General features: G+C 37.2%; 3 protein-coding genes across 4 annotated transcripts in view; 2 read left to right on the top strand and 1 right to left on the bottom strand.

The window, feature by feature from the left end:
• Positions 1 to 337: 337 nt before the first annotated feature.
• On the bottom strand, positions 338 to 31,884 carry LOC127633593 (semaphorin-4G-like). The gene is made up of 15 exons (XM_052112806.1): positions 31,794 to 31,884; positions 27,235 to 27,545; positions 14,726 to 14,877; positions 14,552 to 14,614; positions 13,445 to 13,543; positions 13,239 to 13,329; positions 11,701 to 11,814; positions 11,109 to 11,263; positions 7,217 to 7,392; positions 4,856 to 4,994; positions 4,357 to 4,579; positions 4,157 to 4,272; positions 3,197 to 3,351; positions 2,203 to 2,264; positions 338 to 1,823 (listed from the first exon to the last, which is right to left on the bottom strand). The coding sequence occupies exons 2-15, from the start codon at positions 27,362 to 27,364 to the stop codon at positions 844 to 846; spliced, it is 2,655 nt and encodes an 884-aa protein (XP_051968766.1). The 5' UTR covers positions 27,365 to 27,545; positions 31,794 to 31,884; the 3' UTR covers positions 338 to 843.
• Positions 31,885 to 33,100: 1,216 nt separating this feature from the next.
• On the top strand, positions 33,101 to 55,496 carry LOC127633511 (transmembrane protein 180-like). Of its 2 annotated transcripts, XM_052112671.1 has the most exons (9): positions 33,101 to 33,196; positions 38,714 to 38,978; positions 47,764 to 47,843; positions 48,579 to 49,028; positions 50,557 to 50,677; positions 50,785 to 50,881; positions 51,092 to 51,263; positions 53,232 to 53,425; positions 53,980 to 55,496. In XM_052112671.1, exons 2-9 carry the CDS (start codon positions 38,814 to 38,816, stop codon positions 54,213 to 54,215), a joined length of 1,515 nt encoding a protein of 504 aa, XP_051968631.1. In that variant the 5' UTR covers positions 33,101 to 33,196; positions 38,714 to 38,813; the 3' UTR covers positions 54,216 to 55,496. The 2 variants fall into 2 exon arrangements, with proteins under 2 accessions (XP_051968631.1, XP_051968632.1); XM_052112672.1 differs by lacking the exon at positions 38,714 to 38,978 and having other exon boundaries at positions 33,117 to 33,196.
• Positions 55,497 to 58,055: 2,559 nt separating this feature from the next.
• The window catches only part of LOC127633684 (E3 ubiquitin-protein ligase TRIM8-like), a 16,646-nt gene continuing 13,753 nt past the window's right edge, over positions 58,056 to 60,948 (top strand). The window contains exon 1 of the mRNA XM_052112941.1: positions 58,056 to 60,157. Within this exon, the coding sequence (XP_051968901.1) occupies positions 59,585 to 60,157 (573 nt within the window). The 5' untranslated portion in view covers positions 58,056 to 59,584. The remainder of the gene's footprint in view (positions 60,158 to 60,948) is intronic.

Below are 60,948 nucleotides of genomic sequence, written 5' to 3'. Positions count from 1 at the left end.
TCTCACATTCTACAATTCCTCACCCTCTCTTCTACTGTTCCTGACACCGGGAGAATAATATTGATATTTTTCTCATCCACACCTATCATATTGTGTCTGAACACATGGATTTATCCACTGGACTCATATGGATTACATTTACGCTCTCTTTGTATGGATTGTGGAGTTTCAAAATTATGGCACCCATTCACTTGCATTGTGAGATGAGAGAAACAATTTTCTTCAAAATATCTTAATTTGTGTTCTGCAGAAGAATGTCATACACATCTTGGATGGAATGAGTAAATCATGAGAATGTTAATTTTTGAGCGAACTATCCCTTTAAATTTAGTTATTTACATTAGGTTCAATTAGGTAAAACACATCTGTAAACATCTGCATTTGAAGAACAATTTCTCTTTGATTATGTACAAATATGCATTGCTTTGCCTAGACAGTCTTTGGACAGTCTGTAAAAATTCTGTAAAATTTCCTTCTGTAAATCTAAAAAGCTCAACTATAAATCCTGTCTTTCAGCGTTCTTGATTGTGAAAAAAGCATCAACTTGCACTTTATTCCTCCGAGGTCCATAACAAAGAAGTCCTTCTTGAGGTCGACAGAGAGTCTGTACCTCTATCGATCAGTAGGCCAGAATAAATTTGTGTTTGAGAAACTCACACATATTTTAACAAGTCACAGGAAAAAGACCATGAAGTATCAGCCCGTGGAAGCTTAAGTTTTATATACGAATCCTACAAAAAATGCCACAATAAACAAACCGTCATTGTGGTGGAAGGGTGTTCCTTTTACTAAAGTAACACTTCCAACCACAAAGGGGTGATACAGTAATGGTGTGACCTGGAGCTACACTGAGCTCTCATCAGGTTCGATGTCCAGCTGTGTATGTTTCCTTTTTTCCAGGATCCTGTTGAGCTCCTCTGTAAACGAGTGGTAAAGTGGCGACGTCATCTCGGAGTCTGTCTGTTTCAGGAGCACATAACTGTTTCCATTCATCTTTCTCAGCACACTGGGTAATGTAGCTGACATTCCATTGGTGTAGTCAGATGATGGTAGGGGCGGAGGCATTGGAAGTGGTGGAGCAGGTGGAGGCTCCTTACTGGGTGTAGACTGGGAGTCTCCTGAAACAATCTGTAGAAACTCTCCATCCCTTGACACCGCTCTGCTCCGCCCCTCGTTTCGGCCATTGCAGTGGCTTGAGATAGTTTTAAGCTCAAAATGCGAACTCCTTTTTCGTGCGGTTGCTGCGGTTACCGAAAGACCTTGTTGAGAGTACTTCCTGCTGTTGGGAGTGCTACGTGCACAGAAGCTCACATAAAGCAAGACAACTGTAAGAACTAGACACAGCCCTGCAAGAACAGCCACCAGAGAAATATACATGGCCTCCATGTGTCTGTAGGTCTGGAACTCTGGTCCAGAAGGTAACGGGGCAGGTGGAGGGGACAGGAGCTGCTCAACAGGACCACTGGATGGGCTCGGAGTTGGTACAGTTGTGGTGGTGAACAAACTTTCGGGTAGAGCCGTTGGGCTTGCTGAAAGATGCGTTGCAGGAGGCGGTACAGGTTGCACTCTCACAATATAGCTGCTGACAGGAATCCAAACTTCATTTTCCACTGCATAACAGCGGTAGTGTCCGCTCTGCTGGCTCTGAGCCCCAATGATTAGGAGACCGTCAATGCCAGTGCGGTAGCGAATATCAACACCATACTCCTGAAGCTGCTGACCGTTCAGTGTCCAATGAGGAGAGGCCAGGTTGGAGCGAATCTCACACTGTAAAAGCACATCATCTCCAGCCATCACTGCACGTGTCCGGTGCGTGGCAAAACCTGGCAAGATATAAGACATTAGTATTATTATTCTACTCTTAAAGGTATACAGTAATTCACCAAAAATGTTGCCATCATTTACACACCCTCATGTTGTTCTGATTACTTTCTTCTATTACAAAAATCACAAAAGATGTCAGGCAGCAGGTTAGCCTCAGTCACCGTTCACTTTCATTGTATGCAAAAAAATGAATAAAAAAAGCAATCAAAGCGAATGATGACTGAGGCGATCTCCTTTTGTGTTCCACTGAAGAACGGGTCAAACGGGTTCAGAACAACATGAGGATGAGTAAATGTCAGAATGTTCCTTTTTGGGTGAACTTTGCCATTTGACCTAACCAGGTTGCAAAGAAACAAAAATCACATGCATTAAACACACCATCACTTGTAATGTTTGTACAGCCTCTGCTCCCCATCTGTATGTCCTGGACAAGAATTGACCTAAAAGAAGCACATTAAAGTTACATTAATAGACTTCCATACATGAACATGCAGAACACACTGTAAATGTGTAACACGCAGGGTCCAACGGTAATGCTCTCAAATTGCCAAATGCAAGCACAACCGACTTTGGCAAGTAAATAAATCGTACTCACTAGTTGGCTAGTAATGTTATTAGGAAATGCATGCAACATTACATTGTTTAAATTGAATTTTTAATTTTTTCTTAAAAATATATAAAATAAAACAATAAAATCGTATGGAAAACAAAATTGTATTTTGATCAAGTTTCCTGAGAGGATGACCTGGACTGTTTATAAATTTAAACTGAAAAAATGGCAAAGTAATCCCATTATTAATAAAAAATATATATTTCTAATACAAATTCTTAATTCACTCATTATTGATAGGTGTGGGGGCCGTACATGTGGGGGCCTGGGTAGCTCAGCGAGTACTGATGCTGACTACCACCCCTGGAGTCGCAAGTTCGAATCCAGGGCATGCTGAGTGAATACAGCCAGGTCTCCTAAGCAACCAAATTGGCCCGGTAGCTGGGGAAGGTAGAGTCACATGGGGTAACCTTCTCGTGGTCGCTATAATGTGTGGTTCTTGCTCTCGGTGGGGTGCTTGGTGAGTTGTGCGTGGATGCTGCGGAGAATGGCATGAAGCCGCCACACGAGCTACATCTCCGCGGTAACACGCTCAACAAGCCACGTGATTAGATGTACGGATTGATAGTCTCAGATGCTGAGGCAACTGAGATTCATCCTCTGCTACCCAGATTTAATCGAGTTACTACGCCACCACAAGGTCTTGGAGTGCATTGGGAATTGGGCATTCAAAACTGGGGAGAAAAGGGGAGGGAAAAAATAAAACAGAACATGTATGAAAGTGTCTGTTACTTAAAATAAACACCCCAAGTCTGCTTTTACCTGTTAGAGTAAGATGATATTTCAGCACACACTCTTCCATCCCAGCCACAAAGTGGATCTCGTGCAAACACACAGTCATAACAGGATGTGTAGCGCTCACAGGATGACAGAGGTAATTGAGCCAGTCCAGAAGGGGCAGTTACATAGATACTGTTCTGTTGAAAGAGCAAAATCTTAAAGGTTTAGTGCTCCTGAAAATGGGTTTACTTGATTCAGTTAGGTTCCCACTACTTTAAGTACTTAAATTGAAATTTTTTAATTTAAGAAAACTCATTTCAGGGGGCCTGGGTAGCTGGCAATTCAGAGAATTGACGCCGACTACCACCCCTGGAGTGGCAAGTTAGAATCCAGGGCGTGCTGAGTGACTCCAGCCAGGTCTCCTAAGTAACCAAATTGGCCAGGTTGCTAGGGAGGGTAGAGTCACATGGGGTAACCTTCTCGTGTTCGTGATTAGTGGTTCTTGATCTCAATGGGGCGCGTCGTGAGTTATGTGTGGATAGCAGAGAGTAGCATGAGCCTCAACATGCTGTGAGTCTCTGCGGTGTCATTCACAACAAGCCATGAGATATGATGTGCAGATTGGCGGTCTCAGAAGCGGAGGCAGCTGAAACCTACACCACGCGGATTGAGGTGAGTAACTGCACCACCACAAGGACCTACTAAGTAGTGGGAATTGGGCAGTCCAAATCGGGAGAACAGGCGATGAAAAGAAAAAGAAAGAAAGAAAACCCATTTCAAGCATGTGGAACCACTGTACATGGTTGAATCAAGTTCAGCCAAAGACTTTAATTTTCTCCAAAGGAAGAAAGTCATACAGGTTTGAAACAACATGTTGGCAAGTAAAATGATGACAGAATATCCATCAAATATCCACATGTGTAGTGAAGTAGCTGAACTGTATTTTACTAATTAGCTTAAAAGCAACCATTACTACTTTTTAAACTGCTTTTAATGGGTCACCTGTTTTTGTGATATTGCCATGTTATTGATGGGTTGTTTTTCCTCAAACAGTTGAAGCTCCTCAATAATGTGCACATGGTCTCTGATCTTTACCGCCCTGTGTAACCAGCCCTCATCTGAAAACAAACATTGTAAGTAAATGATATTGTAAGTAAAAAAATATTTACATAATGCTTGAAGTGAAGTAACTCTAAAAGTACCTGTTCCAATGAAGAGCATGTCATAAACGAGTCCATCCAAACCTGCAACTTGAAGTACAGCAATCTTGGTGTAGTCTGCACTTCTCTGGAGCAAAAGAGGGCGTCCTCCAACTGGCTGGATCTGCCTGGCCATTAAAGGGTGTTTTCGAGCAAAATTCAGTATGTTGTCAGGGAGATCCCGGGAGGAATTTATAAGCAGAGCACGATGCTGATCGGTTATACACTGAAAAGAAACAAGGAGACTCTTATATAACATTCATCAGAAGAGTGAAAATAGATTCAAGACTGCAATTTGTGTCCCAGACTCTGAGCCAGGGCCCTGAGAGAAAACTATTCAGATTCCTGGATTATATGATACAGTCCTCAGGTTGGCTGAATATACTGAACAGCTAGAATAATGATTCAAAGCTGTCCAACTGATATTATACAACATTTATTCATGGCTTGTCATGGTTTAAATCAATACTGATTTGGAGCAAAGGCATCTTAATGACCTTACCGAACCAGGCCTTGGATCTGGAACTTTACCAGTAAATTCTCTCCATTTGGAGTCCTGTAGCTCCATGTAAGGCCCATCAAAAGCTGTCTGGACATCTCTGAGGGAGTACTGACACACTGCAGACATTTTAACATTTCTCCTGGCAGTGAGAAAGAGAAAGAGAGAGAAAAAGAGAGAGAGAGAGAGAGAGAGAGAGAGATTAAATAATTGACAATTTCATCAACAGCACCTGTGGCATGCTGTCAATTACCACAAATTTTGTGAAAGCAAACAATATCATTTACAGTAATGCACTTACAATAGAAGTCAATAGGGCAAGACATTCCGGTATGCTGCAAGCAAAAATGTGATGTTCACATGTTTAAATCTTTCATACAAAAATGTGTCTTATTGAATTTCTGGTTATTCATTTTCAACGTAATTTTGGATTCTTCTCTATAAAATTGTTTTTTGTCTGCTTACACATATCATGGGTTTACTGGCTTTATATGGTGATGACATGAGTTGAAAAATTTATATAATAGATTTATATACTTTAACTTTGCACAGGCAAGTTTGGTCAAGCGATTTTATCACAGTAATCAGAAGTGAATGGGATTTTTGTTGGTTTTTAGAAGTTGAGGGTCATAATTTTGAAATAATTTTTTGTGGTAATCAACAGTGTGTCACAGAACTTGAACTGAACCTGGAACATTCTTATGAAAATTCAATTGTAAACAAACACTGAGAGGTTGCTATCCTGAGTGCAACTGTCACTATCGTGGAATTGCCAACATTGCTGAAAGACCAAAATTCTATCGGTCAAATTCAGTGAATTATTTTCTAAAAAAAACCTCTTCCCATGCTTAATAAACTTGATGATCTGGGATCAGTAGTTCTCAAGTGGTGAGTAGCAGGTCTGTTCTGATAATGTTGCGGGCACCAGGGATAAAAACAATGCTAAATGTATAGAATAAAATGCAACAAACCCTATAATCGAACATGGATAGGGCAGCAAAATAAAGAGGCTGATCAAATTTTTAAAGGAAAGAGAAAACACTCACCATATTTTTTGTTGTTGACATCCAGTTATAAAGTATTTTGCCATCAATATAACCATCACATCATATTAGAATGCTGAATTATACCCCCCCCACCCAACATTTTCATGCAGCACGACTCTACACTTTTCTCTCTCTCTCCCTCTCTCTGTTCTGTTTCTGCCCACCCATGCCCTGTGTTCTATTGTGAGTGTCCCTTCTTAAAGGAATTAAGCACATGGGAAAAATTAGAGATGGACTCTCTCATGCTCTCTAGAAAATTCTTTAGTCAAACAAGCTCTGAGAATGAAGATAACACACAGTCACATGCTTGCAGATTTCTGTTACTTCTGTTCACATCACATTTAACGAGACTGTTGCAGAGAACACCTATCATACTCTCGAATACCTGTCCAAACAGGACTCTGATACAACTGGATTCAGTAATGAGAAAGATTCTCTACATTCCCAAAATTATGGTAATGGAATTTTACAATCTATAGATTTCCCTATCTAATACTATTATGATGGTCCTATTGTTAATATATACAACTTTTAATACAAAAAAATGCATTACATTTTGAAATTAACATATAGATTAATAAATGCTTTAAATATATTGCTCATTACTACTTCATGTTGACTAGCATAGGAATATTAAAGGAATATTCTGGGTTCAAATCAAGTAGAGCTCAATTGACAGCATTTGTGGTATAATGTTGATTACCACAAAAATTATTTCTTTAAATAAAAGCAAAAATATGGGTTACAGTGAGACACTCACAATGGATGTGAATGGGGGCCAATCTGTAAATGGTAAAATACTCACGGTTTCAGAAGTATAGCCACAAGACGTAAACTTAATGCATGTTAATGTGATTTTAGTGTGATAAAATCGCTTACTACATTTTTCTGTGTAAAGTTATATCAAATTTTACAACTTTGTTGGTACAAACAATGTAATGCTATAAACCCTAAAATGACCATACAAACTATATAAAACATTTCACAGCTCAAATAATACACAAGTTTTAACAGACAATTTAATTTAAGTGCCTTTATAAAAATTACAAGCTTCAAATTTCTGCCTCTAAACCCTACAAAAATTGGCCCCATTCACTTCCATTGTAAGTGCCTCACTTAACCCAGATTTCTGATTTTTAAAGAAAAAGAGGGACAAGTCAAAATTATTTTGAGTGGTAATCAACATTATACCACAGATGCAGTCAAATGCAAACCCTGAATATTCCTTTAACTAATGATAAAGAATACCCTATAAAAACGTTCATTTTAAGTGTTACCATCAAACACACGTAAGTATCACTTCAGTTAATTTTCTTACCAATCAAGTCCAAAAACAGCATAAAAGACACTATCTTGTACACTGGCCCCCTCAACGACATAAACGCTGCGCAGGATGTTGAATTGAAGCTCATAATCAGGAATGGAACACACCAGCCTGGCCTTGAGAAAGGACGTCCACTTCCTTTGTAGAGTCCTTTGACCCCCAATATCCCCCTGTGTATGAGAAAGAGATGGACAGAAATGTTATGACACACAGTATATTATATACAAATGTATGACTACTTTTCTAACTCAATAGTGTAAGGAACAATAAAATATAAACTGGCGGCCAAAAGTTTGTAATAATGTACAGGTTTTGCTCTTATGTACAGAAATTGGTACTTTTATTCACCAAAGTGGCATTCATCTGTTTACAATGTATATTCAGGACATTAATACTGTGAAAAATTACTATTGTACTTTTAAAAACATTTTTTTTTTTTCAGAATTTCTTCAGAGTTCATATAAAAAAATCCTCCATGTGCAGCAATGACAGCTTTGGACATCCTTTGCATTCTAGCTGTCAGTTTGTCCAGATACTTAGATGACATTTCACCCCACGCTTCCTGTAGCACTTGCCATAGATGTGTCTGTCTTGTCGGACACTTCACACGCACCTTACAGTCTAGCTGATCCCACAAAAGCTCAATGGGGTTCAGATCCATAACACTCTTTTCCAGTTATCTGTTGTCCAATAGCTGTGTTTCTTTGCCCACTCTAACCTTTTCTTTTTGTTTTTCTGTTTCAAAAGTGGCTTTTTCTTTGCAATTCTTCCCATAAGGCCTGCACCCCTGAGTCTTCTCTTTACTGTTGTACATGAAACTGGTGTTGAGCGGGTAGAATTCAATGAAGCTGTCAGCTGAGGACATGTGAGGTGTCTATTTCTCAAACTAGAGATTCTGATGTACTTATCCTCTTGTTTAGTTGTACATCTGGCCTTCCACATCTCTTTCTGTCCTTGTTAGAGCCAGTTGTCCTTTGACTTTGAAGACTGTAGTGTACACCTTTGTATGAAATCTTCAGTTTTCTTTTTGGCAATTTCAAGCATTTTATACCCTTCATTCCTCAAAACAATGACTGACTTGAGTTTCTAGAGAAAGTTTCTTTTTTTGCCATTTTTGACCTAATATTGACATTAAGACATGCCAGTCTATTGCATACTGAGATGATTGTTATTTGAGAAGTTATTCTTTGGTCTGTTCTCACTCAAAATTGATTGAATCGTTTCAAAAGACATGGATTAAACCACTGGAGTCATATGGATTACTTTTATGATACCTTTATGTGCTTTTTGAACTTCAAAGTTTTGGTGCTTCATTCATGTATTGTTTGGACTTAAAGAGCTGAGATATTCTTCTAAAAATATTTGTTTGTGTTCTGCAGAAGAAAGGAAGTCATACACATTTGGGATTGCAAAAGGGTGAGTAAATGATGAGAAAATGTAAATATTTGGGTGAACTATTCCTTAAAGTGTATTCCAATGAAGAATGAAATAAAGTCCATAGAAATAAAAATAGAAAAACAATGTAAATGTACTCTATACTCATGTAGTAATATATCTCATTAATACAAATGGCAATGATGCAACCATAAAAGCACCACCTAAACAGCAATAAAATCACGATTTTTTCATTAATACATCTATTGGACTTGTACTAAATGTGCACAAGTGTGTTTATGTGAATGAGTCCATGTGTGTGCTTGGGCATATGGATATGTGTGTCTAGTGTGGCCTACTTTGGATTACTCTTTCTTGTAACACAGTAGGTCAGTCAGTAGTTGACCTGACCTGCTTCCCAGAGCTGTGAAGTCTCAACTGCGTGAACTGAGTGAATGCAGGCATGAAGTAATGAAGATATACAGTAACAGTGAGGTAAAAATTATGGGTGGTTCATTCAAGCACAATGAAGACACTAACTGAGATAATGCAGGTGGGAGAGCATGTGTGGGAGAAAGAGAGAGAGAAAGTTTAGGGAGTGGGGTTTATCTGCCCAACAACAGTGGCAAATCACAGAATCTCCAGGAACATGGTGAACAGAAGGCATGCACAGTCACAAGTTCACAAAGCTCTGAATAATTTCAGCTCATCTGAATTGTACTTATGGGCAAAAACAATTCCTTGTTATTGTGCAATAAATTTTTTTTTTTCAAATACACCAACTCTGGAACACACACAAACATAAGCCTTCAGTTTATACCACAGTTCATAGGGCAGTACACTTACAGCATGACATGCTATTCACAGTGTGTGCACAGAGATACAACACAATTATCTTAGCCTCATGGATTATTTTTAGTCAGGTTTGATGGACTGTATCACACAAGATCTATCAAGAACATGTCCTTTTGTTTTTCCTTTTGTCAAGAATATTTTTTTTCACAATTCTTAGTAGTGTAAAAAAAGAAAATAAATATATATATATATATATATATATATATATATATATATATATATATATATATATATATATATATAAAATAATAAATAAATATATACATGTAATTTAATTTGTCATGTATTAATACATAATGGTATAATTTTTTTGCTTTGCCTTTAATTTATGCGTTTACGTTTAATCTTTAAGCAGACACTTTTATCCAATACAATCACAAACAATTTAACATACAGGACCTAAAAATACTAACAGTACCACAACACCAAGTTTCAAGACTACAACTACTGTACAAAAGCCATAGAAGTTTAACTGCACAAAAGTAATAGACAGAGAGATAATATATTTTAAGATCTTTCAAATATAAAAACTAAGGCTGGGTATTGATACAGATTTCTCGATTCAATCAGATTCAATAAATAAATCTGATATAAATATTGCATATATTATTTTTTGTTACATGTTTATTGTTTTATTGCATAATTCTACTATTTACAAGTATTTACATTTAAATTGATTACAGGTATTTACATTGATTTGTTGTGCTAACCAGCATTTCTGTAAATAGTGTCTGTTAATGAGTTCTTATAAATATGAGAGGACTTGAATGGCTTTACCTCATCTGTGCTATGCATGATTAGAATAAAATGTTAATTTTTTGTTGGTTTTGATCAACAAAGAACAGAAAGGGTTTTAAAAGAAATATTATTCAATGACATGGGCTGTGTGGATCTCTCCTTCGGACAAAGACGGAACAAATTTGCACGTGCACTTTATATAAGCATGTTATTTAGTCTGTGTAGTCATGTGGTTCTGTGTTTGTCCTATGTTGTTTTTATGTAGCACCATGGTCCTGGAGGAACATTGTCTCGTTTCACTGTGTACTGTACTAACTGTATATGGTTGAACGACAATAAAAACCACTTGACTTGAAATTTACACGGAATAAATGTATTCTCTCTTTACTTTAGTGAAATCTAAACCTTTACCAGCCAGTATATTCATTTTAGTCACATAGAGTGAAATGTGTTTGCAAATGTGAGCGATTTCCTCTTATTGTAGTTGCAGTTGTAGTTGCGCAGACAGTAAAAGATCAATCTTTTGATTTAAGAATCGATTTTGAAGTAGTTCAAATGAAGTTTTACCCACCCCTAATAAAAACATTGTATCACAGTATTTTTACTGTAATAAAATAAAATGTACTGTATTACATTAATGAGAACCTAATGAGAGTCACCATTAGGATTAAGGAAATTACAGAATTGCATTAGAATTACGATACTTAAAAAAAATTATGTCCAGACTCATTATAACATTACAATTTTAGGAAAAAATGTGTTTGTTTGAAATGAATATAATCACAGAGCACCATAATGGTCCTAAAGGGCTTCAATTTCTTTATGCAAAATATATAAGAGGAGATACAACTTGTTAATGATATTACTAGTGAAAAAATGGCATCAACTCATTTGACATTCCTTATCACCCTATTCCTACCTTACACACACGGACCACCCTGGCCACTCTGGTCTGACTGGAGTAAGCCGTTGGTTCTATGTTCCTCTCCGTGAAGAAGAAGTAGAGTTTGTCATCATCCCCGATAGAGCTGTTGACGCTCTCCTTCAGTAACGCTGAGCCAACAAAATCTGCCTCTGCAGGAGAGAACATCAGAATTAGAGCTGCCCACACCACAATGGACCAATTATGAGCCATACAGATATTATTGTGTCCGTGAGAAGTTTAGAAGTACAATGGTTATTGATTACATATTGTGAGTCTTTTGGGATGTTCTGTTCCTTTTAATCATATTATAATAATGATTTTATTGAGAAGAAACAACATCATAACAGAATTACATAGAGATTTTGGGGGAGGGTTCTTTTGACCACCTAACAACTATCTAGAATACCCTGGAAGCCGAATTGCAATGCTCTAAAAACAACTCAGAACACCTTCGAAATTCCATAACAATGCTCTAGTATCCACCTAAAAACATCCTGACACTGGAGCAAGCACCATTCACATTTTCTTCAGCAAATGTAAAAAATCTAGATTTTCTTTCTTTTTTTGAAAAATTTGGCTATACTACCCAGAAGCATTCTTGTTGGAGAATCATCCGTCCTCAAGTTGGGGAAAGGAAAGTTGCGTCTAATATCAGGTGTACAACGAAACTCATACTGGGAAGCAGAGTACATCTCACCATCTGTAAAGTCAAATTGTAAACTGTAAGCAAAGCAAGTTGTAAAACAATTATGTATTAACTTAAAGCTGAAATGTGCCACTTTTGTGGCAATCGCATCACCAAATGGAATAATGATTGCTTTCAAACAGGTTTTTCCAAACACTCCCCCATTTCCCAATGGTTGGCCAATTATATAAACAGAGGTGGAAAGTAAGGAATTACAACTACTCTTATTACAGTACTTGAGTAAATGTTTCCAATTTTACAACTTTTTTAAGTATAAAGAATAGTACTTTTACTTTTAATACTTTACTTTTTTGGGAAGAACAAATGTATAAGTGCTTAATCTGTTTATAAACTAAAACGTGTTGTGTGTGGCAGGACAGAAGTCTGCAGGGCACAGTATCATGAGCACAGCAGCTTGTATTAACTGCCGCCGGTGTCCTCTCTTCTCTAGCTTCTTCAAGACTTTCTGCCCTGTCAATACAAGAACAGTAATATGGTGATTTTCTGCATATTTCATTGTTGGAAAGGAGACGTTCATACAGGTAAAAGGAAATGGTCTGGACTCGTTTAACCATTGATCAAACTTCACTTGTTTTAAATGTAGGCAATATTGTAACTGTGCCAAACATTAACACAATGTAGTTTGACATATATGTGGGGATATCTTGTATACTTGCTACTCTATGTCTAAAACAAACTTTTAAATACCTTAGAAAGATACAATGCCAATACTGTTGGAAATTAATGGGGACTCGGGGCACAAATGCAACAGAAATGAACAAAAATATAGCATATATAATATCATTATTATAAAGTAACTTGCAACATAATTATTTGAGTAGTTTTTGGTAAACTACATATTTACTGTTACTTGAGTTCTACTTGTACTCAAGTGAATTATTTCTTCAGTAGGAGTATGTTTACTTAAGTAAAAAAATCAGTAATCTTTTCAACCACTGTATATAATCCTGCCCCAAACTCACAGCAGAGCACTCAGAGCAGCGTACTCTTTACTCCCGTATACACGTGGCTTGGTCAGTAAGGGACTTTCTCAACAGCAACGTAATTTCTCTGCAATGCTTGTGTAAATAACAAACATTAGATTCGAGGAATTTCTATCATGACCTGCAGTAAAATTGCACTGCAATAGTGGGGTTTCCCTCTTCCATCAGGCTAGTTAGGATGCTCAAACAAACTGAGCAATGTTTTGATAGCACCACAGAGCTTAAGTATTTGCACTTGTAAATCAATATAGTACCAATGGCTTACTTAATTGTCCCTGCATATTTAGCTAGGTTAGGAGAGAGTATCAGAAAAACACATTTAAAAAATGACTTTACTTTAGCTTTAAATTATTTTTCACTTAAACTTCAGGTTGCCTAGCTGGTCAGTTGACAAAACAAAATGCTTTTCAATCTGTTAACCCTTGTGCTAGTTACCAATTATAAATCCAGTGAAGCCCTTTGTAGGATCATAAGGACATTTCTCTTTTCCATCCTCAAAACGCACAAAGGTGAAGTGTGTCACATCCTAACAAAGACAAAGAGATATTAAAGCACCATGCTTTTTTGATAATAAGCCATAAAACACTCGTGAATTCCTTTGCTAAATGATGGAGAGAGAATGAGATAGGTAAATGTCTCACTATGTAGGCACAGCGTGGTCTGAAGGCATGAGTGCCACAGGTGTACAGGTGAGTGTCGTTATATCTGTCCAGGAATCTCACATGATTGTAACATTCCGTCTATGGTAAAAAAAGAAAAAAAGAAAAGAAATTATTTTGAAACACAAAACTACGAGACGACACTGAAATTGTAATTTTTAGTAAAATGCATATATATATATACACACACACACACAAACATATACATTGTAGATTGAAATACAGAATGAAAACAGCTTTATAGGTCCATACAATGGCAGTGAATGGTGGCCAGAACTTTATATTTCTTTTATGTGATATTTGGAGATTCAAACGTAATCCATACAACTCCAGTGGTTAAATCCATGTATTCAGAAGCGATATGATAGGTGTGGGTGAGAAACTGATAAAACTGATGTCCTTCTTTACTATAAATCTCCACTTCCACTTCCACATTTTTCTTCTTTTGTTTTTATCGATTCACATTCTTCATTCAAATCGTCAGCTACTAGCTACTATGGTCAAAGGTGAAGATTTATATATATATATATATAAAAATGGCATAAATATTTATGTTTTTCACTCACACCTATCATATTGCTTCAGAAGATATGGATTTAAACACTAGAGTCTTATGGATTATTTTATGATGGCTTTATTATATTTTTGGAGATTCAAAATTCTGGCCACCACTCACTTGCATTGTATGAGCATACAGAGCTGAGATAGTCTTCTAAAAATATTTCTTTGTGTTCAGCAGAAGAAAGAAAGTAATACACATTTGGGATGGCATGAGGGTGAGTGCACTATGAGAGAATTTTCATTTTTGTGTGAACTATCACTTTAAAAATAAAACTTTTGATAAAAAGATTGCCAAGACAAACCATATTTATTTGAATCAAAATGCACAAATGATTCATGCACAATAAGAACAAGAACATGTATGAAGTAAATAGGGTCCATTTTAAATTCATGTTGACATTAATTTCTATGTTGCTCACCAAACTAAATACCTCAGAGGCTTTAGTAGATTTTCATTTACTGCTGGCTTTTGTTAATAGTTCCAAAAGCATTAGGTGAGGATATTTTATACAGCAAGAATGACAATACCTGATTGTTCTTCCCTTTGCTCAGGCACTGTCTCTTCTGTTCAGCCGATGCTGCCCAATCCAACTGTTATACAGGTATGAACAACAGGTACAACAAATATCATCAGCCAAGCTGCATCAGAGGAAAGATACATATTTACATTTATTTTAGGCAAGTTTAAAAGGAAAAACTCACAGAAAGTGTGCTATTGGTGGCAGAGATATTAGAAGTGTCCAGTGCATAAATGGCTTCTCTGGCCCCTACATACAGTAACCCTTGACCATCCTCCAACAACAGAGTGCTGTAGTTCACTGCAGACCCCTGGAAATAATTACAGCCCAAGAGGCCTACAAACACACACACACACACACACACACACACACACACACACACACACACACACACACACACACACGTTGTGTTTCCATGTTTTATGGGGACTTTCCATAGACATAATGGTTTTTATACTGTACAAACTTTATATTCTATCCCCTAAACCTAACCCTACCCCTAAACCTAACCCTCACAGAAAACTTTCTGCATTTTTACATTTTCAAAAAACATAATTTAGTATGATTTATAAGCTGTTTTCCTCATGGGGACCGACAAAATGTCCCCACAAGGTCAAAAATTTCGGGTTTTACTATCCTTATGGGGACATTTGGTCCCCACAAAGTGATAAATACACGCTCACACACACACACACACACACACACACACACACACACACACACAGAGAGAGAGAGAGATAAAGAGAGAGAATGAGAGAGAGAAACCTTAATAAAACAAAAATCAGGGCCTTCCAGAAAAGATCCAGATCCCAGGCAATGCAACGAAAATACACATTAGGAAATAACCAAATAACACACTTTTCAAACTACAATTATCTAGGACTAAAAATCACTTCCACTGGAAACCTTAACCCAGCAGTGAATGAACTGAGAGATAAAGCATACAGGGCCTTCTATACCATAAAAAGACAATGTCCTATAGAGATGCCTATTAGAATTTGGTTGGCAGTGAGGTGTGGGGTTCACTGACATATCCAAATCAAGAATTCACCAAATGGGAAAAACATCCAATTGAGACCCTAAATGCAGAATTCTGTAAAATATATTCTACAAGAACACGGCACATAACAAATAATGCATGCAGGGCAGAATTAAGCAAATATCCACTAATTATAAAAATACAAAAACAGGCAATCAAATTCTGGAAACGTATACACTTAGTTACCCCCACTCATACCATTATAAAGCCCTGAAAAACCAAGAGTTAAGCAAATAAACCAATGCCCTCTCTCATCTTGTCTGGAGCTTTTGTCCTAATGTTTCACCAGCATCTACTAACCCTCATCACACTGAAGACCTGGACCAGAACAATACTGCTAAACTAATTAGATACAGCCAAATTACAGCACAAATAAAACACAATGACATCACTTAATGGGAAACTCAAACACAACAGCCGAGTAAAATGCAATACTATCTGACCATAAAAAGAGAATACACCATGGCAGACTATCTGTACACAGTGACAGACAAAAAACTGAGAGCCACCGTGACAAGGTATAGACTCAGTGGAAACAATGGCTGGCACAGGAGGAAAGGTTGTGTCTACACTGTGACAGAACTGCATTTTTTAACAGAATGCACAAAATACACAGACATCGATTCCGGGAATTTTTTTTCCTCAAAATTAAACATATTCACACCAACACATTTGACCATTTAAAAAACAATAAAAAACTGCCCTTCTTATTAGGTGAATAGAAGGATTGCTGTGTGATAGCAGCACAATATCTGTCTGTCTGCCAGTGAGTGAACAGACCCGAGTCTGCATCTCCAACATACTTTGTCTTTTTCTAGTTTTTTTAGACATATTTTATTTTTCCTTTATTTGTAACTTTAAACTTGTGTAAAAAAAATGTATTTCACATTATCCTTTTTACCTTACTTGTCAAGAATACTTTGTATATTTCGTTTTATTTAGAGTTACATCACTTGATTTGGCATCACTCTGGTTTTGAGGCTTCTTTCTGGTGCTTGCTAAGGCAAGCATCCAGGGGCGGAGCCAGGAGTTTTTGGATAGGTGAGTGGATACAATGACACCTGGGACGGAGAGGTTTGGCGACCTTGGTGTGCACACATGTTAAGTTTGTACAGAGATGATTTCACCTCTAAAGAATTAAATTGAGGCAAAAAATGACCAAAAGAATTACTAAAACAGCAATTGCGAGTGGGGTGGCCAGGCTTTGGTCCATGGTGGCCACCCCTAGCACTAACACTGCAAGCAACACGATCGAGAGAGTTATTCCCAGTTAGAAAAACAGGTACAAATATGATCAAATAGTGTCAACAACATAAAGACACACTCATTCAAGATAGCTCCATTCTTTTGTCTGTTCTAGGAAATCTTTGAACCGAGATGAATGAATGGAGAGGTGAATCATAACCTGAGCAAACTGAACGGCTAAGTGCTTGACTCAGTGTGTGTATGTACACAGAAAACATGACCATGAAAATCAGAAACAGAAATAATGTCCAGAGCTTGAAGACTAAAATTAGAAGAGGAGAATGAGTGGACAAAATAGAGCTTAAGTGTGTACTTTTTGCTTTGCTTTCATCACCAAATGGAATTGCACAAATAAAGATTGCTTTCAAACAGGCTTGTCAATGGCTAGGCAAACAGATAGTCCCCCCCAACCTCATGCCAACGTTCCTTTGTCATGCTGGTCGAGATGCTCAAACAAACAACAACGTATTAAAGGCACCTCAGAGCCACAGTGTTTATACATTTTGGGGAAATCAACCAACAAATGCATGCTTTTTGCACATTTTAAAGGAATGGTTCACCCAAAAATGAAAATTCTCTCATCATTTACTCATCCTCATGCCATCCAAGATATTTATGACTTTCTTCTGCTGAACACAAAGATTTTTAGAAGAATATTTCAGCTCTGTAGGTCCATATAATGCAAGTTAAGAACTAAAACATTGGAGCTCAAAAAGCATCTAAAGGCAACATAAAAGTAATCCATACTACCCCAGTGGTTAAATTAATATGTTCAGAAGCGATATGATAGGTGTGGGTGAGAAACAGATCAAACATTAAGCAGTTTTGTCTACTATAAATATAAACTTTCAAACAGCCCTCCTTACATTTTGATTGGTTTCTCAAACGCTCCTGAAGACATGGAGTCATATGGATTATTTTTATGCTGCCTTTCTTGAGCTTTGAAGTTTTGGACCCTGTTGACATGCATTGTATGGACTTATAGAGCTGAAATATTCTTCTAAAAATCTTTGTGTGTGTTCAGCAGAAGAAAGAAACTCATACACATCTGAGATGGCATGAGGGTGAGTAAATTAATAGAGAATTTTCATTTTTGGGTAAATTATTCCTTTAAGCTTGTATATAAAAAAAAATTATTTCACACTACAGCTTTAATACCAGATGTGATCAGACTTTGTAATCTTCCAGGATACTGATTTTTTATAAGCCTTCTCAGTTTGAACACTTCCTGTTTATATACTTCACCATCCTCTCTAAAATATTCATAAAGCATTGAATTGCGTAAATGTTCAGCTTCCTTAAATAAAGGACATACAGTAAACACAGACAAAGACATATTGAAATAGTGGCAGTTTGTATTACCCATCAACAACACTACATTCATGCTGAGATTTCCTCCCCCATACAGAGAGATGAGTGGTCTGCACTGATGTAACCTGGCAGTATTAGGCCACATATAAACAATGGTACTCCTAAAATGCTCTTCTCCTACCAGTCAAAACATCCAACCCCCCATATACTTTGTCTAAATACTGCATCAGCATTCATACATATCAAATCCATCATCCAAGGTTGGAAGGATTTGGCATCACTTTAGTTTTGAGGCTTCTTACTGGTGCTTGCTAAGGCAAGCATCACAGTCGATTACTATTATGCATACTATTGCTATTCCTCACCTTCAAATTTTGTGGCTTGTTAAAGGAAAGGTCTGCATTTACTTTTCTATGCAAACATAGAAACCCTAAAAATAGGCTACAAATTACATTGAAGGCCATATAGGGACAAGGATATCATACCTAGCACCTAGCAACCTCCCAGAACACCCTAACAACTGCATAGCACCATGCAAACAATTATTCAAAACACCTTAACAACCACAAAGCAAAGCACTGACAACAAACCAAAAGATCCTAGCAACCACCTAACAACAACCTTGCAACACCCTGGAAACTACCAAGCATCCCTCTACTCACTACCCATCAAAACCCAGGCAACCACCAAGCAATGCTCTATCAACCATCCAGAACACCCTAACAACCAATATAAAAATTTTTCCCTGATATTCTCCCCTTTTTGTCCTCAATTTGGAATGCCCAATTCCCAATGCGCTCTAAGTCCTCGTGGTGGTGTGGTGACTTGCCTCAATCCAGTTGGCAGAGTACGAATCTCAGTTGCCTCCGCATCTGAAACCGTCAACCCACGCATCTTATCACGTGACTTGTTGAGCGCATTACCGCGGAGACATAGCGTGTGTGGAGGCTCCATGCTATTCTCCGCGGCATCCATGCACAACACACCACGTGGCCCACCGAGAGCGAATCACATTATAGCGACCACGAGAAGGTTACCCCATGTGACTCTACCCTCCCTTGCAACCGGGACAATTTGGTTACTTAGTAGACGTGGCTGGAGTCACTCAGAATGCCTTGGATTCAAACTCATGACTCCATGGGTGGTAGTCAGCGTCTTTACTCGCTGATCTTCCCAGGCCCCCCCTAACAACCAATTATTAATGTCCAAGTTACCACCCAAAACACCATAGGAGCACCATGCTAAAAACCATTCAGAACGCCTCAGAAACCACAAAACACCCAAGTAACCATCTAACAACACTCAAGTAACACCCAGGCAACCACTTAGCAATGCTCTATCAACCACCTAGAACACCCTAGCAACCACCTTGTAATGCTCTAGCAGCCAACCAGAACACCATTAAAGCTGCATAACATGGTCATGAAAACACTCAGAACACCATAGCAACAGTATAAAAATGCCCTGCCCTGCTAAAATCTAAATACATCTTAAAGTACAGAATTTTGAATTATAAGGTTAATTATTATTGTAATAATAAATCATGGATGCAATTAACCTTACAAAATTGTACTGTGGCGATACCAAGATATAGTGATGATATGGAATGGTAATACCATGGTATTTTGATGTATAACATACAAAATGTTTACCATTTTTAATTCATGCACCATGGTATTTACAATGCCTAAGATGCAATCGTAATACCATGGTACTTTCTGGTACTTTTTTGTGAGTGGAAATGGCAATACATTTAAAGAGTTTTCAATTTTAGCTTCAGATTTAGCCTATAAAGACTAAATGCCATGTAATTTTTACAGATTGACTATACACTAATAGCTGTTAACGGAACAAAACAAGCAGCACTGGCCTAGCGTGTGAGCTAGTGTAAGTGGCAGTATATCTCTCTAGTGTCTAAATGCGAAAGTCAATGCCATGAGGATCTTAACGGTCAATCAAAGAAAAGGTCGGCACAGACCTAAGGGTTGCTGTGTGCGTGGGAGGGCCAGAGGTTAGTCTAAATATTACTCATAACAGGAAAGAAAATATTAAGTTATGCAAACATGATTCAAGACCTCAGGCTGAGTGACGACATCCTGTGTTTGTGGTTAATCATTGTGTCTCATCGTGTAGATAGAAAAAAGATAGTGACTGTGATCTAACACACAAACACACTCGCGATGAGTGCAGTGATGACGTTAAACCAAGATCACACAAAAGCCTTTGAGCCCAAGGCACACATAGTGTGTCCTTGGACAATGTTCACACACAGCAACACACACACACACACACACACACACACACACACACACACACACACACACACACACACACACACAGCCATCCCCCCGATTGTTGTTCATGCAATAAAAGTCAACATGCAATAAAAATGCTCTTTCTTAATGTATGGTCTTAATGTATACAATATATCTATATTCGTTTTTTTCCTTTTCTTTTTTTGCAATCTTTCATCAAAATGTAATAGCTCTGCCATTGAAGCTACTTTCCTTTACACCACTTTTATGATCATTGAATAGCCTGTTTCACTCAGAAATATTTCAGATTGTGGAAGTAAAATGGATTTCAAATGGATTTGAGCTGTTTGTGTGAAGAACAGTCATTTATGGAGTCTATAGGTTGCTTATGCCTTACAGGACTACAGTAAGTGTACCAACTGTACCTATCAATAAAAACAGACTCACACTGGACTAACAAATCCATGAGCAGAGTCAACACAGCACCCAAGGCCTCCTGTTGTGTTACAGAGTGTGTGTACAGTTTGTTTACAGTTCTCTAGACTAAAGACTAGAACCATGTTTCAACCACACAACCAACTATGACCTTTGGGCCAACCCAGAATTATGCAAATTGTGTGCAAAGGATGCATGTATCTATATGAACTTGCAATAAGAGTCCATTCTTCTGACATGAGAGTGTAAATATGTGACTATGAATATATAACTGTGTTTATGTATGTGTGCGAGTGTGTGTGCAAATTGACTGTTGACTCATTCCAACCCTGGTCAAAACAAAATCAGGCGTGCAGACTGGGTGGTCATGTGTCCAGTCAGAGTCGAGTTTGCCAGGGGGCACATGCTGACTATACTGACACTGTGAGAGGAACACTGAGCTGCAGATGTGATCAACATTACACAACCACAGTCAAACTTGACAGAATTACAACATATTTTTATATTTCATTCACTAACAATCTTACCACAATATACTACATTAATAGTGCATCAAATCTAAATCATCAACAAACACTATTAGTATACACTAGTATACACTTTATTATATTGTATTATATTATTTTATGTCAAAATTTTTAAATACAGATAAACATAAATGATGATGAAAGCCAAAATATGAAATGCCATGGATCAATATTTACCAAGTATTTTGTTATTTTGAGAGGGGGATCAAAATTCTTATGATTTTGGAGCAAAGCTTCAGCCCAAAAAAAAAACCAAATGTGTCAGCATCATTATTTTATTTTTACACAGATATAGGTAAATATTTTACTAAACTAGATTGACTTCATCACCCTTTGTTTTATGCCAACGACGAAAACAAAAATTGGAGTTGTTTTTCCAAAGTTGTAGTATTATAAGTCCAGAGGTATTAAATATATCTTAATATCCTTTTAGGTTCTAGATAAGAACAAACGTTCCTTGCTGTATCTTTATTTCTAAGGCCCTATATGTTTAAATCCTAAAGATATAGGGATCTCATTGTGGCTCCATTTGTCAATAGTTACATCAAAAAACAAAATTGCATCGTCACATTTGTTGGCAAGAAGCTATTTTTTTATTTTTTATTTTGTCCAATAAAACAATGGTCTGAAGTACAAATAATGTTAAAACTAGAAATGTACCTATTTATTCACATAAAAACAATATTGTCAAAATGTAGATTTTTGCGAGTCCAAAAAATACTATTATTAAAGAGATGTTTCATCCAAAAATTTAGATTCTCTCATGATTTACTCATCCTCATGCCATCCCAGATGTGCATGACTTTATTTCTTCAGCGGAACACAAACAAAGATTTTTAGAAGAATATCTCAGCTCTGTTGGTCTACACAATCCAAGTGAATGGTGATCAGACATTTGTAGCTCCACAAATCACATAAAGGAAACATAAAAGTGATCCATATGACTCCAGTGGTTAAATCCATGTCTTCAGAGGTGATATAATAGGTGTGGGTGAGAAACAGAACAATATTAAAAGGTCTGATCTCCATTCACTTACCTACATATATCTCAGACCTACAGAGCTGAGATATATTTCTAAAAATCCTCTTTTGTGTTCTGCTGAGGATAGAAAGTCAAACACATCTGGGATGGCATGAGGGTGAGTAAATGATAAGAGAATTTTCATTTTTGAGTGAACTATCCCTTTAAGAAAAAGTGCCTCTGACTCTGCAGTTAGTACAATACCTATGTATATCTAGTTATTGGATTTCAGAAATCTACATCTGAAAAGCTGAAATGCATCATTAGGGGTCCAAACTGCTGTATTTGTACTGGTTTTATTATTCTGTTTAAGACCTACAAGATTTTAGGTGTCAAAGTCACTTTTGTTTTGCCCAAAGAGCATAATGATTATTGATGTTCAATGATCAATGCTCCAGTTCCCATAGTTCAATATTGTACAACACACACAAAAAAACGGATATTGTATCTCAGCAGAGAAATGTGCCATTTGTGGAGGCTGGTAATCCAATACCAACCAGTTTTAAAATTGGCTTAAATGTCAAGTAAGCATGTGTGGGAAAACTAAAAACAAGTAGTACTCTATCAAATCAATGTGTCTCAAACACACAAATTACATTTTCACATATTGTAAGATATAATTTGTAGCAAGTGCAACATAAGCAACCCCAGATATGGATTTATTATTGATGTTGTTTCTGTCCTTAAAGAAGGAAGTAGATGCCACTGCTCAAATCCTGTCACCAAGACAACAACCACCCCTACGCAGATAAAACTCCAACCATTAGAGGATTGGTTTCTTTGGTTTTAGATTAAGAAGCCTACCCTTTACAAGTGCCAGGGAAGAGCTATCACTCTTAAAGAGTGTCTAAAACAAACCGCATATCATTTGGAAATGTTATATGCATTGTAAGTGCATTTTCTGTGTTTTCAACATTTTTATCTAGCAGTCTAGCTATTTTCTGCAGCTTTTGTTTACTTGGACTCAAAAGCATCCTGACTTTGTACACAATGCACATTACAAACCTCAATCTGTGAGGCTATGTATCTGATGTACTGCAGAAAAGCCAGGTTACCATTCAGTACCTTGTAATATTTCCATTCGTTTGTGATTTGAGTTTTGTGATTATTCTTTAAAAATAATATCAGAAAGATTGCATCCATAAAAAATTTTTTCTAGCCAATGACATTTTTTATTGAGGAAAACCATGCCTGAAAAAACACATCTTAACCCAGCCTAAGGTGGCGTGTCAGGCTGGTCTGATAGCTGTTTTTAGAGCAATTTTCAACTGGCCTACACCAGCTGAGCACCAGCTAAGCCAGCATGGACAAGCTGGGAGACCAAATCAAACCAGAAAAAACTAGCAAACACACACAAAAAAAAAATCTGTAAATTTACGTTAAAATACACATAATACATAAGTATTAATACACATGTAGAGACTCTCACAAACACAAATAGTAACACATGTGACAGTACAATAATGCAATAAACATGAATAAAACATGAAATATAACAAAACAACCCAATGTACATAACTGTTATTTAAAAATAAGAAGAAACATAACAATTCCCATTAAATATAATGAAATGCGATGGGTCGTGCAAGGACTTCTGGGAACACCCGATTGTTGTTTTTCACCGTATGTTTAACAATAGTTTACCTACTCTCTTGTTAATCATGATCTACATTTAAAATCATAATTTTATACTGCCTTATGTGATATTTGGAGCATCAAAAATTTGGCAACCAGTCACTTGCATTGTATGGACCTACATAGCTGAAAATTTCTTCTAAAAATCATAATTTGTGTTCTGCAGAATAAAGAAAGTCACACACATTTGGAATGGCATCAGTAAATAATGATAGGATTTAAATTTTTGGGGTGACCTATCCAATTAAATATACTATATATATATTTTTATCGTAAATGTTAAGGTAAATTCTAGTAAACAAATAACGTTTTTTTTACTATAGCATTTTTGCCACCATTTACGGTTAAAACAAGGAACAATTTTACTCACCACAAGAACAAAAACTGTTACCTCAAGCTTATTCATCACTTAAATAAGATTATATAAAAGCACATTAGGGATTTACAACACAACAACAGCTATAAAATTATGCTAGTTTTGGCATTCCATCATGCATCATATAACTTCTTCAATACAATTAGACATTCAGACAGACACATAACAACATCAGAGAGAAAGTGCTTCTCTCAAAAGACCCCAGATGCACTTTTCCCCTTTTCCTAACCCCCCACCACCACCACAACCACACGAATTACACATGTATACATATTTCATTTCTGCATTATTTCAAGTCTGCTAAGCACTACAAAAACCAGACAACCATGCACCCGGTGACCTGAAGAAGCAAGAGCACTCCAAATACTCACACACAGCAAACCACAACAAAACAAATTAGCACCTTTTGTTACACCCTCCATCAAAATGACGCGCTCTTTTGGGTATAACATTTTAACATTCTTTCCAAATAGCCAGAATGTGAGGTACATTTGTGATGTTTAAAGAGATTTAACAGAGCATTAATGCTCCTACATTCGCCTGTATGCTTTCTCTTTTTCTCTCTCTCCCTCTACATTCACCTGTATGCTTTCTCTTTTTCTCTCTCTCTCTTCCCATGAGAGTCCAAAATAGAGGTCAAGGACTCAACCAGGGCAAGGAGAAAAATAAAATGATGGAGAAGAAATGACATGAACAAGATCTGTAGCATATGTGTTTAAACTAACAAACACTAATGCAGTGTATGTGTTATTATATCACATCAACATCTCAACTTAAAGCTGAAGTGTGTCATTTTTACTGTTAAAACGCTTTCTCTAATAGTTGGATGTGAATAGAGAGCTATAGGTAAGCTCTTTCTAGGCTGATTTCCCGAAAAGTGTAAACATTTTCTTAGAGCATCCGACCAGCCCAACATAGCAACATTGAGGGTGTTGACATGCACACCAATATGGTGATTACTCATAAAAATCACCATATCACTCACTACTTCTGCCGTTCGGTATATTATTTCACCATTAATGACATTTCCTTTACACCAGTAAAGGAAACCTGTTTAGTGCATTTATGTGAATGCACCCGTTATTGGCTTATTCAGCATACTCCGTGTGACATCGTGTATGTAATCATGCTTATTGGCTAAACGAATGCTGTGATTTTGGGGCAGCATTGGAGCATTTGGAAAACCTTTTTGAAAACAATCATTATTTTACAATTTCACTTGGTGACAGTAGTGGTGCAGACATTTCATTAATACAGAACATGGACAAAGGGATAAGTTTGAAGGTATCAAAACATTCCCAGTAATTTTTACAGTGTCACTATGTTGACTGCAGTATGTCAATTTAGCTTGTATGCAATAATGACATTATCATACATTACCAACACTCACCGAACACTTTATTAGGAACACCTCTATACTTACTTAAACAATAAATGATCTAATCAGTCAATTGTGTGGCAGCAGTGCAATGCATAAACTTTAGGTAAACATTTAGGTAATTCAGATAACACCTCTGTAAATTTGTAGTGATCAGAATAGCATCTCAGAATGCACAACATGTCGAACCTTGAGGCGGATGGGCTACAAAAGCGGTTCCCAGTGAGCATAATTATTTAACTGAGCATTCAGGACACTTGCATGAAATTAAGCAGATTCCCTTCTGAATAAAAAAGCCATGATCTTCCTATAGACATTTATCTTAATCAGTACAGCCTGAGGGCAAATCCATTCCTAGAGAACATTCCACTTCAGAGAAAGCTTGGGTTTTATTATAAACGGCAGGCATAATTCATTAATAACAGCTATTACTGTCCACCTACCTGTAGTCAGATCCCTACTGATGTATTGTGTAAAAGCATAAAACAAAACAAATGTAAATGTAAACAATAAATAGATAACTCCTTCACTCGTCCATGCCTTTTTACATTTTACTGCTGCACTAGATGTTTTTTTTTTTTAAAGTGGGTACCTGTTACTGTTACCTTAAGGAGCTTTTTCTACCTGATCTAACCCTTAAAAATGAGTTTTGTTGATGTAATACCGTAATCAGTTTGATTCAGACATGTTAAGTAATATTTTTGACTGGAATCCAACTAGTTGTGTACTTTAGAACATACTTGAAAGCCAAGCTGTCTTTCAAGAAGGGTAGAGAGAAATGGCCACTTCATTTCCAATACTTCATTTTAATGTGTTTACATTTTTCTGAGGTGCGACCGGAAGCGCATTGGAGAGACCTGGTTTCGGATCACGCGTTGAAACCAGCAAGTAATAGTGTTTACATTATCAGTGACAAGCACGATTTAAAGGTTGCATTTTCCCCTCTAACATTACATTTTACTCCACTATAAAATATGCATTCCTCTTCACTGTATTACAGCCTGTACAGCTGAAAATAACTTGCTTCAAAACTCGCTGTTGGTGCCCCTCTGTGGCCATTTCACCTGGAAAATGGAGCCCACACTTATGCCCAACGACACTTACTGCTTGGGCCACTGGGGGCAGTGTTTCAAATTTTGGTAAGCACAGCTTATTTTAAGCTAAAGAAAAATCAACCTACCATGCTATCAGTCTGGGTCTGGATGCTCATACAAACAGAGTACTGTTTTAAGGCACCAAACAGCTACAATGTTTAGACTTATGGGAAAATCAACCTACAAATTGCTTACTTATACTCTTTAAGTATATTAAACTTCGACAAGAAAAAGCTAAGAAAAACTTTTTACATTTAAAAAATTCACACTTCAGATTTAAACCAATATTATTTAAAAAGAAAATAAATTATAAACATACCAAGTACACGCCACATAACATGACATTGTGATATCGAGTTACGTAATGTGAGTCTTACCATTGACGCGTACAGTTACCCTGGCGGTGACATCCAGATCAAGGACAGGGCCAAATGGGAAACTCCAAGTGATTGGTATTAGGCATCCGAGCACCGCCAGCATGACGTCAGGCTGTTTGGTATGCCCCATGATCAACAGGTTGTGGTAAACACTGAGGTTCTCCTTGGAACAAGACAGGTTCTTTCAGGACCACTGTGCTGAAGATAATGCTGTTGTGTAATTGATGCTGATTCACTAGAGCAGGCTCTCCCTTCAGCGGTGCAGTCATGGGCTGCTGCTAACTCAGCCTTGCTCTGTCAAAGGTTTCCCACTGCATCCGCAAGAAGAAATTACTAAGTCTTTTCTCCCAAAGAAGCATAACAAGAAGAGCAGATAGGTTGATGTGAAACATGTCATACGCATATGTATGCACACAAAAAAATAATACATTCTCAGCAGTGACTGTCCAAAGGCAATGCAGGTCTTCTGTATGAAATGCTGTGATAAAACAATATTTCAACATCAAACTATTTATTAATGATATTAAAAAATAACCTGTTTTTGAGAATCACATCAAATGTTTCTGTAACTTAACTGATACAGCACGTCACTGGCAATGGCAAGGTATTATGGGTTTGATTCCCAGTAAACACACATATGCATAAAACGGATATCTCGAATGAAATGTAAGTTGCTTTGGATAAAAGTATCTGGCAAATGCATACATGTAAATGTAAAAAAGTTAATTTGGCAAAACAGGACTTAATGATAAAAACAAAACCAAAAATCCTTAAATATGCATTGCATGCATTTTAAGATTCCAAGATAAGGAGATTATTTCAGTTTTTGAATCAAATTGCTTGTTGAGTGTCTCTGCAAACCAATGTTTTAAATGAATTTGTCATACAGCTTAGTGCAGTTAGGTTAGTGGTGTTAGTGGACATATCACTGTTAACACCTCTCTTATTTCAGTGAGCACCCTGTTTAGGGTGGGATGGACTGACAACACGTCACCTTGGCCATCATAAACACTCCACATGGAAAAGTAAATATGTATGCCTGCTTGGTACACTGGAAAAAGAAAAACTACTATTTAAAACGATATGTGTACATCCATTTAGGATCTTCAAATTTACTTTGGTGTGTTGCTGCATTTTGAAAACAACCATTTGTTATCTAAAAAATATATATAATTTAGTTCACCATATCCCTCAAAGGATCAATAATTAATTATTAAAGCCATCTTAATTATTAACTATATCCACTATGCATATTTAGTGTTTTTTCTTCAGATTCAAAATTAGCATACCATGTTTATTACACGATTGTACATATTAAATTAGTGTCATATTTATGGCTCCCCACCTTTTCTAAAATATTCTGAGCTAAATTAATATTTATAAGTGTAGAAAGATTTCAAATTAAGAATAAACTCTGAATTCACCATCTGTCAGGCAAACAGTTATAAGTGCAATAGATCCAGCTTGACATTTCCACAGATGGCAAAGAAATACCTCCCAAATCACCCAAATGTGGGATATTATGGCATTTCTCGTTAATTCTCCATCTGTACTTAATCTAGTTTAGCTGCACTAAAATAGAGTTGTGAGTAATGAACATTTTCAAGTATAATTTCAAATTCTGTACATAAATACTGATTATTGCCTACCAAAAATGCATTACATTTTTCCTTAAAACTTATTTTACTCATTTTTATGGGCCCCCTCCCACCCCGGGCCCTTGGGTGGCTGCCCACCCTGCCCTCCCTCTAATTACGCCCCTGACGAAATGACATTATGCAGTCTTAATTTGTATTTAATGCCTTATATGGTATTTCATGTTTCATGTTAACTGACTATTGTACCTGATGTATTTTCTTTATATAGTTTTATTCTCCCAGTAGAGTGCTACTTATAACTTCAGTAATTTAGTGACTAAACAAACAAACAAAATAACAAACAGAAATAGCTTGGAATATTGCCCTGCTCATAACCTCTCATTAAATCATCATCCACAATTAGTGGAAGAGTACATTAGAGACAAGATTAAGTTAATGTTCCTTTCATACCATTAACAAGCATATTATCTGTCTTACTTGGATTAATTTAATCAAATTACAATCAAATCAATTGATACTTTCGTTTTAGAAGATATTTTCATGAGTTGCTTGGTAAAGAAATGTCATACACTTGCCTAAGGATTTGTGCCAAAATACATCAACTGATATTATTATTATTTTTTTTGCATGGATGTCATTTTGTGGCAATTGTCTGTTCACTATATATGACTTTACATGTAAGAAATTTGTAAAAATGGATGTGCAAATGTGAATTTTCTGTTTACATGTAACACATTACTACAAAAATACATTTACTGTATACATACAAATGTGCATATCCTTTTTCTGTGTACTACACTATTGTACAGTATTGACTTTTCCCAGTACATTTTTACCTTCTGTGGAAATCGGTCTAAACAGCTCAGTGTGATACACAATAGCATTCAGCTAGACAAAACTGACATTCTTGTAAGTACAGTAAATGCAATTTGTATATAACAAACATTTCCAGGGTTGACTGCCATGGTAAAAAAAAATCTAAACATTTTGATCGGTGCAGCTCGCACGATGACAAAAAAAAACTTTCATTTCGTGGCATTGGCCAATGTAGTGTCACAATAACTATGTTTTGAAGCATGAATTAAAGGTTTTGGGTGAGTTACTACATTTTGCAGGCATGCAATAGAGTTGTGATGTCCCATAAAAAGGGTTGGGAGGGTTACTTTTTAAATGTATTCCACTACAGTTTACAGAATACATGCTGTAAAATATAATTTGTAACATATTCCGTTAGATTACTCAAGGTCAGAAACGTATTCCAAATAATCTGGATCAGCACTGGTAGATACAAAATACACATGTAAAAATACATTCTCTGAAAAATCTAAATATCTTATACAGTGTTGTTTCTAAAACAAGATCAAACAAATTGATCTTGTTTTTAGGATTTTTAGATATTTTTACAGGAAAACAATACAAAAATGATTATCAAGAATATGATGTCTGCTTGTATGAATGTAACACATCATAAGAACGTGTTTCACCGCTGTTCAAATGCACTTTGGATCACATCAATTATATGTATACATTTTTCCATCTGAAATGACTAAATATTAGAACTTTTTGAATGTAACTGTATTCTAAATACCAATGATTTAAATTGTAACTGTAGTGGAATACAGTTCATTATATTTTGCATTTTAAATACGTTTTCCGTTACATGTATTTCGTTACTCCCCAACCCTGCTCATAAAACAGTTGTGACAGTTGCATTTACAGTTTAGACTCTAAACTTCTCTAAACTTTAGAGAATGTAAATACTGTTTAAAAAAAATGAGCCAAAGCAATTGAGAAAAACTGTATTAGCTCTGGAGAGATATCAGTTCATAGATCAACTATGATGATACACAGATAGATAGATAGATAGATAGATAGATAGATAGATAGATAGATAGATAGATCAACTATGATGATAGATAGATAGATAGATAGATAGATAGATAGATAGATAGATAGATAGATAGATAGATAAACTATGATGATAGATAGATAGATAGATAGATAGATAGATAGATAGATAGATAGATAGATCAACTATGATGATAGATAAATAGATAGATAGATAGATAAATAGATAGATAGATAGATAGATAGATAGATAGATAGATAGATAGATAGATAGATCAACTATGATGATAGATAAATAGATAGATAGATAGATAGATAGATAGATAGATAGATAGATAGATAGATAGATAGATAGATAGATCAACTATGATGATAGATAAATAGATAGATAGATAGATAGATAGATAGATAGATAGATAGATCAACTATGATGATAGATAGATAGATAGATAGATAGATAGATAGATAGATAGATAGATAGATAGATAGATCAACTATGATGATAGATAAATAGATAGATAGATAGATAGATAGATAGATAGATAGATAGATAGATAGATAGATAAACTATGATGATAGATAGATAGATAGATAGATAGATAGATAGATAGATAGATAGATAAACTATGATGATAGATAGATAGATAGATAGATAGATAGATAGATAGATAGATAGATAGATAGATAGATAGATAGATAGATAGATAGATAGATAGATAGATAGATAGATAGATAGATAGATAGATCCACCATTTAAGCAACTTAAAAATGTATAATGTTTACATTTAGTCTATTATCCCTCCTAAACCACATGTTGGGTTGTAATTAGAAATAGGCTACCTCGCCTGTAAATTAAAGTATACAAGACTAGGTTATTGTGAGAAAAGTCTTTCAGTTTTTGTCAATATGTGCTCTACCATCAGATTGCACACTGCGGTATTTTTAAAGGACACTTCTGGCACTCATTCCCAGTCACCTTCACCTGCGTGCTGAGATCTCAGCAGGCTCTGCTTACATTACAATAAATGATGCACAAAGATAAACAATAGCATATGTAAGTAAAAAGCACATGCACATTTTCTGAATATATAATAGACTCTACAGTTACCTTACCTGACTGTTTCAGAAAAATAAAGTAACAACAGCTACACTGTGTTTCCACTGGATTTCCTGATGTGTTTCTATTGATGCTTCTGCTCTAAAGACCCGAGTGTGCACTGCGCTCAGCTGCACGCACATGCGTTTCCTTTAGAAGGGACTCAGGTGAAACCAAGCCACACCTCTCTTTGTAATATTCATGAAGCGCACACGCCCCCTTTATTTCGTGTCGAAAAATACAAAGATGTTGATCATCTTGACATAGCCAACCGCAATAAACAAAAATATCTTGTTAGCGAGACAAGTTAGTCTCTTCTTGGAATATTTAAGCGCAGTTAGCCTATTAACTAGCTGCCATCTTTATACGTTTTCTTTATGGACACATCATTACATATACAGTCTTGTAGATTATTTAAAGGTTATTTTAAATAATGCATCTGCGTTTTCATGCAAGTAGATATAGAGCTGCAGGACGAGGGGGTTACATTTGCTATCGTAGTTGCAGGGATGAATACGCTTTTTTGTGTTGGGTGACACCTAGAGGTTAATTATTTAATTGTACAATGTGTGGGAGACCGGGGCTAGTTGTCACACGGGAAGTTGTCACATGAGTTATTTTTTCCAGTAGCTCTAGATTTTTTAGTTTTATTAGCAGTGGTTATATATATATATAAAAATTCTTATAAATCCTATTTTTTTTTTTTTTTACTCTATTCTATCCTCCTAACAAAAATTCCAATATTATTAGTCTATATTTTAATAGCTAAACAAGGGAACATAATAACAAAAGGAAGAACTGCGTTCGGAGTTATATGTTCTTTCATTCCTTTTAGGATGGGGCAAGTTGTCACATGTGTTATATCATATTAAAAGTAAGCATTTCATTAATTACACTTTCTGTTCAACAAAACAACGTTCAATATTTTCACAAGTTATCTTTTCCAGTTTTGTTGTTCCATTATCTTGTGTGTGTGTTTAAATTTTTTTTTAACAGTGTTAATAAATACTTAAGAGCCTGTAATACATGCTAAAGGATTATTTATATGGAATACAAATTAAAAAATTACATATATATATTTGTGTGTGTGTAAAACATTTTTTTTAAATAAAATTCTTCAATTAACTTTATTTTTATTTTTTTAAATTATTTACATATTTTAAGGATTTACAATAGCTCCAGAATGATTTTAGAAATTAATAATAATGGTTCTTTCACGGTTGCCAAGTTTGCGGGTATGTGTACTGCTGGTGATGGTGTGATGGGGAGGGGGCGGAGGAGGAGGAGGGAAGATTCATGACGTCAAGGGCTTTCTCGTCTAACACATGACATGATTCGATACAATAGTGAAACCTAGAAACGTTTATAGCGGCTGTGTTTAATCATCAGGTGCCTGTAGACTGATAATTAGCTCCTCATGGTAGGTGTTTTCTGTCCTAAATATCTAAAACCGCACGATCGTCTGATTGTATTGACTTTCTTGCGTAAATGTCAGCTGGTTAGTGTCTGTCTGTGGGTCTGTGTCTTGGTCCACGTCGCACTGCTTGATATGAAAGCGGATAGCCTGCTAGCAAGGATTAGAAGCTTACAGGGTTGTTTAAGATTTAAAGTGTCAGATCGCAGATCAAACTCATAGTTTGATGAGGTATTGGCGTTTTTATTTAGCTACTACAATTCTACGGTCAAATTCAAACACTTATCTTAACATTAGCGAATTTACTCATAGTAATTAATTGACAATGTAACAGGCTAGCACGGACACAATATTGAAACATTGTATCATTATCAGTGAGAGTGTAACAATGTATCAGGTTTTGGCGGAAAATTCGAAATGGTCATAATCAGTATATGGAACGTGTTCGTGGAGTTTTACAAATAGTACATTTTATAATAAAGAATTAATCATCCTGTTAAAGAAATCCATCTTTTTCATTTCCCCTTTCAATTGCTCAATGTTTTGATTCGGAATTAGCTGTATTTATCAGACGTATTTAATGTTTAGTTACAGGTGTCAAGAGGACTGATATCAGATTTTACAACAGTTTTACAACAGATCATGGGCTCTCATTACTAGAAGTACAGGGGTAGACCTTTGATGGTCACTCAAACTTGGGACCTGAAATTAAAGGAATATTTCAGGTACAATCCAAATTAAGCTAAAAATAAAAATGCAAACATCGAGGTTACTTGTGTGTGTGTATGTATATATTTATATTAGCCTATTTTTAAGATTTATGCATTTCAATTTCATTACAAAATTCCATCAAAATGAATTGTGCAATGTTTAAAGATGCAAAAGATTTACTGCTAAAGAAAGGAATTTTAATTTTGAAACATATTTATAAAATCATGACCACTCACTTGAGATGAGGACTCATAGTCATAGTAGTAACCTTATAAAAGCTTTATTATATTACATGGGGCAGGGACCCCCTCATGGGGGCTGCCATTTTAGAATCACATGACCAGATGAATACTACTTGTTAATCTCAGTAACCGTCTTGTTTTTGGACAGTTTCACTCTCGGATTTGATTACAGTTTTTCTCAATCACTTTGGCTCATTTTTTTTTAAACAGTCTTAACATTCTCTAAACTGTAAGTGCAATTGTCACAACTGTTTTATGGGACATCACAACTCTATTGCTTGTCTGCAAAATGTAACTCACCCAAAACATTTCATTCATGCTTCAAAATATAGTTATTGTGACACTAAATTGGCCAATGCCACCAAAATGAAAGGTTTTTTGTCATCGTGTGAGCCGTACTGATCAAAATGTTTAGAAGTTTTTTCACCATGGCAGTCAACCCTGGAAATGTTTGTTATATACAAATTGCATTGACTGTACTTACAAGTATGTCAGTTTTGTCTAGCTGAATGCTATTGTGTATCACACTGAGCTTTTTAGATATCAAATTCAAGTTATTGTGCAAATTGTAGACAATTGTTCTTACTTTTTGCACATGTGCCAAAACACATGCAATTTGCTTAAATGAATAAGAAATTCAAATCTGGTGTGAACAAGAACTATTTGTTCAGATATTTGAACATTGTTTTGAACATAATTATTCTCATTCGAGAATTAAGCCAAAGCAATTGAGAAAAACTGTTATCATGGCTAATTGGTTATAATGAATTCCTATTATGGCATCTGTAACTGAAAACTATTGATTTTAAATTATGCTGCATCCACACCACTAGGTGTCACTGTAAGTCCAATATGACATGAACAAAAAGTTACTGTGTTACTGTGAGTGCAACTTTATCAGAAGTAAATGAAGAGAATTACAAATATTAGAAAAAATGTTTCTATTAAAGATTACTAAATTAAATCTGATGGAATTTAGTTATTCAATAGAAATGCCTGCATCTTTACATAATTTGTTTTGTGCAGTAAGACCAGTCCATAATCCTTAAAATACACACAATTTCAAAAGTATATCTGCAAGAAGTAAACAATATAGCCCTACTGGATAACATGATTTTAGTGTGATACAGTTGCTTATTAACCTTATCAGTGTATAGTTATAGCCATTATTTTGACTATGACTGTCTTTATTCAGCAGAACACAAATAAATAATTTTTTGTATAATATAGAGCTCTGTCAGGTCCTTATAATGCAAGAAAACGGGTGCCAGCACTTTGATGGTCCAAAAGTCATATTTAGGCAGAATAAAAGTAATCCTTACAATTCCAGTTGATAAATTAATGTCTGAAGCTATCAATTTGTTTGTGTAAAACGTGAATATATAATTAATATGTCATTAACTTTTAAAATTGCTTCCTGCCAACAGTTGACGCATCACATAGCTGTCACGTGACATAAGCGCGTCGGCAAGTTCACACGAGAATTCGGAAGCAACACTTATTTACAACAGAAGAACGAACATCACGTGAGAGTTCGTCCATTTCAAACAACATGGACGGAAGCGTCGATTTAAAGTAAAAATAATTTTAATTATCTAATTGTTTCTTGCGTAAACCAAATGGTTTGCTTCAGAAGACATTAATTGTCATGTGGATTACTTTTATGCTGCCTAAATGTGACTTTTGGACCGTCAAAGTGCTGGCACCCATTTACTTGCATTATAAGGACCTGACAGAGCTCTATATTATACAAAAAATTCTTTATTTGTGTTCTGCTGAAGAAAGACAGTCATACATATCTGGGATGGAATCAGGGTAAGTGAATAATTTTTCATTTTTGGGTGAACTATTTCTTTAACATGTATACTGTTTATGTTTTGTGGCTACAGTTTTGAAACAGTTTGTAATTTAACATTAATGGACTGGTCCCATTCACTTCCATTGTGTCACCATGAGGGACGAGTCAAAATCATTTTGTGGTAATAAACATTATGCCCCAAATGCTGTCGGTTGAATTTAATTTACTGAACTTGGAACGTTACTTTAACATTGTTGTGCTGAGTGAATACACACATTAATTCTGAAACAAAAAGGTTCCATGTAAACTGTCTCTGATCTCCTGGTTTTACAGTGTAAGTATTGAAGAATTTGTGTAATAAGGTTGTGAGTATTTGCTGTTTAATGGTTCAGTGAAATTAAAGGCACTTGAGTCTGTATGTGAGAATAGTTCCCATTCATCCTGTTGCTCTGGATAACAGACACTGGTCAACCTGTCACCAACCTGGCATTGCCAAGAAATGTTGTTCTTTTGCTCTGTGGCACTTGATCTCTTGTTGGATCAAAGATTGCTTAATCGTATTATCTAGGAAGCAGCCACCTGTCCTCTCTCTAGATGAGATGAGAATCACTGTTTGTTATGTGATCCAGTGAAGAGCGTTTTGCTTCACTGCTTGGATCGAATTGAAATCGCACTGGGAGTAACAAGTTCACTTGCATGTTTAAAGTTATTTTATCTGCCCAGAACTGTACTCCATTGTTCTCTCAAAGAATGCAGAGGGTAAGGTTTTTTTTAATGTTGCATTAGCTGTGTAACAGTATTTCAGTAATGAGTGGTTTCAAACAAGTTAAGTTCAGAACTTGTGATAGCTTTTAATGTATGAGCTGAATGTGTGCTACCAGCAGCCAGAAACATTTTTTATTTCCTTTTGTCCAAGAATCCTATGTGACAAGTTTGAGCTTTGAAAACGGAGGGTGATTTTGGGGGAATGTTTTCAAAGGTATCATTGATGTCAAATGCTGCAACTGAAAAGCAGTTTGAGAAAGGTTATACTGCGTGCAAGGATATTCACATGACTCTGGCATGTTAAAATCTGCTCCACCCTACTATTCGGTTAATGTTCAGTGTTTGGTAGCAGATGCAAGCCTGGACCTATGCTGATTTTTCTTAGGTTACATCTATCATCGGACCCCTGAGAAGTCTCTATCCTGAATAACAGTAGCTGGGTTTCCATTAATTAAAACATGTTCCATTAAAACATTTTGGGAGATTGCATAAAAACTGCTGGATGAAAACACAAAGATGCAAATAAAATCTCCAAAATATGCATGAAAAAATGTACACTCACTTGAGGTGTATACATTTTTTATACTGTAAGAATAAATGCTCATAAACTATGATGGAAACTCCCACTGAATTTATTAGGAATACAAGAAGTGCATCAAAATAGTAATGTGAATGGATAATTTGTTCATAACTGGACTAACCAGCGGACCAATCATCCCATCTGAAGTGTTCTGATCTGGTCATCCTGAAATAACAGTGTCCTGAAAATCCAAAGCCTGCAGAGTTTGCAGAGCAAATAATTTTTATATAAAGTTGATCTGTGCCGAAGAGCGGGTTTATTGACACTTTTGACAAACATCTTAAAGATCCACACAATAAAATCGCAAGGATGAAGGAACACACACTCATAGTGCCACCAGAACTGATTGACACGTTGCTGCTTCCAGACAGGAGACAAGAGTGTGTTCTAAACCGCCAGAATTTTTTTAATAAAAGAGTCATTGTGGCTGCAAATGACCTGGGATTGACTATATTGTTCTTTTGAACACATGGGATGGAAACGTGGCTTTATTCACACATTGTTTTTGTGATGTTGTGGCATTTTGCATAAATTTATTCCGCAAGTTGGATGGAAACATTACTAATCAGTGTTATTTTCATCTTTGATTTTGGGAAGAGAGCATCAAGGTCATTAAAATATAATGTTCATGTGTAATTGCAAATCTCAAAGGTTATTGTGTTATACCTGCTTGAAATGGTTTTAGGGTTTACAGGCATCACAATGTGGAGGTGTGACCTAAAACCATCGAAGAACTAACACGGGTTGCACTTGCTTGACACTGTCCAGACTGGGGAAAAAAGGCGTGGCTGTTTTTTTTTTTATTATGAATATAGAAAAGGGAGAATAGGTTGCCTTCTTTGCAAACTCCCCATAACACTCACCGTGGAAACAAATTGGAGGCCAGATTTGTTTTGTGGAGATTAGTGAACTTTTCACTGTGGCGTTCGGTGTGTGTTCAAAATAGCCCATGTATTTTTTGACTTGGGGACAGAATGAGACATGTTTTTGAAGCATATAAAAAAAATGATTGAATAATTTCAAGCAAAATAGCCACAATTTGCTTTTACACTGTAAAAGCTGTGATTATACATGTTCCTATGATGTCTGTGTTGTTTTTTCCCCAGCTTTTCCCCACATTCTTATTATTTTGTAAAAATAGCTCTGAGAGAGGTTTGCTTTTTCACATTATGGTGAGAGCCTGTTTTTCCAGATTCATATCAAGCAAAGTGCTACATCATCAAATGGAAGCCAATGCTGCTTGATAATGTAGTACAGATGCTTAGTTTTTTCATTGGTTTGGCCACTTTCCAATTACCCTTCTCAGTTTATGTCAATATCCAAACTAAAAACAGCCGACAGACATTATCTAGCCTCATATTTTACTAGTATTTTACTCGTTTTTACAAGTGCTTGGTTGTTTTGTTTTGGTGTCTGTCTATGTGCAGGGGTGGATAAAGCGATGACCCCACCCTGTCCTGACTGGAGGACGTATACAGCTCAGTGTGGGCAGGAAAAGTGGACAGAAAGCAAGAGAAGTAGCAAAGGATGGGAAGAAGGCTATGGGGCCACTGCCAGGGCATATCTACAGCTGTGCTCTATGGCTCCCTGTCTCTTTTCGTCTCCATTCTCCACAATATCTTCTTGCTGTATTATGTGGAGACCTTTGTATCTGTTTACAAGATCGACAAGTTGTCGTTCTGGGTGGGAGAGGTGGGTTCATCTATAATTTAATTTACAAGTTGAAGATTTTTCATAGTAAAGGGATAGGTCTCTGTGGCAGCGGGGGTGTGGTCAAGTGCCCGTCCGGAGAGAGAGATCGTTTACGGGTATGTCCGTCATGTGTGTGTGTGTTTTTGTCTTTTGTTTAAGTTCCTCATTAAAATATTATGTAAATTGCCAAGCCGGTTCTCGCGGCCTCCTTTCCATTGAACTGCTTTACACTAGTGCCGAAATCCGGGAACGAGGAGGGATGCCCGTCGCGGAGTCCTCGACACTGCCATCCACCCAGGGGAGCGCCACTGCCATCCGCTGGGGGATGGAGTAGCCGACCGCCCGGACGCGGTGAACAGCCACCATCCGCGAGGTGAGTGGGGACTGGACTCCCCGACTGCCTGGAGCGGTAGGGCTGCTGCCAGGGGCGGAGGAGTGTCCCCACGAGTCGCCGGGAACGCGGAGGGGCCACCGGGGGTCATGGGTCTGACTCCGGTCTGCCCGGGGAGGAGCGGCTGTTGTCCGCCTGAGAGGGGTGTTGTTGGAGGAGTGATCGAGGACCATGCGACGGTGTATCAGAGATCCGGCTTGGCAATATAAATAATATTTTAATGATAAACTTAAACAAAATACAAAAACACACACACACGACATGATGGACATACCCGTAAACGATCTCTCCGGAGGGTCACTTGACCACGCCCCCGTTGCCACAGTCACCCAAAAATGAAAATTCTCTCATCATCAACTCACCCTCAGGCTGTCCCAGATGTGAATGACTTTCTTTTGTAGAACACAAATGAAGATATTTAAAAGAATGTTTCCGCTTTGTTGGTCCTCACAATGCAAGCGAATGGTGAACTTTGAAGGCTCAAAAGCCAGAATAAATGTAATCCTTAAGACTCCAGTGGTTAAATCCATGTCTTCAGAAGCAATATGTTAGATGTGAGAAACAGATCAATATTTAAGTCAATTTTTAACTAATTCTTTTAACTTTCACATTCAGCCACCTACTGGTTGGGGCTAGTCAAAGGTGGATATTGATAGTAAAAAAGGACTTAAATATTTATCTGTTTTTCACCCACACCTATAATACTATATAAATTCTGAAGACATGGATTTAAACACTGGAGTTGTATGGATTACTTTTATGGAGTGTCTATTTACACTAAGTGCAAATAGCCCATCTTGTTAGTAGTTAGCAGTAGTAGCTCTGGGTGTAACAACGTTATGTGTATGTGTTGTTATGCTGGAGGTCTGGGTTCGAATCCCACCCTTTGTCATACTTTTTCCCATGTCTCTACTCTTAATATTTCCTATAATACCACTTATAGTAATAAAAAAAAGAGATTCCTTGCAGTGATTGGGTCACAGTGAAGGTTGGGGTGTTGAGATTTGATCTGGATAAAATTAACCATTGTTTTACTGTAGTAATATTGTAGTAACCTTGTGTTTTTGTGGAAACTATATAGTTCTGATGTACTAACCATGGTGTTACTACAGTAACTTGTTGGTAATAGTAGTTAATAGTAACCATGTTTAGTTACTATGATTTTACTAGAAAAATACCATGGTGATACTATGGTTCCCTTACGACTTAAGTCCACTTGACATTGCGTTACTAACGCATATGGGGAGTGCCTTCATACACAACCTATTTTAAGTTAGTAACGCAATGTCTCGTTCCCTTCGTCTCAGGGAACCGAGGTTACATATGTAACCGAGACGTTATTGTAGTAAAACCATGGTTTATTTTTGTAAGGAAGGATAGGGATTGGTGTTTGGTGTCTATGCGACTCCAAATAATTAAAATGCTGCAGTGATGCCACTATACTGTATGTTAGTATTTAAACGGGTGTAAGAGTACCTGTCACTATTTGCACCTGTCTCACTTTACACTTGGTGCAAAGAAAATGCTTTTTGTTACTTTTTTGCCTCTTTAATGTCAATTTTGGACAATCTCAGTTCTGGTCACCATTTACTTGCATTGTATGGACCTACAGAGCTCATGAGAAACCTAAATGGAGCAGTACTGAGGCAAAAAAATGCTTCACATATAACATTTGTCTAAATGTCTAAGTGGACGTATTTCTGGGGGATATGTGGACGCTAAGGGAAGCCCTATAATAAGAAAACTGATAAATACACACACACACACACAAAGAATGTAATAAAAGACGAGACGCTCCAATCTAGGGCACAACACCGCTTATGCGCATCCCAAACTCAGTGATGTGCTAATGTAACCAGAGTGCTTCAAAAGTGCGTAAATGATTATTGTGGGTGCGCAACATGTAGTTCACGGCATTCAACAGTTTTTTCCTCTGCATCATTTTATTAAAGCAATCTGTTGTTCTGTCAGACATCCCAACATAAAGAATCAGCAACACACTCTAAATATGGTCCATAACACCTTACAAATAAACCTTTGGACTATGAATGATAATGAATTACAGAATGTATAGCAATGCTTTAAATAATGAGGACGATTTGAGACGCAACTTTTCAAAGTTTACTCGCTGATAGTGCTGTCAGCATGCTTAAACATTACAAAAAGTGGCATATTGTATTCATCATTTTAAAATCACCACAGCTCAAAATATTAAACGTAGGCCTACTATTTTGTTGTTGGACGACTAGTGGAGCATCCTGTCCGTGACGTGACACCTAGCCATGAAAGCACCATGCGGCCACCGTCCGTAACATATCAACAGCTCCAGTTCCCACCCAGTTTTCCCATTTAAAATCTTACGAAAACTCTTTTATATTATATATTTATACATTATATATAATATTTTTGCCACGTGTAAATAAAACATTTCACCGTTTTTACCCATGGATTCTAAATTCGTATAATTAAATTAACCGTGATATTTTTAATCGCGGTTTATAGTAAAACTGTATAATCCTGTCATCCCTAATTCAATGCATACTTTTAAATATTTATATACTGTATCATATCAAACATTCAGAAAAAGCATTAGGGTTCATGTTTCAAAAAAACATTTACCCGTTCAGAAAATACAAATTCTTACCAGCTCATCTGAAATGCTTTCCTCAACATGAAAAACATCTGAGTCATATGTGGAGACTTCACTGACTCCACATATGACTCATACATGTGATGTATTTCATGTTTTCTAAATTCATACAAAAGTTTTGTGTGGGTTACAGACATACAGACGGAAATTGTACTTGTCAGCCACAGACTGTCTTGGGTGTTTTATTCTGCAGGGGATGCTTGACGCTTCAAAAGCGAATCATCCTTTCATCTGCATTTAAATCTAAGAACGCTTTATATACATTTGGAGGCATTTTACACTGGATAGTTATTTTTAATAAAAACTGATAATTGCAAGGATTCATACCTGTGAATAAAAATCTACCTTTGATGAATGAAGGCTATACAATGCTTGAAACTGGAATTTGTATTTCATAAAAGGTGTACACTACAGACTTCAAAGATGAAGGACAACTGGCTCTAACAAGGACAGAAAGATATGTGGAAGGCCAGATGTACAACAAAACAAGATGATACGTATATTAGAGACTCTAGTTTGAGAAATAGATGCCTCACATTTCACAAGAGAAGACTAAGGTGTGCAGGCCTTATGGGAAGTATTGCAAAGAAAAACAAAAAGAAAAGGTTAAAGTGGGCAAAGAAACACCGACATTGGACAACAGATCATTGTATGTATATATATACACTCACCTAAAGGATTATTAGGAACACCTGTTCAATTTCTCATTAATGCAATTATCTAATCAACCAATCACATGGCAGTTGCTTCAATGCATTTAGGGGTGTGGTCCTGGTCAAGACAATCTCCTGAACTCCAAACTGAATGTCAGAATGGGAAAGAAAGGTGATTTAAGCCATTTTGAGCGTGGCATGGTTGTTGGTGCCAGACGGGCCAGACTGAGTATTTCACAATCTGCTCAGTTACTGGGATTTTCACGCACAACCATTTCTAGGGTTTACAAAGAATGGTGTGAAAAGGGAAAAACATCCAGTATGCGGCAGTCCTGTGGGAGAAAATGCCTTGTTGATGTTAGAGGTCAGAGGAGAATGGGCCGACTGATTCAAGCTGATAGAAGAGCAACTTTGCCTGAAATAATCACTCGTTACAACCGAGGTATGCAGCAAAGCATTTGTGAAGCCACAACACGCACAACCTTGAGGCGGATGGGCTACAACAGCAGAAGACCCCACCGGGTACCACTCATCTCCACTACAAATAGGAAAAAGAGGCTACAATTTGCAAGAGCTCACCAAAATTGGACAGTTGAAGACTGGAAAAATGTTGCCTGGTCTGATGAGTCTCGATTTCTGTTGAGACATTCAGATGGTAAGAGTCAGAATTTGGCGTAAACAGAATGAGAACATGGATCCATCATGCCTTGTTACCACTGTGCAGGCTGCTGGTGGTGGTGTAATGGTGTGGGGGATGTTTTCTTGGCACACTTTAGGCCCCTTAGTGCCAATTGGGCATCGTTTAAATGCCACGGCTTACATGAGCATTGTTTCTGACCATGTCCATCCCTTTATGGCCACCATGTACCCATCCTCTGATGGCTACTTCCAGCAGGATAATGCACCATGTCACAAAGCTCGAATCATTTCAAATTGGTTTCTTGAACATGACAATGAGTTCACTGTACTAAAATGACCCCCGCAGTCACCAGATCTCAACCCAATAGAGCATCTTTGGGATGTGCTGGAACGGGAGCTTCGTGCCCTGGATGTGCATCCCACAAATCTCCATCAACTGCAAGATGCTATCCTATCAATATGGGCTAACATTTCTAAAGAATGCTTTCAGCACCTTGTTGTATCAATGCCACGTAGAATTAAGGCAGTTCTGAAGGCGAAAGGGGGTCAAACACAGTATTAGTATGGTGTTCCTAATGATCCTTTAGGTGAGTGTATATATATATATATATATATATACATTGAGGAAAATAAGTATTTGAACACCCTGCTATTTTGCAAGTTCTCCCACTTGGAAATCATGGAGGGGTCTGAAATTGTCATCGTAGGTGCATGTCCACTGTGAGAGACATAATCTAAAAAAAAAAATCCAGAAATCACAATGTATGATTTTTTTAACTATTTATTTGTATGATACAGCTGCAAATAAGTATTTGAACACCTGTCTATCAGCTAGAATTCTGACCCTCATTGACCTGTTAGTCTGCCTTTAAAATGTCCACCTCCACTCCATTTATTATCCTAAATTAGATGCACCTGTTTGAGGTCGTTAGCTGCATAAAGACACCTGTCCACCCCATACAATCAGTAAGAATCCAACTACTAACATGGCCAAGACCAAAGAGCTGTCCAAAGACACTAGAGACAAAATTGTACACCTCCACAAGGCTGGAAAGGGCTACGGGAAATTGCCAAGCAGCTTGGTGAAAAAAGGTCCACTGTTGGAGCAATCATTAGAAAATGGAAGAAGCTAAACATGACTGTCAATCTCCCTCGGACTGGGGCTCCATGCAAGATCTCACCTCGTGGGGTCTCAATGATCCTAAGAAAGGTGAGAAATCAGCCCAGAACTACACGGGAGGAGCTGGTCAATGACCTGAAAAGAGCTGGGACCACCGTTTCCAAGGTTACTGTTGGTAATACACTAAGACGTCATGGTTTGAAATCATGCATGGCACGGAAGGTTCCCCTGCTTAAACCAGCACATGTCAAGGCCCATCTTAAGTTTGCCAATGACCATTTGGATGATCCAGAGGAGTCATGGGAGAAAGTCATGTGGTCAGATGAGACCAAAATGGAACTTTTTGGTCATAATTCCACTAACCGGGTTTGGAGGAAGAAGAATGATGAGTACCATCCCAAGAACACCATCCCTACTGTGAAGCATGGGGGTGGTAGCATCATGCTTTGGGGGTGTTTTTCTGCACATGGGACAGGGCGACTGCACTGTATTAAGGAGAGGATGACCGGGCCATGTATTGCGAGATTTTGGGGAACAACCTCCTTCCCTCAGTTAGAGCATTGAAGATGGGTCGAGGCTGGGTCTTCTAACATGACAATGACCCGAAGCACACAGCCAGGATAACCAAGGAGTGGCTCTGTAAGAAGCATATCAAGGTTCTGGCGTGGCCTAGCCAGTCTCCAGACCTAAACCCAATAGAGAATCTTTGGAGGGAGCTCAAACTCCATGTTTCTCAGCAACAGCCCAGAAACCTGACTGATCTAGAGAAGATCTGTGCGGAGGAGTGGGCCAAAATCCCTCCTGCAGTGTGTGCAAACCTGGTGAAAAACTACAGGAAACGTTTGACCTCTGTAATTGCAAACAAAGGCTACTGTACCAAATATTAACATTGATTTTCTCAGGTGTTCAAATACTTATTTGCAGCTGTATCATACAAATAAATAGTAAAAAAATCATACATTGTGATTTCTGGATTTTTTTTTAGATTATGTCTCTCACAGTGGACATGCACCTACGATGACAATTTCAGACCCCTCCATGATTTCTAAGTGGGAGAACTTGCAAAATAGCAGGGTGTTCAAATACTTATTTTCCTCACTGTATATATATATATATATATATACACACACACTGGCGGCCAATTTTTGTAATAATATACGGATTTTGATCTTATGGAAAGAAATTGGTGCTTTTATTCACTAAAGTGGCATTCAACTGATCACAATGTATAGTCAGGACATTAATAACGTGAAAAATTACACTTTGACAAGTTCAGAACATCATATTATTTTTTTATATATATATATATATATATATATATATATATATATATATATATATATATATATATAGTGGGTACGGGTAGTATTCAGACCCCCTTACATTTTTCACTCTTTGTTATATTGCAGCCATTTGCTAAAATCATTTAAGTTCATTTCTTTCCCTCATTATTGTACACACAGCACCCCATATTGACAGAAAAACACAGAATTGTTGACATTTTTGCACATTTATTAAAAAAGAAAAACTGAAATATCACATGGTCCTAAGTATTCAGACCCTTTGCTGTGACACTCATATATTTAACTCAGGTGCTGTCCATTTCTTCTGATCATCCTTGAGATGGTTCTACACCTTCAGTTGAGTCCAGCTGTGTTTGATTATACTGATTGGACTTGATTAGGAAAGTCACACACCTGTCTATATAAGACCTTACAGCTCACAGTGCATGTCAGGGCAAATGAGAATCATGAGGTCAAAGGAACTGCCTGAAGAGCTCAGAGACAGAGTTGTGGCAAGGCACAGATCTGGCCAAGGTTACAAAAACATTTCTGCTGCCCTTAAGGTTCATAAGAGCACAGTGGCCTCCATAATCCTTAAATGGAAGACGTTTGGGACGACCAGAACCCTTCCTAGAGCTGGCCGTCCGGCCAAACTGAGCAATCGGGGGAGAAGAGCCTTGGTGAGAGAGGTAAAGAAGAACCCAAAGATCACTGTGGCTGAGCTCCAGAGATGCAGTCGAGAGATGGGAGAAAGTTGTAGTAAGTCAACCATCACTGCAGCCATCCACCAGTCGGGGCTTTATGGCAGAGTGGCCCGACGGAAGCCTCTCCTCAGTGCAAGACACATGAAAGCCTGCATGGAGTTTGCTAAAAAACACCTGAAGGACTCCAAGATGGTGATAAATAAGATTCTCTGGTCTGATGAGACCAAGATAGAACTTTTTGGCCTTAATTCTAAGCGGTATGTGTGGCGAAAACCAGGCACTGTTCATCACCTGTCCAATACAGTCTCAACAGTGAAGCATGGTGGTGGCAGCATCATGCTGTGGGGGTGTTTTTCAGCTGCAGGGACAGGACGACTGGTTGCAATCGAGGGAAAGATGAATGCGGCCAAGTACAGGGATATCCTGGACGATAACCTTCTCCAGAGTGCTCTGGACCTCAGACTGGGCCGAAGGTTCACCTTCCAACAAGACAATGACCCTAAGCACACCGCTAAAATTAGGAAGGAGTGGCTTCACAACAACTCCGTGACTGTTCTTGAATGGCCCAGCCAGAGCCCTGACTTAAACCCAATTGAGCATCTCTGGAGAGACCTGAAAATGGCTGTCCACCAACGTTTACCATCCAACCTGACAGAACTGGAGAGGATCTGCAAGGAGGAATGGCAGAGGATACCCAAATCCAGATGTGAAAAACTTGTTGCATCTTTCCCAAAAAGACTCATGGCTGCATTAGATCAAAAGGGTGCTTCTACTAAATACTGAACAAAGGGTCTGAATACTTAGGACCATGTGATATTTCAGTTTTTCTTTTTTAATAAATGTGCAAAAATGTCAACAATTCTGTGTTTTTCTGTCAATATGGGGTGCTGTGTGTACAATAATGAGGAAAAAAAATGAACTTAAATGATTTTAGCAAATGGCTGCAATATAACAAAGAGTGAAAAATTTAAGGGTGTCTGAATACTTTCCGTACCCACTGTATATACACTGGCGGCCAATTTTTGTAATAATGTACGGATATTGATCTTATGGAAAGAAATTGGTGCTTTTATTCACTAAAGTGGCATTCAACTGATCACAATGTATAGTCAGGACATTAATAATGTGAAAAATTACACTTTGACAAGTTCAGAACATCATATTAGATATATATAGATGAAAATACAGTATAGTGTCACACACAGCTTTGTTTGAATATTTTCCTATATGCTGAATACTATTAAGCTTATTTGAAATTACATAAAACATCTGCCATTCCCATGTCTTTAATTCAGTATATCAGACCAATCATGTTTGAGCATTCTCCATGTTTCTCTTCTCACAGACTGTTTTCCTGATATGGAACAGCCTGAATGATCCTCTGTTTGGCTGGCTGAGTGACCGCTCATTCCTGAGCTCTTCTCAGTAAGAACTTGTACACAGCACAATTTTAAGTGTTTGGTTTAAAGTTAACATCAGATGAATTGGAAATGTACAGTACATCCTGATTAAATATCTCATTTATAAAATAAAAACTGCTGTATATAAAGACTTGCTGTATCTTGGTCTGTTTATTTTCATATTATTAAAGGGATAGTTCACTCAAAATGAAAATTCTGTCATTATGTACTCACCCTCATGTTGTTCCAAATAGATATGGCTTGTTTCTTGCATGAAACAAAAAGAGAAGCAGAATGTTTATGCTGCTCTTTTCCATGCAGTGAATAGGTACAGACCAAAAAAGTAATCTACACTTGATGTTGTAAAATCTGTTCAAGACTTGCACACATTTTTGTCAAGATTCCCCCATATGTGCCTCATGTCAGAGCACATTATCTGTTAAATGTTTTATTGGGCTGTGAATGAGATTTGAGGTATTTCAGTGAGTACACATCTTAAATGTTGGTCTCTTCCTTACACAAAGCAATCATATGGTTTCAGAAAACTTGGAAAATTTGCACTGGTTGTATAGTGTACATTTATAGTGCATTTTGTCATTTTTGGAACTTGACAGCGACTATACCAGATGCAACCTGATATGTTCGACAGAAAAAAAGATGTGTTTGGAATAACATGAGCATTAGAAAATAATGACATTCTTTCTTTTCTTTGTGAACTATACCTTTAAAGATTCTACCTGTTTTCTCTGTAACTGTTCAGGTCTGGGTCTCAGATCACGTCCCCAGAGGTGGTTGTGAAACGGCTGCAGGCACTCTCCAGGAGCGGGCCTCTCTTTGCCCTCTCATTCTTGGCCTTCTGGGTGGCCTGGACCTGGCCTGGGCTGCAGTTCCTCCTCTGCTTGTGCCTATACGATGGCTTCCTCACAGTGGTTGACCTCAACCACAACGCCCTCCTGGCCGACCTGGCCGTGTCGGCACACGATCGAACACGCCTCAATTTCCACAGTTCCCTGTTCAGTGCGCTGGGCTCGCTGTCCGTATTCCTCTCTTACTCCTTCTGGAACAAGGAAGACTTTTACTACTTCAGGCTCTTCTGCGTGACACTAGCATCTCTTTCAATGCTGGGGTTTGCCATAATTTCACGCCTTCTGCGCCACCGATTTCAGAATGAAGTTCAAACACACAAGAACGAGGGCCAGGCACTGACCGAGTAAGAGAAGAACTTTACAATGTACAAGTTTTAACAATGTGTTTAATGCAAAATTTTGCACATTTGTTTATCTGTGCTAAACATTACTTGTCATTTAGCAGGTTGTTTTCATCCAAAGTAGTTTACAGTACACCAATTGTAGAGACAGCACATGTGAAGCAACCTAGCGTTAACTACATTGCTAAAAGAAGAGCAGGATTTGAACATGCAATATCTGTGTTTTTGCCACAGCTCCTTAAAGGAGTAGTTCACCATAAAATGTCAATTCTGTCATAATTTACTCAGTCTCACATAAGGCTGGGCGATATATTTAAATCACAATATAATCACGAGTTTGATGACTATATAAAATTAAGCAGTGCTATATACAATTAAGCATTTTCAGTGTCAAAATAAAAGCTCCAAGTGAAGGTGAAGTAAATAAGACAAAAATATATAACTTTTAAATAAAACAAATCTAATCCTAATAATAATATAATAAAAACAAAGTATTATATTATAATGGTAAACTTTATAATATGGGTCCCACAGTAATAGTTAAGTATCATGCAATATTCAACTGGGTTCCAAAAAATAAGTGTAGTTTTTTAATACATCGTTCATTCACAAAAAATATTTAGTAAAATATATGATGGTAAATAATGCTTGTAGCATTGTATATATGTATAAATATAAAAGTGTATATAAATTAAAATTATTCAGTCTTTTTCGCAAAGTAATTTGTAGCCACATAGATTCAGTATTTTAAAGGAATTCAATAAAAATCTTTTTAAAAATAATGAAGGCATTTTTCCCTACAGTTTTTCACTAAATGAGCTTTGGGTAAAAATGTCTTAATGATTTTTTTTTTAATGCCTTTAAAATACTGAATCTACTTGTCTTCAATAGTAGTTTGGATGAAACAATGGTTCTTTTGAGCCATTTCAGAGCAAATACATAATTGTCAATATACAGTATATATCGGATATCTTCAATAGGCTGAAAAATATTGACATCATTTTTATTGCCATATTGCTCAGCTCTACTCTTATATTGTTCCAATCCCATTTGGCTGGCTTGCTTCCTTGGAATGTAAAAGGAGATGCTAGGCAGGATGTTTCACGGTCTCTGTTCACTTTCATTGAATCTTTTTTCCATACAATTGAAAGTGAATGCGGACTGAGTCGGACATTCTGCACAACATCTCCTTTTCCCCATAAGAAAAGTAATATGGTTTTGAAAGAAAGAAAGACAGACAGAAAGACAGATTATTGTCCTGAAAGGGAAATTTGTCTTCGCCTCATGGCGTACACAAAGCCTTGTTGTAACCCATAAAAATAATTATATAAATCAAAGCAATACTGTAAATCATAGAACATCTGTCTATCTATCTGTATATCTATCTATATAACATACAGACCCATCAAAGTATAAACTGTGTGGTTATTACCACTGTACAACAGCTTCAAAAGTAGCTCCTCTGATCATAATTTACAGTCTGGACTATCTGTTTTATAATACTTATTAATACATGTATGATGTCTTTTAGACTGAGTGTTGGTCAGGCTCCTTTTACATCCCCTGAGAAACCTGTGACTCTTGGGGAATATCTCAAGCAGCTGTCACGCCACAAAAACTTTATGTGGTTTGTCTCAATGAACCTTATACAGGTAACTGTGAACAAATAAGAAGGCAAAGTTACACAAAGTAGTATTATCTGTAACCATCTGATCAGAGAACAGATTATTTATTTGTACCTCTACCCCGCCATGTGCAGGTATTCCACTGTCATTTCAACAGCAATTTCTTTCCACTGTTTTTGGAACACCTCCTTTCAGACCGTATTTCTGCCTCCACTGGATCCTTCCTGCTGGGTAAGAGACACTTATTGAAAGAAAGCGATCAAGAAATCTTTCACATGACCACAGCAGATCAACAATGCTGGTTATGTAGTGCAGCTTGTGGGAACCTGGAGGTTTCAATAGATGTTTCATAAGATGTTGGAACTAATGAAGATTTCCCATATGTGTACTGACAATAGTCTTTCTTTCTGTTTCTAATGGAACTATTTTCCTGTAACACAGGCTTCTCTTACATCGCCCCTCATCTGAACAATCTCTACTTCTTGACGCTGTGCCAAAGACTGGGTGTCTACCAGGTTATACGCTGGCTCTTCCTCCTGAAGCTTGGCCTCAGCATTGCCATGCTACTAGCTGGGGCTGACCAGGTGTACCTGCTTTGCATCTTTATTGCTAGGTGAGAAATTAATGTCCCACAAGCCCTTCTGCTTTCAGACTACAGGTGTTCTAGGTTGGACGTGATATGAAATTCAAACATTATGTGCCTTTTGGCTATTAATCTTTGTTTGAAAGGGGCAGGTGTGCTTTTGTTTGCTGCCAAAGCTATGATGGGTCAAGACCTGTCACTGAGAAATTAAATTCATGCTAACAGAACAAAGCTGTGTTGTGAGAAAACATAGCATAGTGTTTCTTCAGGATTGTTAATGGGAAATTGACTACATAAAATTGCTAATTGGTACGGTGAATAGTTAGAAAGTAGACAATATGAGAAGATAGACTACTTGTAAAACAAATCGCAACAAAATTAAAAAACTAAATTTGGCAGCTTTAAGAATGAAAGTCCCACCTTTCAATTAAAAGCGCCAATCGGCTTTTACATAGAGGGATCTTATGTTTTACAGTATTTACTCTATAATGTGAATTAGCTGGACCAGCCTAAGAGCCCATTTACACCTAACATGTTTTATATCATTCTGTGCTGTTTTCAATTGTTTTTGTATGTAAACATACACTAATTGGATGTCTTTGAGAGTTGTGCCACACGTGTCATTGTTTTTTTAGTGCCTCGCGCAGGAGTACAGTGTTTTTTCAATGGAGTCAACTTTTAAAGAATTTTTTATTTTTTTTAAATGTGTATCTAGACTAGGGATGTCCCGATACCAATACTGGTATCTAAATCAGGTCCGATACCCCGTCATGTACTTGTACTCATACTCGTAAATATGCTCCATTTGATGTACAAATGTCAATAGGCAAACATTCAGCACGCAAATGAAAATCACGTTAAGTCCTAGTGTGATTATTAAACCACAAAGGCTGCCATATAATTATGGAAATAGCAGCCTTTTTCAGTTTAATAATCACACTGGGTCATGTAGCGTTCTGCTTTTCCGTAAATGAGAAGCTACCATCAAAAATGTATAGAAACGGAAAGGGCTTCCCTACAAATAAAAGTTTCCGCCAAAATAAAAGCTCTGTTTTAATGGAAGAAGTACGACAGAAGTATTTCACTACTGTATACTGTAGTTACAGTATGTAATATTCACTGTAATACTACTAATACTACTACTAATAATTATAAATCTATAATAATTGTATTATAATATTTAACCAATATCTCACATCTATGATTATTTGCTTAACAACACTTTAAACTGTTGATATGGAATTCAGAAAAAAATAAAACAAAAACAAGTATCATATCGGCGAGTATGAAAAGGAAGTCTCGTACTCGTTCTCAAGGAAATGGTATCGGTACATACCTACTTGTGACACTTTCATTCTGTTTTATTCGTTGCACTGCGTCTTGTTTTTTTCTAACACAAAAGCGCAATTAGGCTTTTTTTTTGTTTGAGCCAAAGAAGTTTATAATACTGATGTTGTCAGATTTTAATCACTGCTTTGAAATGTGTTATTGCAAGGTAATCTTTTCAAACAGTTTTGGAGACTTTAGTCTTGCCCTATTTATTGGCTTTGCCAAGATGGCCGCCTATTAAAATGACTTGCCTTAAAGGGACTTAAACTGCTCGATTGATGAAAAACAATCTTGGTAAATCATAATAAAAGAAAAAAAGAAAAATGCACATTAGACTTTTAATATGGATTTAATTTAGGTTTGCCACTTTTGAATTTGTTCGCTGACATTTTCAGATGGTCCCTTACCACACCCTCCACAGTTTTTGTACAATTTTTGGACTTTTCAGACAGATCCTTACCCACCGTAGGCTAAATTTATAAAGAATATAAAGGTAAAATTAACGATATTGAAATATTTGAGCATGGCACCATCGAAACAATACAGGACAAATCGCATCCTGTATTGATTCGATGCTGTATTTTAAGAGACAGGTGGCAACCCTAATTTAAATTAACTTTAAACCGTGTTGTCCTTTCATTGTTTTTAATTTTATTGTGTTGTCCATAGTAATCGCGTGTTCACCGAGGGCACTTGTAAACTTCTGAACCTGGTGATTACTGACCTGGTAGATGAGGACTTTGTGTTGAACCGCCGACAACAAGCAGCTTCTGCTCTGCTCTTTGGCATGGTTGCCTTGGTAACAAAGCCTGGTCAGACCTTTGCCCCTCTCATTGGTACCTGGCTGCTATGTGTCTACACAGGTGTGTGTACTGTGAATAAACAATACTGGAACTTTTTAATATACATTTAATCATTTAGCATCAGGGTCCCTCAAGGTACCCCAGAGGGTCCGTTGAGAAGTTAAAACAGATGTACTTTTCTTAATTCAAGACTGACTGAATTACTGACTAATTTTAATTTTAATATTTCTAACTAATGAACTGAATTATGTAATGTTGTGATGTTCATGTTCTTAAAGTTATCATGAAAGTATAACCAACAAAATCTAGCTTTTCCTACACTGGGCGTAGGGTCTGTAAAGATCAAAAAGCCCTTATTTAGCAGATGGTTTTTAATCCATCTGTGACTTACAAATGAAGAAAAACAAAAGTAATTTATCATTCAGGAGCCAAGAAATAGAATATGTGTAATCATCTGCTGTGCTGTACTTGTTTGACCCAATTATTACATGATTAGTCATGTCAGTAGCTGTATTATAGTCAGTCAGCATACAGAACAGAATGTAGATGAATTGTGGATATCTGAAGCTGATGGCAAGGAAGTCCGATTGTCATTATTTCCCCTCATTTTGCAGGATATGACATCTTTGAAAGGAACTCAATGGCCACAGAACCAATTTCAGCCCCTGCAGTCCCCATGCCATTGCGTCAGGGTTGCTTTTACCTCTTGGTGTTTGTGCCCATCTCCTGCGCCCTTCTGCAGCTGCTGGCGTGGTCTCGCTTCAGTCTGCATGGGCGTAGGCTACAAGGCATCAAGGCCCTCAGGCAGGGTGCCCAACATTGCAACCTCATTGATGTCAAGGCTATGTAATACTCTCCATGAGGGCAGGAAAAGAGGAGGGAGGGATGAAGCCTGGACATTTCTCAAAACTAGGCATTCACCAACAGACTGAACCAGAATGGAGAATGGTGACACCAAATACTGCAAGAGACGCTTAAGAGAGAATGTGTGGTCCCACATCTTATGGAAACCTGCCTTACTTTGCTATTTTTGCTAACCAGTGTGTATTTATGTAGATTATGTACTTGGGACCATATATGAATGCACAGTTAAAACAATCAAGTAGTTTGGGACCATGTTGACCAGTACTGCCCCAAAACTTCCTGGTCTGTTTCAACATATAGTTAGATGGGTTGATAATCTAATCCAAGACCAATCTAATCAAATATCCCTAAATGAAAGGCTACTTGCTTTTCTGTCCTTTATTTTGTTTTAACTTTATGGAAAAAGGCACACTGTGTTCTCAGAAATGGCATTTTTACAGTAAGCGTTTAGCAGCATTGCAGAGATACACAATGTGGTATTGCATGGACCTCTGTGATGTTTTCTTTTACATTATCGAGACTTACACATTGTTGTTGTTTTTTTATTTATTTATTTTTGGCCAAATTGTAGTATGTTTTGTGGCCAGTATTATCTGTTTTATGACTTTCTTTTATGCAATGTGTTTTGCTACTCATTGCTATCAATAATTATTATTTTTTGTCTGACAATGTGCATATTAGGCTACCATTCATACGTCATGAACACAAGTGCAGACTGTGTAGCATGTATAACTACTGTAACTTATTTTTGTACCAAATGTTCAATTACACTTTTTTTGTGTTTTAGAGGCAAAGTGGTCAATTCGACTGATGCGATTTAAGAGAGTTTCAATGCAAAATGACTTCTCAAAATTACTGAAATATTTTTATACTTGAGTTTTCCAAATGTATTTACATTTTTATTGCCAAATTTATTTCCTAGACTTTTAGAATAGATACCATAGATAGACTACACAGACACACACACATCCATAAATTTGTATTGAAGATACCATTTTCCATTTGTATAATCATGGAAAAAAATACTGCAGCAACAAGACACATTTTAGCATTTTATATTTTCGTATTTTGGTTGGTGCACAATGGGCAGATATACTCTTTGTCTTATTTCTCTGTATTTTATGGTTATTTGTTCTGAGCAAAAGTTAAATTAGCTTTAAAAGCATTAAACTTTCCTGTGTTTGTGAATTATGTCTTGGGATATGCAAGTTCTTTTAGTGCTTTTGCCCTTGTTCAAAATGTTTTGCTAGTAAATAAATGTCATTGTTTCAAGAAAGTAATGTCTCAATATGATGTCCTTGAGCTTACAGTATAAAAACTGTATTTAGTATTTCAGAATTGGCAAATTTGTATTACACAAACTCCAGAACAGATCATAATTGTGTAAGAGTAGTCAGATAAACTCTCATAAAAGGTTAAAGAATATATAGACATGAACCTGTCAATCTATATACATTGTATCTTAAACCTACAGAGCTGAGATATTCTTCTGAAAATCTTTGTTTGCATTCTGCTGAAGCAAGAAAGTCATCAGGGATGGCATGAGGGTAAGTAAATGATAAGAGTATTTTCATTTTTGGGTGAACCATCCCTTAAAAGAAAAGCTGTGAAGCTACTTAAACCATTTAATCTATTTTGCATTATACATAAATTGGTAACACTTTACATTGCAGCCCACAGTTAGACATGGATTAATGACTTTTAATAGCAAATCTTACATTTAACACAATAAAAAATAATTACAGTAGTACATGTTCATTGGTATAATTCAGTAAACTGTTTATGTAAACACTATAAAATATATCTGGGTGTATGTAACAAATATAAATACATGTACATCTGGTGTATCTATATAAATACCAGTACCATCAATAAGACTTGACTAGGTTGGTTCAGGTTTCAAAACACTATTTTATAATTGGTTCCCAAGAGGACACATTATATTCTTGCATCAACATTTGTTAAAGGAGATTGGCAAGCTTTCTGTTCCTTTGCCTTGTTAGGTATATCATATAGTAGATGCAAATTGTGATTATATTGTTTGATCATATTTGTAATGAGTTCGGATGTAGGCTAATTACTTGTCCACTTGAAACCATGCATGAGACTCGGGAGTGTGACTTTTTCATTCGTGTGTACGTCAACGTCGGATATTTGAGTAATTTCCTAAGTGGGAAGGACTGGATTATGTCAGCGAATTTAACAACTTAATGTCATTACACATAGAGTAAACTAAGAAATCCCCGTAATCCCCCTCAATCATTCCCTGAACTGATCATGTTTTTGGTGATGACGAATCTCCTCTTAAAGGGGCAACAACTGCTGCTGAAATCTATTTAATGAAAGAATCAAGAGCTGTGTACGTTTTTTTTTAATTATTAATATTATTATTATTATTCGATATTTTCTGTGGTAATTATTTATTATTCTCTCTCAAGATCTCTAAAAAATTATCTTGATGAATACTTTTGCAATTATAACAAGAAGACGTACTTAATTAAATGTGGTGTAAATTCCGCCAGGTTTATCCACTGAATTAGACCGCCCCGTTCCTTCAACCACACGCCCTCTCTTCAAAACCCGCCCTCAAAAGACATTTCAGCCACTCAGATGTATCACGTAAAATGACTGAGAGCCAAAGAGCGTTTCTGATTGGCTAAAAAGGGTGGGCCGCTTCCGTGACTCTTTGCAGTGTTTATAGAACATAGGGCTGTCACAGATACAGGTGAGATTTCTTAAAACAAGGTATGGTGAAATTTAAAGGGGACCTATTATGCAAAATTCACCTTTACATGGTGTTTGAACATAAATGTGTGTTAGCAGTGTGTACACAACCACATAATGAATAAAATGCACCCAGTGTTTTTTTTTCAATCCCCGTTAATCAAAAGTACTGTCTCAGAACAAGCCGCAAGTCGCAGATTCTGTACATAGTGACCTCACTTTGTACAGGCCCTGCCCAAGACTGTTGACGGACACTGCCGACGGACATGTTTGTTTGTGTGTGTTGTTTTGTTATAGTGTGTGTGTGTGTATGTTGCTCATCCATCTTTGCAAAACTGCTGAAAAAACTTTACAGCAAATAAATACATTTATCAAATAACCATTCAGATCTTCCTGGTTCTTTCTCAAGGTTGTTACTTCTGACAGAGTCTCTCCCTCATCAGTGTCTGACTCTGATTCAAACATATAGGGCTGAACACCACTATTTTCGCTGTCAGTCATGTTGCTTATGATGTCGTTATCCGAAGTAGAGACGTCAAAACTCCGCTCTATTCTGTATACGGGGCGGGGAGCACCAGCTCATTTGCATTTAAAGACACACAAACAGCTAATTTTTATTCCCACCCAAAAATTGCCATTTTCAACATGGTACAATAAATGATAGCCTATGTAGGGTATTTTGAGCTGAAACTTCACAGACACATTCTGGGGACACCAAAGATTTAAATTACATCTTGTGAAAAGGGGCATGATTGGTGCTCTTTAAGTGACATTTGTCAAGTAATATGCAAATTGTATGTGTGGTATTAAAGAAATCACTTGTAACAACTTTTTTGTTTTTGTTAATGTTGGTTATGACGGCATGTAACATTATAAGTGCGAATAATAAAGACCACATGACCATTCAGCGGTTCACATTAAATTGGAACTGTGGCATTTTCGATGTTGATGCCCTTTTAAGCAAAGCCCCTCCCCATTCTAAAGCCCCTTCTTTTTGCATGTCAATGCAGTGACAAGTCACGTGATTGGCGGATTGGACATTGGGAGGGGAGGAGCGAGTTTGAGGCTCTGTGTGTATTGAAACTCATTTCTGTGCCTGCATTCCAAACCTTATCAAAGCCTGAAAGAGTGCAGAGGGGGAAAGAAACCCATAAATAATACTATGGTAAGATCAGGCCGTGTTGAGGAACGACCTATGGATGCACATTCTCAGGAATCGGCCGCAATAGGATTCGGTAACAGCGAAGAAACGCACGGTTGTAATCTACTTTTGATTTCTTTTAAGCACTAAAGCGCGACCGACCGAGGCTTGGTGGGGGCCAAAGAGATACGATTTCTTTTCATTTTTAAAGAGGCACGCAAGATGGCAGATGACAGAAACCAATAGCGAGATATGCTCCGTTTCCCCTTTAAACTACGAAGGACAGTCGGTATATTTTGGACGTGTATGGGAATCGGACATTAAAGATATATTTATCGCCTTTTTTTCCAGCTGGGCCCAAATCAAAGGACATGGAGACTGGACTCGCGCGATAGGGAAATGATACGAAGTTTTCTAAATGTAGCATTTGAGATACGTTCTGAAAAGCAGATTGTTACATTTGGTGTTACATTGTTTCATTCGCCAACGCCTTTTGGAACGCTTTGAAGAGATCAAAGTAAAGGCGCTTGGCAATCCAGTTTTCTCTCCGGAGTTGGGAGTATATTGACTGGTTACATACCAGTGTATGTTTTCTGTATGTTCCTTTGTTATCATGAGGGGGAAGTGTAGTGTGCCCGTAGTCTACACACACATATGTGTAAGAGAATACCTGTTTAAATCGTTATTTTCTGTTAAATGAATATATAAAGCTACGTTTTTTTGCCAACGTAGATGTGAAAGACACATATTTTTATATAAATTTTAATACACGTATTAGCTATATTGTACTCACAGACGTGGTACTTTCAGAACGAGTTTAATCCTCTTTGGGGAAAAAAATCCATGCCAGACGCTCGCGCTGTATACCTGTAACATTGACATACCGGTACATTTTATAAAAGAACGAATACCTCCACGTGAGAATAATAATTTACTTTCACAAGGTTTTACCACACTCTTGCTTGAGGCTCTTGAAAAAATCCTGTCAACGTGTCTTCACTCAGTAAACCAGGAGCTGTCAGACAGGTCGTGCAGATGTGTCAGTAGTCTGGATTATTCATAGATAAATATTGGGCTTTAATGATACATGTGCTGAATATGAACTACTGTGTTGGCATCTAAAGTCACAAGAAAGAAAATTCCACTTTGGTAAAAACACAAAATTGTCGGGACGCCTACAGTTGACACGAACAAATGAAGAAGTGGGTGGTGTAATTATGTTGCCTTGAGCAAAAAAGTGTGCTGTATGAAATTATACTCTTTTGGAGTATTGGTATACTCATTGGTGCAACGTAAAGGCTTCTTAGAAGTTTGATAAAAGAAGGCCCTTGTGGTTGACACTCCACCCACCACATTTTCCCAGAGATTGACAGAGGAACATGACTTGACTGTAAATAACTTCAAGAAGAACACATCAAAGGGTTCTTTTATGCCATTTTGAATCTCAACTATAACGTTTTAGGCAAGTTGTGAACTCGAAGACCTCGAAGATGGCAGAGAATTGGAAAAACTGTCTTGAGGAGGAGCTTGTATGCCCCATTTGTTTGAATGTCTTCTCTGAGCCAGTTCAGCTCCCATGCAAACACAACTTCTGCCGTATGTGTATAAATGAGGCCTGGTCGAAAGATACAGGGATGGTTCGCTGTCCAGAGTGCAACCATGCTTACAGCCAAAAACCAACTCTGGAGAAGAACCACAAACTGTCCAACATTGTGGAGAAGTTCAACGCACTGAACGTTGAGAAGACGCCAGCTGTCTTGCACTGCATCCTGTGTCGTCGTGGTCCTCCACTTCAAGCTCAGAAGGTTTGCCTTAGGTGTAACGCACCCTGCTGCCATTCCCACGTACAGACCCATCTCCAACAGCCATCTTCCAATGCTGGACACTTATTGGTGGATGCCGAGGATGTTCGGGCCTGGAGTTGTCCACAGCACGATGAGTATAGACTGTATCATTGTGAAACCGAGCATGTGGCGGTCTGCCAATACTGCTGTTTCTCCAGATGTGCCACCAACCATGGCCACCCCATGTGCGATATAGAAGTCCGGCGTAACGATATCAGGGTAAGTAACCACAATGTTACTGTTGAAGGAGTTACATTTTACCAGACACATCTGTTTTCCTTCTCTCTTGCAGTTGACATCCACACACCACAATGTTCTGTGTTGTGTTTTTTTTTTACTTCCAGCCTGTGCTTCACTTTTGGACTTGTTTCTTATGGAGGAGGCGAGATTTATCAGTGTAGTTGCTAACTATTCCGGCCCCTTTCCCCCTTTTTACTTTCATTTGAATGATGAACAATTGGGTAGAGATGCAAACAATATCGACGCTCCCCTCTGGGCTTATCTTCCCAGTGCAGGTGCATCCTTGCATGGCATTTTGGGAAGGGGGAGGACTAAGATTGGAGAATTTAATGATGAGTTTTATTTTCTGTGGCACAGATGAGGGAAAAGTCCAGATTTGAATCTAATTTACCCCTAACAAGCCCTGCATTTTCCTTGGCTTGCTACAACAAAATTACTGGAATTTTCCTTTTTTTTTATTTTTATGATCACCAATGCACAATGCTTTAGAAAAATCTTTCTTGATGCTTTTATAGTGATGATATTTTATATTGATAAAATATAAAATAATATACCCAATTTAGGTTCAATCGGAGATTGCTAGGAGCTACTTACAGTCCTTATTTATAGTAGCTTAATGCATATATTAAGGGGTAGAGCAGGCTGAGCAGCAACCACAGATTTTATTCATGTTCATTTTGACTGCATAATTTTCTTTTATTCAATGTTTCCTTTCTCTGACATTGCTGATGCCATTTCTGTGAATAGATATGCTGGCAATGACCCCTCAA

The sequence above is a fragment of the Xyrauchen texanus genome, chromosome 40 (genome assembly GCF_025860055.1).
Source record: "Xyrauchen texanus isolate HMW12.3.18 chromosome 40, RBS_HiC_50CHRs, whole genome shotgun sequence".
Lineage (NCBI taxonomy): Eukaryota > Metazoa > Chordata > Actinopteri > Cypriniformes > Catostomidae > Xyrauchen > Xyrauchen texanus.
The sequence above is the reverse complement of the archived record's forward strand: the minus strand, read 5'-3'. Positions and strand labels throughout refer to the sequence as shown.

Excerpts from the sequence above, each read along its gene's own strand:
- LOC127633593 (XM_052112806.1), bottom strand. The coding sequence starts at position 27,364 with ATGGGGCATACCAAACAGCCTGACGTCATGCTGGCGGTGCTCGGATGC. Across the intron at positions 14,615-14,725 it reads CCACCAATAGCACACTTTCT|TTGGATTGGGCAGCATCGGC; the intron begins GTGAGTTTTTCC and ends CCTGTATAACAG. Across the intron at positions 7,393-11,108 it reads GGGTGGTCCGTGTGTGTAAG|GGGGATATTGGGGGTCAAAG; the intron begins GTAGGAATAGGG and ends TCTCATACACAG.
- LOC127633511 (XM_052112671.1), top strand. The coding sequence starts at position 38,814 with ATGGGAAGAAGGCTATGGGGCCACTGCCAGGGCATATCTACAGCTGTG. Across the intron at positions 47,844-48,578 it reads TCATTCCTGAGCTCTTCTCA|GTCTGGGTCTCAGATCACGT; the intron begins GTAAGAACTTGT and ends GTAACTGTTCAG. Across the intron at positions 49,029-50,556 it reads GAGGGCCAGGCACTGACCGA|ACTGAGTGTTGGTCAGGCTC; the intron begins GTAAGAGAAGAA and ends GATGTCTTTTAG.